The sequence below is a fragment of the Hydra vulgaris genome, chromosome 15 (assembly GCF_038396675.1).
Source record: "Hydra vulgaris chromosome 15, alternate assembly HydraT2T_AEP".
Classification (NCBI taxonomy): domain Eukaryota; kingdom Metazoa; phylum Cnidaria; class Hydrozoa; order Anthoathecata; family Hydridae; genus Hydra; species Hydra vulgaris.
Genome location: NC_088934.1, coordinates 45,463,041 through 45,535,129, shown reverse-complemented (window position 1 = coordinate 45,535,129; position 72,089 = coordinate 45,463,041). Strand labels below are relative to the sequence as shown.

At 28.6% G+C, this 72,089-nt stretch overlaps 2 protein-coding genes across 2 annotated transcripts; both read left to right on the top strand.

Annotated features, from left to right (window-relative positions):
• The first annotated feature begins 17,675 nt into the window (after nt 1–17,675).
• Nucleotides 17,676–18,044, top strand: LOC136091998 (piggyBac transposable element-derived protein 3-like). The gene has a single exon (XM_065819717.1). It carries the CDS (start codon nt 17,676–17,678, stop codon nt 18,042–18,044), a length of 369 nt encoding a protein of 122 aa, XP_065675789.1.
• A 19,991-nt stretch (nt 18,045–38,035) lies between these two features.
• LOC100211833 (aspartate aminotransferase, mitochondrial) lies at nt 38,036–61,248 on the top strand. Its single transcript, XM_065820124.1, has 12 exons — nt 38,036–38,328; nt 42,711–42,867; nt 43,631–43,759; nt 43,910–43,969; nt 45,694–45,767; nt 50,465–50,552; nt 53,370–53,438; nt 56,346–56,381; nt 58,901–59,051; nt 59,137–59,379; nt 59,591–59,664; nt 61,031–61,248. The coding sequence occupies exons 1-12, from the start codon at nt 38,267–38,269 to the stop codon at nt 61,151–61,153; spliced, it is 1,266 nt and encodes a 421-aa protein (XP_065676196.1). The 5' UTR covers nt 38,036–38,266; the 3' UTR covers nt 61,154–61,248.
• Nucleotides 61,249–72,089: the final 10,841 nt, after the last annotated feature.

Below are 72,089 nucleotides of genomic sequence, written 5' to 3'. Positions count from 1 at the left end.
AACATGATCAAATGAAATTTTCTTGACAACATTCCGCGCAACGTTTTCTAATTAAATTCACAATTAAATTTAACAATTTAAAGCTTTAAACCGCTAAAATAAACTATGTACAGTCCGCGCCAAACGAATAGGACATGCGATAACTTAGTAATAAAAGTAGGTATATGAACGTATTAAATTTAATACAATAGTTAATACATATTTAACACAATTTAACACAAGAAATAAAATACAATAAAATGAACAATATTGTCTTTGTTTTTGTTTAAAACATGTAAAAAACAAAAAATAAATAAAATGAAAAATAAATTATGTGCCAATCCAATAGCACACACACTATTTCAGCAGGTTTTAGAGATTACTATGACGTAGAAGCGTACCTAATAGTCAATCCTCTTATTTTTCTTCATAATAACCTGAATCCAACGCTTAGGCATGGAGGAAATGAGCGTTTCATGAAAAAGATTGGGGGATTTTGTTCCATTCCATCTGGATGGCCATTTTCAGTTGCGTGACGTTACTGTATTGTTTTCCGTTTGCATACACGTAACAAGACAACTAACCCCAAATATTTTAAATTGGATTCAAGTTGGGTGACAGCCCTGGATGATCAAACAACTGGATGTCATATTCCGTTATAAATTTCATCACGGTCTTTGTCGTATGTATTGATGCGTTATCTTGCATAAAGATAAACGTATGTTCATTGCTAGCATGCCCATATGGCATTAAGTAATCAGAGAATGTAATAAATTAGTCTTCAGCTGTTTGTTTCCTTTCTGAGAACTTCAATTCATATAATCCAGCATTAGAAAATGCATCCCAAATCATAATACCACCACCACCATTTGGAGAAGAAAGTCTCGGGCTCTTTTTGTTAGTCACGCCAATATTACTGATATCCGTCTGAACCATCAAGATTAAATTTCTTTTCATTGGACCCAATAATTGAGCCCCAATCAGGTGGTCAAGACAAAAGTTTGTTTGCATACGCCATACGTTTCTCCATGCGATGTTTCTGACATACGTTTTGCATATCTCAGATGTTTTGCTTCATGTAACATTCTTTGTATCGTATCAGCACCCTTCAAAATCTTCTCGATTACCTTACGACTTCGCTGTATATGTATCGATATCTCAGAAGTTGATAGATTAGTAGCCTTGAATGGCTTAATCATAGCGACTTCTTCAGCCTTTAACTTAGTGCCACGTCGCATAGTAGTCCTCTGTAACACATATGATTAGTTCACATACGATGCCCTGGTTTGCTGGTGATGTATAAACAAGTTTGTGCATGTATTTATTTGATTTTTTATAAACACTTTAATTTAAGGTGTGCAAAAGAATAAGTAATGTGTATTTAAAATTGAATTATTTACAATAATAATTTAATTTATTTAGTTAAAAGATGAATTTTGTTAACAGTTACTATGATATTTGTTGAATTAAAATGAAAATATTTTTTTTTTAGAAGAAATAAAAAAAAAATGGATAAAAAATAAAAGAAAAATGAGACGCAACGTACATTGTTCGGAAGATAAAAGAAATTTAATTAAAATTTTACTAAACCAGGGTAAAACTTTGAAAGAAATTTCAAATTTAATGGAATGTTTAATTAATATGGTATGGGATGCAATTAAAAAATATATATATACCCGAAACGCGTGGTGGCGTTTCCGGTATAATTTTTTTTTTTAATTTACTTGTTTGGGTCAGAGGCAAACATCTAGAAGAGATGACAAAAATATTTTTTTTTATTCCAAAAGAAATCCTTTTGCAACGTCAATTGAAATAAAAACTACCCTTAGCCTGCAAATTGATGCTTCAACAGTTAGAAAAAGGCTTACTCAACAATATGTTATAGCCAAAGTACCAAAGACGTGTCCATTTTTATCACTAAATAATATTAAAAACAGGAAAGATTTTGCTAGAAAATACGTGGGCATCTTTAAAATGGGGATATATTCTTTGGTTAAATGAGACCAAAATTTACTTATTTGGGTCATATGCATTTAAAAAATATGTCAGAAGACCAAAAATAAAAGAATATGATCCAAGATATATCGTCAAAACGGTTAAACATGGTGGTGGAAATATTAGAATATGGGGTTGCTTTTCATATTATGGAGTAGGTCCCTTTTTTTGGATCAATGAAAATATGAACAAAGAAATATATTTAAATATACTGCAGGATGTTATGCTACCCTTCGCAGAAAAAAACCTAACTTTGATTTAGGTCTATCAACAAGATAATGACCCAAAGAATGATGCAATTAGAAAAACATTAAATACATTTAGAAAAACATTCTAATAAGTACATGCCAAAAATTAGTTGATACCATGCCGAAAAGATGTGCAGCGATAATTGCGAATAAAGGGTATAAAACCAAATATTAATAAACCATAAGTAAATTAAATTTTTACTTATCATTGTTCATTATTTCAAAGAAAATATGTATTTAATTTTAATTTACCTATTTTTTTGCACAGTAGATATTTTTAAAATTAATCTAGTTATATAGGCTAGTAAACAAATTTTGTTTTTTAATTGTTTCCTTACATTAAAAATATTAGTTAATAATTGAATTAATTGTAGAATAATTAATTAAATAAATTAGAATACTATCAAGTGCATATTTTGTGCAAAAAGTCAAACTATTTAACAATTATCTATTATTTTACACACCACTGTATATAACGGTCGTTAATAAAAAATTAAAGAATGCGTAGAAGACCATGCGGTCTTGTCGTCGAGTAACGCTAAGAAGCGTTCGTGGTAAAATTTATAAGACATTTACACGATAAAAAATAAGTTTACGAAGTAAGAAACTTAAAGTATTCTGTTATAAATACAAGATGCGTTATTTCTATTATATATGTAAATTACAGTAGTTAATGATACCTATCAATTTTACAAATTCATGTTAAAATAGAGGGTAAAAAGGAAGATCACTAAAAATATCAGAAGTATATTATTAAGTCTTCAATTGTAAAAATGAGTTCTTTTAGCTTTTGTTTAAAAGAAAAGTAGTTACTTTGATGAATAAAATCCTCATTAAAATTTTTTAAAACTATTTTATTCCATAAGAATAGTCCACAATAATCAATACAAAATTTAAAAAGATTTGTTTGAAAAATGGGCTTCTTAATAAAATTATCATTGCGTAAAATGTATTTACTTTCATCTTTTAATGAAATGGTTTGCGCTTCATATCAAATTTATTAACTGTATTTAGCAGGTTCTCGCGTTGACGTAGACTTTTTTTATAAATATTATTTTAAACATCCTCCTCCCCCTCCACCAAAAATTCCTGGATCCGTCACTGAATAGAAAATAATAGAAAAGTAGAAATAATAGAACAAATAGATTAATAGAACAGCTGCTTTTATTGAAAATTCATAACAATAAAGAATTCAATGTATTAAATGTTCGTTGCATTTGGAATTCCACCATGCAAAATAATGCTTGAAAAATGCAGTTTTCTGTTACTTTTTAGTTACAGTTTTTATAAATATTTTTGTTCTTAACAGTACACGCTAGGTGTTTCTTTTATTTATAGAGTTCATGATTATATTTTTTAATTTTTAAATTTTTGTTTTAGGTACCCCAAGATGACCTAACAGTCGTGTCACAGAGCACCGCAAAAGAGCAGTTAATTAGGAAGTTCACGCCTCCTTTTATTACCAATGGCGCAAAATACGCCCAGAGCTCGCTTTGAATCCGGGATCTCTTGTTTCTAAAGCAAATAACGTCTAGACAAATAACAATGCGTCTGTAATGGAGAATACCTCACTAATAGGTCTTTATTTCTATAAGTTAGAAACTGGGCTTTGATTTTGCGCCCTGCAGTTCTTCAAAAAATTTAGTAAAATTCACGTGGAAAAAAATTGAAAAAAGAACATACTTAACACGTTGAGCATAACCAATGTCGGAACATTAATGGCCTAACGATTCCGACGTCGTCTAGACTATGTACCAACGTAGTGCAGTAGCTTGACAAAACGCTTTTAATTTAAATGTACTTTTTACAGCAGTGAAGGTTTTTTTAAGCTTGGAATTAGTACAGTTTGTGTAGCAAATTACTCTAATGATGACATCACCAAGAGGGAAATTCTCCCAACCAGAGAAAGTAAATTTTACAAGATTGTTGGTTTCATTTGGATTTAGTAAACATTTTACGCAGAATGAAACTATTTAACTTGATTTCAGAACTTTAAAACCGTAGCTCAAAAATTTTTTTAATTTAATAAGAATACAGATTATGTGGTTTAACTCCTCTACAGGAAAAAAAACCATTGGATCCATAGAAAGAAAAATCTTGCATGAAAATAAAAATTCTGAATATTCGCTCAAAGAATTTTAAAATTGCAAGAATCATTCACTTCTACAACTACAGGTACCAAAAAAAGTTTAGAACCACTTAACAATTTTGCGTAATCTCATTATTTTTTCAATGTATGAAACTAATATTGAACTTTGATGTTCTTCATCAAAATTGAAGTTCTTCCTTGGCCTGGAAATATTCCGGATCTTAATACAATTGAAAATTTGTGGAAATACATCAAAGATAATCTTGATAGAACCAAATGTACATCTACAGAATCCTTGAAGGATGAAATCTCGAAGCTAATAAAGATCAGTGTTCAAAGTTGGTTGAAAGTATGCCTAGAAGACTTCATCTGGTGATTAAAAACAAAGGATATCCATGTAAATATTGATATAAATATTTACATTGCTTTGTTAAAATGTATTTATTAAAAAGTTTAAATGTTTAAAATGTATTTATTTTCATTTGAATTCAATACATTTGTGTGTAATTGTTTATTGATCGCTTAATGTGTATGCAATTGAACGCGGTGTAAATTTCTTTAGGTTTTTTATTAAAGCATGTCATATAAATATATATATATATATATATATATATATATATATATATATATATATATATATATATATATATATATATATAATTTATCATCAAAGTAAGAATTTTAGTTTCATACATTGAAAAAATAATGAAATTACGCAGAATTGTTAAGTGGTTCTAAACTTTTTTCGGTACCTGTAGATGATAAAACTAAATTTATGGAAGTAGACAGTATACCATAACATCATTTTAAAATAGAAACAACCAATCTTTTGTGAAAAAAATTTAGGAGCAAAATTAGAAAAATAGAAATTGAAATTATTCATTATTATAAACTCTCTTGTCAGAAAAAAACTACACAGTGGAAAGTATAAAAAAACCAGTGTATGTGAATAATGAGGTTAACAAGCAAGCTTAGCCTTTTACCAACTAATGTTCCCTTATTGGAACACTGCAAAAAGATAATATTAAAATTAGTTTATATTTTGTGTTTTCATAATTACCTATTATCATCTTTAATTTGAATGTTGATAGCTTATTAACATCAAATTTGGTAACATTTGTATGAAAAAGAGTATATTTTTAAAAGTAATCAAAAATACTAAATCTTGTTTTGGGACAAATCAAGTTGAGTCTTCACAACTAAACTCCAAGTATTTGAATATTTTTTTTTTGAGCAAAAAATAATTGTTCCCAGTTGTAAACACAACATATGATTCACTCATATTGATATACATGCTATAAATAGGAAAATAATTAGATTAAAATAGAATGTTCCCATATGGTAACATTAGGATATTAGCTATGCAGTTAGTATGATGTAATGAGATTTGTTCAAAAAAATATAATATTGTTGCAAGGAAACATAGAATATATGGTTTTTAAGTAAAATGATTATAATGATGTATATATATATATATATATATATATATATATATATATATATATATATATATATATATATATATATATATATATATATATATATATATATATACAGTCGTCCCCCGGTTAACGAACCCCCCTGTTAGCGAACTTTCGGTTAACGAACCGAAAGTTTGCCCAAAATCCTCCCCCGGTTAACGAACCGGAACTCGGTTAACGAACCGGGACCGCCAAATGGGGTGCACACGCGCGTGAAGGTCGGGCGCGCCGTCCAGCATTTCCCCCTCAGTTTTGTGAGTGTCATGGAAGCCTGGGAGGTGAATGGTTGTGCTGGGTGTGCTTTTGTTGTTTCATTTTTTTCTTTTCTTGTTTCACTAATATTTTTCATGCATTTTTGTGCTTTTTTCTAGGTTTTTTTCCCACTTGCGATTTTTTCGATTTTGCGATTTTTCAAAATGTCGAACCCTGCGAAAAAAAGCAGAAAAGTTTTCACTCTTGAAGAGAAAAAGACAATCATTCAAAGAGTGCAAAAAGGTGAAAAGCAAAGTGACCTGGCTAAGGAGTTTGGTGTGAATAAATCAACCATTGGCACCATCATCAGCTCGAAGGAAAAAATCTTGGCATCTGCTCAAACTACTACAAAAGGATCCACAAAAATTGTCAGCAAAAATCAAAGGCACCCAGTCATGGATGATATGGAGCAGCTCCTGATCCTCTGGATTGAGGACATGCAGATGAGAGGGGATCCTGTGTCTGGTGAGCACATTTGCATGAAAGCAAGGAAGATCTTTATTTCATTATTTCGGCAAAATCCACCAATTAAAAATTTTTTAATGGCGGCCTATGGAAAAACGCGTTTCGATTAACGAACTTTTCGTATATATATATATATATATATACGAAAAGTTCGTATATATATATATATATATATATTCGTATATATATATATATATATATATATATATATATATATATATATATATATATTTTATATATATATATATATATATATATATATATATATATATATATATATATATATATATATATATATATATATATATATATATATATATATATATATATATATATATTAGGGATATGACTTTTTAATTTTTTTTCAAATAAAATGTTTCCTGTATCATAAATCGATGAACTTTTACCTAAAATCATGAAAAAAGGCCCAAATAGCTTTCTGCAACAAAAAAAGGTCACCCCCAAAATAAAAGTTTGATTTACCATTTTTATACATTCATTTTTGACCGATGTTTTAATCTTAAGCTTAATTCTCAGCTTAATTCTATTTATTTCATTATTTTGTTATGAATTTATAAATATAACGCCACACGTTACCATGGCAACGAAACGGCCGTGTGCCGGCAAATACTTGGAATTGTTATGTGATGACGTCATTGTGTTACCACGGTGATATAGACGACTGTAACAGACTGTAGAAGATTAAAGAACTTAGTAGAACATTCTGGAAGCTCTAAATAATTATATAAGCGAGCTGCTGTCAGAGCTCAGTGTTGATAATGTGAATAGTTCTATGAAGTACTCTGCGTGTAACTGAGCTAATAAGGAACTACTGTAGCGAACTAAAGACGCTGTAAGTGTACGAAGTATAAGTAGTTGTAGCATTATCGTTAGGATACGGACTGGATTATCGAACTGTTATCAACATTGACTGGATTATCGAACTATAATTGGATTACTATACAGTTAAAGTATTTTATTAATTAAACGACTTTATTAAACGGATATTTACGCTCAGCTATCCGTAAAGTCGTAACAATATTATATGATGTCTCACAAGAAAAGTCATACCACAGTAACAAAGAACAAGAAGACTTGGACTAAAAATTTGGTGAGATTTCAAGAGTCACACAGAAGAAGAGGAAGCGTGGCTGTAGAAGAACATTCACTCGATGAAAAATCCAGAATACCACTTCAATTGCAGATCGTAGGAAGATACCAGTTTCTCGGAGCATATGTTAAAGGAAGAAAAGAACGAATAGACCAAATTTCTAAGGAAATTACAAAATTGTGGGACAATAAACTGAATCTTCCACGTGTGTCTGATCAAGTGATAAGAGCAAAGCTTATGAAGGTGCTGAAGGTCTATGATGAATGTGTCAAGCGTGGAAAATATGATGTTCTCAATGCATTATTTGACATCACGAAAGTGAATGGCCAGTGGTTATCCTCGGAAGATAAACGTCTATACCACCTACAAAAAGAAAGTAAAGGACAGGTGGGGTACTCAACAGGACAAGTGGCGAGTAAAGAAACCATTCACCCTTCCAAGAGAAGGAAAGTCCAGTCTGGAACAGCAATACCTTCCACATCACAAGTCCTGTCTACCACAGACAGTGGTACTGAATCTGAAAACTGCAAAAGTAAGAGTGAAGATGATGAAGACGACGACGGTGATAAAGACGATGATGAGGACACTCAGAAAAAAACTAGAAAGCACTACAAAAGTAAATCTGCTGTAAGTATGGTTACATCAAGTGGAGTTTCCACAAAGAAAGCTGCTAAAATATGCAATGTATTATCACAACAAGGTATTGATATTCCAACTCCAAGTCAATCAGCAATTTACAAGTCCATATTCAAAGAGGCAGGTAAATTAAAAAAAGAAATGATACAACAACTTAAAATGGAACAGTGGTCCTTACACTTTGACGGCAAACGAATAGATGATAAGGAATATCAGGTAGTTGTACTTCAGAATGAAAGAACTGACGTGAAACTTGATGCACTGCGTTTAAAAGATGGCAAAGCTGAAACTGTTGCTGAAAAAATTGCCAAACTTATTGATGAATACAATTTGTGGAATTCAATTAAGATGATCATTACTGGTACAACAAACGTCAATACTGGGAAGAGAAATGGAGTTGTTGTGAAGTTGCAACGTATGTTTAAATTAAAGGGTGTCACAATACCACAATTTATCGGTTGTCAGCATCACGTACTAGACAGGATTCTCCGTCTGGTGATGGACGAAGAACTTGGGGGTGATACCAAATCTCCAAACATTGAATACCCATTTGTGTCTGAACTGTTGAATAAGTATGATGAACTGAAGGATAAGTTTGTGAATGGAACTGTAGAAATTCTTGATAAATCAGGGTGGAGAGACGATATGAAGTTTTTGTACCATTTAACAAGAGTGTTTAGGTTCTATGAAGAACAAAGAAACTTCCCTCTGATTCACTTTCGGAACATTCCTAATATGAGCAATGCCAGATGGAACTCAAGAGCCATTCTCGCCATTCTGGCGTTCATTCTTATGCCTGAAGCGAGAAAGAATTTGGAGAAGGTTTGCAGGTTCATTTCATATGAGTGGGCAGAACATTGGTTTAGTAGTCAAAAGTACAATGACAATGACTTCAAGAATTTATCTGATGTATTGAAGCCTTACAAAAAGGCATTGCAGTCATTCAAAAATCACTGGAAGAAAGAGCCATCCGTCATCGACATACCACGAAGTAATCAGATAGCTGAACGTGCAATCAAGGTGATGCAAGACCTGTATGCTTCCTGCAGAAAGAAAGACAAACTGCAACTTCGATTCATTCTAAGTAATAAGCGCTAGACTCTTTATGAGACGTGAGCATCATGTGACCCATGTACTAAACACAGTAGGCCTATAGACACAGACAGTTATGTATATTGTTGTACTAGACGCTTTGATACTGTTAATTTTGTAATACTTGTATAATTATATATCACATAATGTTTTTTGTTATATCACAGTACATGTTGCATAAATAAATAAAATAACAACAGGAGTATGACTCTTACAACATCTTCAGCCTTTAATATTCATTTACTGTACAAAAGTGTACCTATTGAAAATTCGATTTTTTGGTTTTTGGGTGACCTTTTTTCAAAATATGTCAAAATGAAACATCTATTCGTTCTTTTTACATAAAAGTTCATTGAATTACGATACAGGCCTAGTAGGTTGCAAAAAAGTCATATCCCTAATATATATATATATATATGAAGTTTTACTTCATATATATCTGTGTGTGTGTGTGTGTGTGTGTTTGTGTGCGTGTGTGAGTGTGTGTGTGTGTGTGTGTGTGTGTGTGTGTGTGTGTGTGTGTGTGTGTGTGTGTGTGTGTGTGTGTGTGTGTGTGTGTGTACGTGTGTGTATATTAAGGTTATGACTTTTTTTCAACCCCATGCTCATGTACTGTAGTTTGATGAACTTTTACCTAAAAAGCACGAAATGAACTATGATTTGCATATCTTTTGAAAAAAGATCACTCCGCCATTGAAAATTCGATTTTTAACTACGCAAACCGGTTTTTATTGTCGTCATCATTGAAATTTATTTAAATTTAGTTTAGTTTTTTAATAAGTATTTATTTTTTTGAAATAATAAGTCTTTGAGACAGTTTTTAAGATGCACATACATTGACTGAAAAATATATTCTTATTAAAATATACAAATTAATTTAAATAAATTCAAATCATCACAACAATAAAAACCGGTTTGCGTAGTTAAAAATCGTTTTTTCAATGGTGGGGTGAACTTTTATATATATGTATATGTATATATATATATATATATATATATATATATATATATATATATATATATATATATATATATATATATATATATATATATATATATATATATATATATATATATATATATATATGTATATGTATATAAATATATATATATATAAATATATATATATATATATAAATATATATATATATATATATATATATATATATATATATATATATGTATATATATATATATATATATATATATATATATATATATATATATATATATATATATATATATATATATATATATATATATATATATATATATATATATATATATATATATATATATATATATTAGAGTGTATTAAAAAACAGAATTTTTTTAAAATTGCCTTGTAATAGTTCTAAATATATGCTATATAATAAAATATCACTGAATCAACAAAAAATTTCGAAATTAAAATGTTTTTAGAGTTGCCTCTAGTCCCTTGAACATTTTAGGGCCCCTAATATTCTAGGAAAAAAAAATTCTTCAAAAGTAGATCAACCTGGTACTCAAAAGAAGTGAAGTTTTATAAAAAAATTCGAAAATAATATTTGTTTTATGTAAAAATTATTAGAGCTATTACAAGGCAATTTTAAAAATATTCTGTTTTTCAATACACCCTAATATATATATATATATATATATATATATATATATATATATATATATATATATATATATATATATATATATATATATATATATATATATATGAGACCGTCAGCTTTAAAACCGGCCCTTTGACATTTTTTTCGATTTTGAATAAAGCGCTCCAAATGTCTCGTAAGGGCTCGCACTATATTGAAAAATAAAAAAAATGGTGAAAAACCGGTTCAATCCTATAGTTTTTACTATCTAAAATTCAGCAAATGGTGCAAAACCGGCTCTTTTTGTTTGCGCACCTGCTTCAAAACCAGTTTATTATTTCAGCCGATAGGAAAGCACTTATCATACCACGTGATCACAACAGCTGATATTGAAATTTCTTTCGTTTTTAATGCTTTTATCCTCTGGAAATTGCAAATTCTTTGTGATTTGTTATGTAAGTAATAGAAAAAGAAGAAAATATTTATGAAACATTAACTAAACATTTACGGAATTTTTGCGATGGAAAACGATCGAAAAGTTAAAAAAACAAGCAGACTGCAGTCACGCAAACGCGTGGCAGACCCCGAAAACACAAAACGAGCAAGGGAGGAGAAAGCTACTGATGAAGTATTATTTGTAATTATGTTTATTAACTTTTAGCTTCTATTTTTCTGCAGGTATTCAAAGAAGAGTCCACCAAAAATTCCTTCATGCAAGCACAAATTGGGTGCTTTCCAATGTCACTGCCTGTCACAGAGTGATGTCACCACTTTCAATGAGCAGTTTTATCAAACAAGTAAGAAAATGGACCAGGACAACTTCATTTTGAAACATTGTTCATTCCTACAGCCAAAACGTGTTAAAGGTGAATCAAATAGGAAAAGAGAATTTACTGTAAAATATTTTGTTACAAAGGCTGTCTCTTCCTCTATAAGAATACCAGTTTGTAGGATTACATTTTCAGGAATATTAGGCATAAAAAAACATAGACTGCTTGGAGTAATCAGTAGATATCACAAATCTGGTACTTCAGCCAAAGAAAGTAGATGTGGAGACAGGAAAGCAGAGAAGTTTGTTGAGAAAAAAGAAAAGGTAAATAAATTCATAGAATCATTTCAAGTTATTATAAAGCACTACTGTAGATCACATTTAAAGTGTAGGCAGTACTTACTAGCTGAACTCTCAACTTTTGCAATGATGTATTAAAAAAAGTGTGATAGTCAATTAAAAGCTACTAAATGGTTTTTTACTAATATATTCAATACAAAGTATAATCTAGGTTTTGGGACCCCTAGAGTTGACACCTGCTTTGCATGTTCTGAACTTAAAACTAGAATCAAAAATACAAAAGATCTCCAAGCCAGAGAAAAAAATTTTTTAAAATTAAACATCCATTGCCAAAGAGCTGATACTTATTTTGACAAGCTGAGAGAAGAAAGTGATGACCTTGTTACCCTCTCATTTGATTGTGAGAAGAACCAAGCCTTACCTAAACAATCAGATCAAGCTGCATATTATAGGAGGTAGCTCAATTTTTATAATTTTACAATTGTAAAATAGAGCTCTCATTATACACTTAACAAAGAAAATATTGGTACTCACTATTGGATAGAGGGGGAGCAATCTAAGGGATCAAATGAAATTGCATCTGCTCTTTATTTTTCTCTGAATAATTTAAGCATATCTAGCAACATAAAAAGAGTCAGATTGTGCTGTGATGGATGCCCAGGGCAAAATAAGAATACAGTAATGATTGGTATGATCAGTTATTGGCTCCACAATAAAGTTCATCCTCATATTCAAATAGTGGAACTAGATTTCCAAGTGACAGGTCACTCCTTTATCCCACTAGATAGGGTGTTTGGCACCATTGAAAAGGTCATCAATAAAAGGAGATTATTGTTAGCCCCAAAGAGTGTGTGGAGGTCATTGAAAAACATTCTGCAGTTTTCCTCTTAGGAGAAGATTATGAAACTTTTGATTGGAAAAGTTATTTGAAAACAATTCTAAGAAATAACGTTTCTTGGCATTTCAAAATAGCTAGTTGTAAATTATTGAGGTGAGAGGTAAACCTTTTTATACAGTAGAAGTTAATGCTTTTAAGTTATTGACCAAGAAAGGTAAAAATTTTAATTCAATTAATTTACCAATCATTCATTCACAAATTAAAATCAACCCAAAGAAAACAAAGGATGTAGAAAAGTTATTGAATTCTCATTATGGTGTTGATTGGAGACAAGATCAAAATCTTGAGTTTTAAAATAAAATCATATCTAATGAGGAAATAGATAGCATTGACTCTGATCAGGACAGTGAATCAAAAGAAAATAATGAGCTGTGCTGTGGTGAAAAAGTTTCATCTGATGTTGATGATGTTAGGATTTAGTAATTTAAATTTTGTGAATTTGAAACTATTTTATTGTAAAGAATTTTTTATTATGACATTAACTTGCCTTTTTAATGTGTTTTTTAAGGTGCATAAAAAAAAAAGAAAGCTATATAATTTTTGCCTTGCTAGTTATTATATAAGTAAATTTAATCTTTTAGATGTTGTTCACAAATGTATTTGTGGCCTATACATGTTTAGCAGAAATTTTATGTACACCATAAATTTATTTAATAACACCTGGCCGCTGAATGTGCCATATATTATATTGAAACTTTATAATGAAACATATTACAAGAACCATAATAAATTTCTCATTAAAATTTTTTTCAGTGTTTTGTTTCTTCTACAATAAAACCCAGGTAGCTAAAACTTATATGACATGTGATGCAGGTATTTCTTCAATTTTTATGGCCACAACAATTAGTTACTTTATTGCATTTTAATAGAAATTTAATGCATGGCAAAAATTATTTCGAAATATATTTAACTTTTTGAAAACATCAGCGGGCTATCCTGCTAAAAAAGGGGGGAGAGAGTTTTCTAAAATTGTCTATAGATGGTGTAACGGGTGATGCGGAAGTTATCGGACAAAATAAAAACGTCAGTAACTTATTTTAAAAAACAAACTACTATTATATTTTTTTTAAATAAAGCATTTTTTAAATAAAGCATTTTTTAAATAAAGCATTTTTTAAATAAAGCATTTTTTAAATAAAGCATTTATCTTTTAATAAAAATATATTATTTTTTATATGAAAAAACACCACCATCTGATCTCAATTTTGCTCTGACGCCTTTCATATGCGACTGTAAAAAGTTTAAATCAATTTTTTTGTAGTTTTAGTTTAATGCGATCAATCAAAACTTGCTCTGTTGAAGCTTGCCAATTTCCCTCGTAAACCTTCTGTGCCAAATGTCCCCAAAAATTTTCAATTGGTCGTGCTAGAGGCACATCTGGGGGATTAGATTTTTTATCAACGTAATAGACATTTTGGTCCATCCAATTTAGAGAATCTTTAGAATAATGAGAACTTGCTAAATCTGGCCGAAATAAATAGTTAAAGTCTCCATGATACTTGTGAATAAATGGAAGAAGTCGTTTTTCTAAACATTCATTAATATAGATTTATGAATTGATCGCTACAGTCTTGGAAGTGCGAAACAATGGCTTGGACATACCACGGTCAGATATGGCTATCCACATTAATCATTTTTTTGGAAATTTCTCTTTTCCTATAAATCGAACACTTTCTGGGCATGTCTTTTTGTTGTTTGTGTAGTATCCAGAATTTCCAGGCATAAACTAAATGTCCCCTGCAAAACAAAAGTATTTTTTGTCATGGATGACAAGAAGCGATTTTGTGTTATAGAGTTGGTTAACTAGTTTCCTGCTTCTTTTCTTTGCCTTTATTTGTTGTTCTATAGTGTATTTTGGAGTCTTTTCACGTTTTCTATATCTAATATTCATTTTTTTTTAAGTGACGACCAATTGTCGATTGATTTACATTGAATTTAATACCTATTTTTCTCTGACTGACCCCTTTTCGATTGTTGACAAGTCTCGTTAATTCGGCTTTCTTTTCTCTAGTCCACGATGTCGGACAACCAGGGTGCCTTCTATCAGAAAACGATTGAACAGTTTCAAGTCTTTTTAGGTTATCATATATTGTACTTCAAGCAAATCCTTCCTTTTCAAAATGATTTACGATTTTATTTTTAATATTAGGTTTATTTCGCTTTCGAAAAGATTCTCTTTCAGCTGCATTTAACCTCATTTTAAATAATTGTGTTTCAAATAATAAAGTTTATATTTTATAGAACGTTTATGCCTACACATAAAACCACAAAAACTAATTATTATGCTCAAATAATGAAATTAGGATTTGTCCGATAACTTCCGCATCACCCGTTAAATATACTGAAAAGCGTGTGAAATTACGGTGGACTTTAAATAACCATGGGTTCCAACGAAATTAATCACAAAACAATTACAATTTTGTTAAAATGTGCAGTGGCTGGATCAAAACCGGCTCTTTTTTGAAAAAAATCCCCTTTAATTAAATATTTCTATTCCATGATAATCACAATTACTGATACTCACATAGAAAACCATTCATTAGTGACTAAACATGAGGTGTATATGTTTATTTTTATTTTTTTATTTGCACAAAAAAGAAGGTGCATCCTGTAAAACTTGCTTTAGTGCAAAGGGCCGGTTTTGAAGCTGAAGGTCTCATATATATAAAACATATATGTTTAAGCGTGTAAACGAAATAAATGTGAAAACTATAAGTTTCAGTAGAAAAACAACTAAAAAAAAGTACTCCTTAATTTTTATTTTGAACTAAGTAATAATTTTAATAAAATAATATAAGAAGATCAAACATTTAAAAAAAAAATTAATTATTCCTGTGGGAATCTAATAAAATTTCGAGCTTTTACTTTAATGGTACCCATGAGCTTGCGCACAGAATAAAAATCAAAACTATTGGATGCTTTTTTAAATGATATTTTAATATCTTTAATGTTTCTGCAAAGCTTTTTTTTTTTTTTCATTTTTCTTTTAATAATAGTCCAGTACTTTTCAATAACTCTCAATTTTTGGCAGTTTGGAGGATTTTCTGTTTTAGGCACAAATTTCACATTATTCTTTTTATACCATTCCATAGCTAGTTTACAATAATGAATTGAAGCTAAATCAGGCCAGAACACAGGCCTGTTTTGTGTGATTTAATGAGAGGTAAAAGGCGTTTTTGTAAACATTCTTTAGCATATATTTGACCAGAAAGTGTGGACTGAGAAATATAAGGTGCTGATTTTTTGCCACAACTGCAAATAGCTTGCCAAATCAAAGCTTTTTTAGCAAACTTGTCATGTTTTGTGTATTTAAATTTCTTATCTGCTTTTCCTCTATATTTTGCAATATAATAAACAGCACCAGGAATTTGCTAATGATCGTACTTGATATAAGTTTCATTGTCTTCAATAATACAGAAATTTTTAGAAATAAAATTGTCATACAACTTTCTGCTGCGGGTTCTTGCACTTTTTTTGTTGAGTTTCAGAACGGTTGGGCACTTTAGTGCTTTGAAGGAATGAAAACCATGTTTATTTCTAACTTTTGCAACAAAACTATGAGAAAATCCATATATATTTTTGCGCGTTCCCTTAGTGAAAGGCTCGGGTTATTCTTAAAACTGTTAACCATTTTTCTAACTAGTTTTATATCTTTAAAACCTTCCTTTCTTCCACCACCAGATTTGTGTTTGATCAGTTTTGTTTGAGAAAAACGTTGAATAATACGACTAACGGTGTATGGATGTATTTGCCACGATTTTGCTATCGAATTGTAGCTACTATTAGGATTTTGTATATATTTGTGCATAATTTTTTCTCTTACGTCTTCTTCTTTCGTAATTTTTAAAACTAATTTTAAGTTAAATCCAAAAACTAACGTAATTTTTTTAAAACCACAACACGTTGTAAACAAAATACTAAACAATTTAAAAGATTTTAATAAAACCACTGAAAAAAAAATGACGTGCTTATTCCTTCACATTTATTTCGTGTACACGCTTTATATATATATATATATATATATATATATATATATATATATATATATATATATATATATATATATATATATATATATATATATATATATATATATATATATATATATATATATATATATATATATATATATATATATTTATATATATATATATATATATATATATATATATATATATATATATATATATATATATATATATATATAAAGAAGTAAAAAATTAGAAGTTTCATTGGCCTCCAATTCTTCAGATGACGAAGGTTATTTTCATGATGAAAATGTTTTGGCTGACTCACGATGGAGAAAGAGAACTGGCTTTACAAGACCTCTTTTGTCAGAAAAGCTACCAATTAGTGTGGAAGACAAGTATCCTAAACTGACTACAAAGTCCTGCTACGAAATATGGAAACTCTTTTTTACTAATGATAAATGTAAACATAATTTAGAACAGACAAAATTGTATGCGCAAAAAGATAAGAATGACGCCACTTTTGATACTTCTGTCAGTGACAGAGGCATCAAAATTTTTCTGGATACCATTTTGTGACATCGGAAAGGAACTATGGGAGCAATCAATCAGGCCTAAATATTCCATTTGTTTCAAATACTACGAGTAGTGATAAATTTTTGAAAATAAAAAAATACTTTCATGTTGCTGATAATTATAATTTGAAAACAGGAAATAAAGTTGCTAAAGTGTCACTTTTGTATGAAATCTTAAATGAACAGCTAAGTAAATGGGGAATATTTCATGAAAAACTAAGCATAGATAAGTAAATGGTGCCCTACTTTGATAAACACAGTGTTAAAACGTACATAAAAGGAAAACCAATACATTTTGGGTACAAGCTTTGGGCTTTATGTGGAAACGATGGATATCCATATAAACTACAGATTTATACTCAAAAAGATTCTACTAGAAGATCTGAGATACCTATAGGTCAACAAGTTATTCAAGATATGCTAGAAGTAGTGAAGCAAAAATCTAGTCCAAAATTACACGAAATATATTTTGAAAATTTTTTCGCAAGTGAAAAGTTGGTGAAATTATTTTCAGAGGAGAGTTTTATTGCTACAGGAACTATCCGTGATAATAGAACTGATGGTACCCCAAAAGATAATATAATAAAAATTAATAAAAAATAATTGTATCTAAAAAATAACTTAAAAGGCAAAGTAGAGGTACTTATAACTATCGTTGCAATGGTGAAGTCAAATGGCACGACAATAGTATTAACAATGAACATTGCAAGCAACTATTTTACACAAGAACCAGTGCACAAGGTGAAAAGACAAGTTAGAACTAAAGGAAATACTGAAGTAAATCAGCCCAATCTAATAAATCTTTACAAAAAGAGAATGGGTGGAGTTGATTCGATGGATAGTCTTTTGGGATCCTACATCTGCCTATAATCTGAGCCAAAAAATGGTGGTGGCCATTTATGACTAATATGTTAAACTTATCTCTGGTTGCAGCTTGGAGATTTTTTCTCGCTCTACATCCTTATCATAGGATGTAGAGCGAGAAAAACAAAATTACTCACTTAGATTTCAGACGGGAAAATACAATAGTCCTAATGAAATTAACTCAAACATTGCGGGCAAAAGGTGGAAAACATGCAGATTTACCAGCTGATGTTTAATTTGATGGCCAGGGTCATGAGCCAACTGAGTGTACTCAAGAAAGAAGTGTCATATGTCATAATAATAGAATATCGATGTCTGGAAAATGTAATCTTAGGCTTCATTACAGTAGAGGAACTCAATGTTTCAAAAATTATCACAATGTTTCAAAAATTTTCATAATGTTTTAAAAATCAGATAATTTAATTTTTTTTTTACCGTTTGTTTATCAGTACAAACAGTGCTTATTGTTTCCAAATGTAATCGTTTTTAGTTTTGTTGCTTGTTTATCAGTATATACAGTAACTACAGCTTATATAAGCAATAATTTTTAGTTTTGTTGTTTGTTTAATAGTGCAATAAATACAGTAACTATATTGTTTATAAAAAAAAAGTATTGACTTAGTGATTCAATAAATTAAAAGGTTATTATTTTTGTATTTGAAATAGAATTAAATAAAATAATTTCAATTGCATTTAATGTAACATATTCATGAATCATTTTAAAAAAAAATTGTTCTATTTTTACCTTTGTTAAGTACGGTCTTTATTTAATAAGCAAGGTTAGATCATTACTTCCCAAAAATCAGAAAAATCATACAAATCTTATTTGTCAACAACCTTATGTTCTCATATGGGAACACTACTATATTTTAAATGCATTAATTTTTTTTTCAACACTAGGAATTAGTTATTTAGGTCATGAATAGTCAGTGTTCCAAATATATTAAAAAGATATGAACTTTTTCTGGGATCAGGCAGTATAAGCGTAGACATGTTCTTCCTAACAAGAAAGTTTTACGATATTATAAATTAGATTTACTTAACACTGTTGCATATTTGTGCTTAAGAAACTACTCAGCACAGATTTTGAAAACGCAATAGATGATTTTTTTTAACTTATTGTCTTAGATATCAAAGCAAATAGTACCAAACTGCACATCAAACCAAGCTGCACATATTTTTTAGTCAACCTTGTTGATACTGTTTTGGAGCACATATCTGATTGCAAAACCACAATTGATATTAATTGTTTTCACATTGAACCGTTCATGGATATGTGCTTTGCATTTTCTCCATTAAAATACTTTTCGCGGCCTAATTGGTAAGTTTGTGTTGTCTGTGTAATCTATATTTTATTTTTAGCCTTTTTTTATTTGGTTTTTCATCCGTTGCTCAATCTTTTTTTTTATCATCTTCAGTCAGAGGTTCCCTCTACAATTTTTACATTGTTTTTTTTTTAGATTTGTATATATGTTTATCAGAAGCTTAGATTTGTTGCATTAATGTTTTCATTGCAAATTCTAAACCATTTTTATTTGAAATGTTTGTTTTTGTTATAATATTCCACTGAAGTATTTGATATTGGTATAGAAGATGTATATAATAGAATACAGTCGATGGTGATTGCGATGTTAGCTATGATAATGGACCTTTAAATGTGTATATAATTTTCATTCTTGATTAGTCAGTATTGAATTTGTTGAAAGAAAATAACCCTGTCATTTATGTATATATATATATATATATATATATATATATATATATATATATATATATATATATATATATATATATATATATATATATATATATATATATATATATATATATATATATATATGTAGAAACATTTCTTCGTCATTTATAAACATTTTACAACGTTCTTGTTTTACAATTTTCATCAATAAAATTTAAATAAAAATTAATAACGACCGGAGCAAGTAGAAGATAGAAATCTTGTCATCAAGCCCCTATAGTTAGCGTAAAGTATTTTTTACAAATTTCTTATTGTGTAAATTTAAAAATACTCGTTATATAAAATAAGTTAATACAAAATTACAACAAGAATACGATAAATTGCAATAAAGTAGATAAACAGATACAGTAAGAAATATTACAAGATTATTACAAATATTACAAGATTTTTTTACTTAAAAATACAAAAATATGTTTGTTTCTGTTAATTCAAGTAAATACTGTTTAACTATATTTTTAAAACAATTTATTGAAGTTATACTTTTCATATTTTCATTAAGAACTATGTTTTACAGACGAGGTCCTCTACAAGAAATTGAGTAATCAGATGTTTTAAGAGTTGACTTAAGTAAATTAAAATTATGGATAGAGCACCTCGTTAAGTATTTATGGTTAATATTTAGAAATTGGTTATTAAAGGATTTTGGAAGCATGTCATGTTGATATTTAAACATGAATAAGAAGTTTTGAAACACGTTTAACTCATAGACATTAAGAGCTTTAATTTCCCGGAGTAACGGCTTGGAGTGGGCGTATTTATGCACATTACATATAATTCTACTTGCTTGTTTTTGTTTAATATATATATATTTCAATGCTGAAGGGCAAGTACTTACACGAGCAATATTACAATAGCTTATGTAGCTATGGATAAAAGAGTAATATAAATCTATTAACATTTTTTACTTAGTAGGTGTTTTGTTTTATGCATAATGCCTATAGTTTTAGAAACTTTGTTTTCAACTAGTGTAATATGGTTGTTCCAATTAAGATGTTTATCAAATATTATTCCTATGATTTTAAGTGATGGAATAATGTTTATGTTTATTATATTGTTATTACTACCCAGTGGGCACAGGACCTAAATAAGACGTCTTTTGAACGTTCAAAAGACGTCCAAAACGTTCAATAGACGTTTAAAAGACGTCTTTTTTACGTCCTGTGTCCACCGGGTATGTTTAATATATTGTTATTTCATATTAGCTGAGGAAGTTGCAGAGGCAAGTCATTGGATTTAGATTGGTGATGAAGTAAATTGTACTTAGTTTTACTGATATTCAAAGAGAGTTTGTTTGATTAAACCAATCATTAAGGTTTTCCAGCTCACGATTTAATGTAAAAAAAATTATTTTTATATTGGAATGGATATAAAAAAGATTCGTGTCATCAGCAAAAAGAATAAAATTAAGCATGTTTGAAGATAGGTAAATATCATTTACGTAAATCAGAAACAGTATGGGTCCAAGAATAGAGCCTTGAGGAACTCCAAAGCTTACTGTTTCTAACTTTGTACACGTTGAATCATAAGGTACTTCTTGTTTTCTATTTTTAAGGTAATATTGTAGCCATTTTAAGTTGCTATTTATTCCTCCATATGTTTCTAGTTTGTACAAGAGAATTTTATAATCAAGTGTCAAAAGCTTTTGACAAGTCGATAAACAAGCAGAGAGTATAACTTTTTTCAGCAAACCCGTCGAGACTTTGACTGGCTAAATCAGTTACTGCATGATGTGATGAATGCCCTTTTCGGAGACCAAACTGTTTGCTGAATAAGATATTATGTTTTTCAAGATAACTATACAGCGTGCTATACGTAATACATTCAAGCAACTTTGAAAAACAAGAAAAAATAGATATAGGTCTGTAGTTAGATCGTATATAATTGTCGCTATTTTTGTTTACAGGGACTACTCTTGCTATTTTTAATTGACAAGGAAAAATACCAGTTGTTATTGAAAGATTGAAGATATTCAAAAGAGGTGATTTAGTAACATCAAAAAAAGCTTTTAGAACATTAACATTATTATCGTCAAGCCCGGCACTTTTATTTATTTTAAGCGCATGAAAGGATGCCTGAAGTTCATTTAGAGACAGTTCCGACTCATCCATTAGATAGTGAGTTTTTTTTAAATAGGATTGGAATGTTTTATTTCCAGGAGTTATATCTGCAGCTAGTTTTTTCCCTATGTTTATAAAAAATTTGTTAAAGTTTTCACCTATTTCTTTCTTATCAATTATTTGTTTGTTCAAGTTTAGCTTTAATTTATTTGAAATAGTGGTGTTTTTTCGAAATTGTTTTTCCCTGTAACTTCTTTAATTACTTCCCATGTCTTTTTACTATTTCCTATTGAATGTTCTAAGAGGTTAGAATAATATTTTTTTTTGATTTGCTTTTTTATCTTTTCAAAACAATTTTTATACTTTTTGTATTTAATTGCTTAATTAGCATTATTGCACTCAATTCGAGAATTATTAACAGAAGTTGATTGGAATCTTTTAACTGAGTGCAATAATGCTTAATTAGCATTATTGCACTCAGTTAAAAGATTCCAATAAACTTCTGTTAATAATTCTAGAATTTTTTAATAGATTGATTGTTTATTTGTCTTACATATGTTGCAAAGAAATTTTTAGATTCAATAACTAAAGAGTAATTTATAAAAAAATTTGGAAAACGATTGTTGATATCAGTTTTTAATAATCCACTTTTGATTTGGCAAGTCATGGCAATATTAGTGATAATGTTATCAATAATTGAAGAAGTATTGCGTGTTACGCGCGTTGATTTGTTAATTACAGGTATTAAACTGTTCTGAAGTAGAGTACTTACAAATCGTTTAGCGTAGGAATCATTATTTATTTTTTGAATATCTATGTTAAAATCACCAATTAAGTAAATGTGTTTTTTAATAACTTTTGGCAATATATTTTTTTAAGTGTTTTTCAAATGCTTCAAAATTAGCATTAGGTGGTCTGGTCTTCAAAATTACCATTAGGTGGTCTGTAAAGAGAAGTTGTAAAAATATTTTTGGTTTTCTGATTAAGAATTTCAATTGTTAACGACTCACAATTAGCGTCATTGACACTGAAGTTTAGTAATTTTCTAAAAGTATAAGAATTAAGAATAAAAATACATACGCCCCCGCCAATACCGTTTTTCGTGGGATGTTGTATTAAATTATAATCTGGTAAAAAAAAATTAGAATTTAACTCATCGCAATTTTTCCACCAAGTTTATGTTGGACAGATTACACTAAAATTGTATTTTAAGTTTTTTAAAATTATTTTTAGGGATTCAAAAATTTTTACTCATACTCCTAATAATTTAAAAATGAAAAATTTTATAATGAAGAGTTTAAATAACTTGAGGCATCACTTATATTAAAATATTCTCTAGTAGATATATCAAAAACATTCAAAATATTATTTTCCGACATTAAAAAAAAATGTATATATATGCATGCCTTTAAATATTCATTTAAAATATTCATAACTTTTTAATTTTGGTTTGATTTATTACTACTAAATATAAGTAAAGAGTTTTTTGAAGTGATAATTTTGTCATACCTAAGATAAACATTTTCACCATTGGATCGCCTTTTCTTCACTTCCACCGATAACTTTTTTCTTATATCCACAGTTTCACGGAAAAGTCTTCGTTCACATACACGTTAGTTCCTTTAAGCTTTTGTGATTCTTTCAGAATTTTTATCTTATCTTTATACCTCTGCAAATTAATAACAATTGTTCTGGAGCGTCCATTTTTTTTTAACTCTACATCTATTCCAGTTAATCCTAATTCATTTGCAAAAAGCGATTGAGTTTTTTCTTCTGTTTCATTCCAGCTTTCTTTTTTAGTTTCCAAGAACCCATCAATTCTCAGATTTTTTCCTCTGGATCTATCTTCAGATATTCTTTGTTTTTCTTTAATATTTTCACTAAGTGATGTTTCTTTTCTTGATTTTTCGTTTTCTCGTTCGTTGACACTGGCAATTTTTTTATCAAACAGCTCCTTGTGGAAATTCAAGCTCAACTTAACATCTTCTACATCATTAACTAATAACTTTATTTGGTTAGAATTATCATTAACTTTTTGTTCAACTTTTTCTAGTCTTTTATTGAATACCTCGGTGTTTGCACTTAAAATGTCGATAACAATTTGTTCTTGCTGTTGCAATATAATTGCCATCTCATTTTTATATTCTAAAAACATTTCTTTAAGCATTTTTTGAATTTCAACAGTTATGATTGCCATATTTATCAAACTTTCCTGTTGTTATTTATTTTTCTTTTTTTTTTTGTAAATAAATATATGTTATTATATAAGTTTATTTAAAGAATAAACTTTTTTCAGCCGTAAAAAAAATGCACATCCGCTTATTTCTGTGCCCATTGCGCATTCGAAAGCACTGACTGCGTATTCTGACTTCTGGTAAAGCACTTGCCACTTTCATATAAAACTTTTAATAAACTTGAAAAATTAGCTTTATTAATGTTTTTGAACTCTGATAATTCATAAAATGATTTTAATTTTTTTAGTTTTATTTTAGGGATTTAATTAGTAAGTTTACACCTCCTTCCTTATCGATGACGCAAAATATGTTCCTGAGTTCGCTTTGAACCCAAGATTTCTTGCTTCGAGTAAGAGAAAGCGCTCTAACCACTGCGCCACGGCTCCTATTTTTAACACGTTTTTTCGTGTATGTTTTACATGATAATATATTTCAACATCTAGTGGTTGCAAAATATGACTTCAATGAACTAATTAACTGACCAATCAGACATGTTTTTCTGTACATATTTCAATAACTTTCAATAACACCTGAGTGCTGTCTAATCTAAAACAAGAATGAGTTTTCCACCAATCGCTTTAACTGCTGGGATAAATAGCCATTACAACCACTCTTTAAGTTGCAATTTCTTCATCCATCTCAAATTTGATCTTGTATACGCTGTGCCGGTTGGACTATCTTTGCACCATAATTAATATAAGTATTTTTTAATTTATAAATAACAAAAGGCGCTAAGTAGAAGCCTGCGTTGGCGCAGCTATTTACAGTTTTGTTAATTATTTTTATTATTTTCTGTAAGTTTGAGAGAGCGCTTTGTACCTTTTTGGCATAAAATAAAAATTTTCCTTGGTCACCACTAAAACCACACTCGTAACAGTTACAAATGCGTGATCTTTTAGTCGATCAATAATTGTCAATTATATTCAAAGTAAGATGACTTTCTGCTTAATGTAATTTTATCTGTTTTCTATAATACTACATTATGCCTCCATTTCTCTTTAAAGTTAAATCACCACTGTAATAAAAATTTGTCATTTTTGAATCTTATATTGGCATGAATCAAAAGCAGCCCCAATTGCTAAAACATTGAATTAAATGAATCAACAACCCTTCAGTTTCAAGTAAGAAAGCTGTTAACCTTTCGCTTTCACGTTAACATGCCCTTTTGCTTTTATTTATGTCAATCAATTTTGTTTTTGGTACATTGAACTTGAACACATACTTTCTTAATATATTTCTTTACCGAAAACAAAAAAAATAATATGCGATCTTGCCTTCCAAAAAGAAAATTGATATCACCAAATGTGATAGATAAAACTTGATTTATGGGATAGTGTAGATGTGGGCCATGCAAGGCTATAATATTTATACCACTTAAGTATTATAATTACCACGTTTATAATACTTAAATGATACAAACATTGTAGCCAAAAATGGGTCATATGCGGTTACCACTTAAGCGGTATAAATACCATAGTCACAAACAGCCAACATTTACGATAGTCCATAAATTAAATTTCGATATCATTTAATGGCACATGAAGCCTACATCAAATCTTCTTATCGGTTGTTCTCGATGATGTTTCAAAGCATTTTAAAAATTTTCTTATCTGTTGTTGTTGTTTAGCATTTTGTTGAAAGTGATAATTTTTATTTTATAGTTTGAGATAAGATTAGTATTTTTATTCCATTCTTGTAATCATTTTTTCTAATAATGACATTTTTAGAAAAAATCATTTTTTCTAATAATGAAAGCATTAAAACTGAGCTCTAAGCCCCAGTTTGAACGCTTTCAGATGATTTTATAATAATTTTTCAGATAATTTTATAATAATTTTTTTAGTCTTTTTTGATCGGTAAAAAAAATTTATTTTTGTATATCGTTAAAGGTTGGTATAACTCCACAGGGAATTCAATAACGGTTGATATAATTTCCTTTGGAAATTATTAATGATTGATTCAAAAGTAATTCTGTTTGGGTAATTTGGACGAAGAAATTATCCTGTGAGCGCTCGTAAAAGCCGTAGCGTTTAAAGTATGAAGAGATACGAGAGAAAGCAAGGAGTATTTTAAGAACAGGTAAATTACTTAATTAAGTGTAATATTTAGTATAAGTCTAACTAGTATAAGCCTAATAAGTTTATTTATAACTCTTTTTAATAATAAAACGATAAAAATATTGCAAATTAAAATAAATTAACATGACTTTAATCGATACTTCTAAAGTTATTATGTTTTCTTTTTGTCTTATGTTAGAAATTAGTATCTATGTACTATTAGTATGCTACCTTATTGTTTTTTGTATTTATGTATTTATTTTTTTCAGCCGTGGGTAAAAGTGAACCATAGAATTATTTTATACGGGTACAGGGTCATGGAGAGGATAAAAATGTTCTGGTGCAACATTTTTGCATATATATATATATATATATATATATATATATATATATATATATATATATATATATATATATATATATATATATATATATATATATATATATATATATATATATATATATGTATATATATATCTATATGTATATGTATATATGTATGTATGCATGCCATACGCTTGTCTACGGGTCTTGCCTGTTATGCACAGGCAAGACCTGAGAAATTTGATCTAACTTGTTATATTAAAATTGTTATTAAATAGAACAATTTCATTAAAGTAAGGTTGCCTTGCGTGCTTTGCGAGCTTATTTCTTTGCAAAATTATGTATTACAGTATCAAAGTCTATATGCGTTGCAATGCCAGACTCAATACTTAGCCTAGCCAGGTTGTTAAGGCAATCCTAACTCAAGGTAGATCAGAAATAATTTTTAATAAGTTTCAGCTTGCTGAAGCTACTTTGCTGATGCTACTGACACTGAGGATTGGAAATATACTTTCTAGTTTGCACTCTGCCAAAGCATTTAACATTTACATTGCACCCAAGTGCTTTTAACCGAAATTAGCTTTGTGAATTATTGTTTTATTTTTCATTTCCTGCACAAAGTCTTCTGACATGAAACAGCTAGTTTTGAGAAAAACTAGCTGTTTCATGTATTAATTCCTCCTATGACATTTTTTGGTAGTTTCAAAGAATGCTGAAGGTTTCAGAAATCTGTTTTGCGGCGCTAAAACGAACTGTAAGTCCTCCAATAACATTATCCAATACTACATAAAAAACTTGCTTTCGGAATCAAGATTTTAAGAAAAATTCCCCTGCCTTACTCATATTACTCACATTTTTATCGTGGAATTGTTTTTTGCTATCATTCCCAAACAATTTTCTATTGATATCAAGACTTCATTCAACATTGCTTTCCAACTGTCACAAAAAGCTACTGATTATGAAAGTAAGCTTTCTATATTTGAACTTCTATATTTAAAGTCGCGTTACTTGTGTGAATGACTTTGTTGCAAATATCAATAGGAATTAATATTCTGAGCCACACAACTGACATTATAATGCAGGTAAAGGAATTGATGTAAAAAATTGCTCCTCGAATGTCTTTCTGGTTTTTGGAATAAGATTTAGCTAGAGCAAGTCTTCCAAAGCTAGCTTTACTCCTTGAAGGCGAATTACTAATGTTTTGATACTCTCTATTTGATCTGACCACCTGGTGCCAAATATGCCGAAAAAGGAAACAATCAATTTGCGTAGATAATATTTTCCATCTCTTCCGACTACAACTGAATAAAGTGTATATTGTTTGCATAGTTCCGAAGTAGGTTATGGTTTCTGAAATACATTCAGCAGCATTATTACCACATAAGTTAAGTGTGTGGCAGCCATAAGGAGAAAACGTAGTAGTAGAACATTAAATAGCAGGTTTATTATAGCTTGTGTTTCCTTGTATTTTCCTGACATATTTAGCGCATTCCCAAAATTTTGAGCCAAACAATCAGCAAGTGAAATAGCATTACCGTCTAAAGTTTTCGTAATTATTTGAGCAATTTCAGAACCATTTTTGTCACTATAATCACAAATTTCAAAAATAATTCCACAACTTTATATCGCAATTTATGGCAAACTAAGTAAAGTAAAATAAATGTTGTTTGCTCAACATGTGATGAATCTGTTAAAGAATCTAAAATTATTGCGTAGTACTTTGCAGAATGTCTTTCTTCCAATGCTGCTTAACAAGATCAGAACATTCTGCAATAAACTCATTTTAGGAATCATTTGAGAGGTAATGTACTTGCAATGTTTCTCCCTTTTTTGTGACTCAGCTACTTTAAGAATGTGTTCAGAACAAGGTCCCAGTTAGAAAGTAAATTTGAGTCACTAATGTTGCAAAGATCCCAGAAAAGCAAGGCTTCGTTCTTCTAAAAAAAGGTAACATCAATAATTCTTCTCAAAATTTGGTACCATTTTTCAGATTCCACTTTAATTGATGATTCAATAAAATTATCAATACCGTCTTGCATTGAAAAACGTTGTTCTAATTCACGCCATGCTAGATAGCATTCTCTATGCCTATTACTTTTTCATGATCTGGAATCTTGTTACCTAACTTCGGCCAATTAGAACTCGCTGCCCAGCCTTCAGCTATAGTTAATGCAGATTTAGAAGTAATACTTAGCTTGGAACAGACACTGTTCCAAAATAACCGGCGAGGAAAACAATATAAAGAAACCTTATGCTTTCTCCATACAAGCCAGTCTTGGGTGTGCTGTTCTTGTACGCAGAATATTAAAAACATCAAGTTGATAAATCTAAAAAAATTATAAAAAATTATTTTTCTATAATAAATTAAAAAAAAATCTTAATTTTTAATTATTATTTTATTATTTTTAATTTGTATCAACCACCACAGGTTTAAAAACATGGAAATCAACAAAGTAAGAAACTGTTAAAAAAAAAATCAATTCAAAAAGATTGAAAATGAAATAATTTAATATTGCGTATTAAATCGATAAATCATTATCAACATTATTTTTATATTTATTAAACAATAAAATTGAAAAATTGCAAACTTTTTTATGATTTTACAAAATTAGGTTCGGTGTCACTCGTTTAGTTAAAAACAAGTCATTGGAGTGACAATTTAACATAATAAAAAATTAAAGCAATTAACAAACAAACAACAAAAGGTTATAATATCGATTGTAACCGAAAATCAATAAAAAGAAGAACAACTAAAAAAAAACAAAAACTAAACAAAAGGTTATAATATCGATTGTAACCGAAAATCAATAAAAAGAAGAACTATTAAAAAAGAAAGAATAATAACTAAAAAAATATTTAAAATAAATAATATTTAAAATAAATAATATTTAAAATCTATGATTTTAAAGAAATATATAAAGAAAAAAAGTAAAAATTTATATTTACTTCATTCATATTACCTTCCTATATTTTATAAAGTTCTTTTTTAAATTTAATACAATTTAACTTTGCTTTAGCGAGTTAAATTGTATTAAATTTAATACATTTCTTTGCAAAGAAATGCAATACAGCTCTGAAAACCACATTGCAAGACAACAATCTAAATATCGATAAAGATATTACGTCTATAATAACTGATGGGGCAGTTGTGATGCAAAAAGTTGGACGGCTTTTACCATGTAATTAACAGTTGTGCTTCGCACATGCGATACATTTAGCTGTAATTGATGTTCTGTGTAATAATTCGAATACAACTGAATTGGTGGCTCACACATATACAGAAAATGTTAGTGTAGAAGATCAAGTCAGTGACTTCGATGAATCGGATGAGGAATACATGTTTATATTTATTATATATATATATATATATATATATATATATATATATATATATATATATATATATATATATATATATATATATATATATATATATATATATATATATATATATATCTATATACGTATACGTACATATATATATATATATAAATCATGTTAGTGATTTACATTTATAAATGTAAAAATTAGTAAATATACACCAAAAATTAGTATTTGTTTGTGTTATCATTCAAATACATAAATTAGGATTGTAGCATTAATATCTGCTTAGTTTATAAATTTGAAATTAAAGAAAGTCTCTAAAGTTAGGTAACTATGCGAAATGCACTGTTGCTATGGAATATAAGTATCCATTACAACTAAATAAACAATCTAATGGTACCATTAAATTCGTAGTATGAAATATACTCAACCTGGCAATTATGAGAAAAATAGGATTAATATTTTAAAAGTTACTACTTTTGTCCAGCTAATAATGATTTTGGCCTACTGTGGTGCAGTGTTGAAACTTTTGCAAAATATTTTTTATTATTTCAACTTCATTTTCTCCTAACTTTGCTTACGATTTATATTCTGTTATCGTGGTAAAATCAGATACTCGAGTAACATTTTTGTCAATTATTAAAGTAAACAATTGATGCTCTGTTAAGTAATATTCTTCAAGTGTCGCTATATTTAATTGGTTTTCATACTATAAGTTTTCTCTTTTGAAGATTTTACCGTGCTTATAATTGTTTATAATTAATTTAACTTTTTCATTTCAAATTCATGTTAGCATAAAAGTATTTACTCTATTTATATAAGTTTAAACAATCATGAAAATAAAAATAAGAAATTTGATGGTAAAAATAAACTGTTTTGTAATATTAGCCTGGTATCTGATTGTTTCCTAATTGTGAGATTTTCGCGTCACGGTAAGGAAGGAGGCGTGAACTTCCTGGCTAAATGCACTTCCGCGGTGCTCTGTGACAAGACCGCTAGGACTTCTTGGGCACCTAAAAAAAAAAAAAAAAAGATCGGAATTTCTCCGATGCGTTCAATTACCACAATTTATTTGCTGATGAAGAAATGACTTTATTAAGTGCTTTTATTTTAAAAGTTTTTATTCTTTAAATGTATGTATTTAAAACCGCAACAAAATCATCGAACTTTTAAAGTTTGACATTTTTTGAACAAAAAAAAATTTCATTTTGATAAAATTTTTATGGGGCCCTAGATCTATCGCTTAATATCTAAGACAATTAAAAATACTCGTAACATCCTAAAATAACTATATTTTTTTAGACAATAACTAATTAAACCGAACATGAAATATAAAAATAAAAAAAAATTAGGTGGACATAAAAGTTGAACATAAAATTTCATTTTGTAAAAAATTTTCAAAATTTTATGATAGTATCTTTTATGAAATCGTACAATAACTAATAAATGCTGGGACATATACTATAACTTATAGTGTTTACATTCCACTATAATTTATATTGTCCGAGCATTTAATAGTTATTGTAGGATTTTTTAAAAAATTTTTAGTGAATCTTGACAATTTAGCTTAATGAACTATTACCTAATATAATTATCCTAAAATATTTTTACAGCTGGATCTTTATAGTGTCCTTTTTGGTGTCCTACAGTTATTAAATAATTTTTTAATTCATGAAGCGTAAAATAATATTTTAAAAACATATTGCGAACATGTAATTGTTTTAAAAAAGTTAACAGTTTTCTTTTATAGTGTCTTTTATCGTGTGTTTTTCAGTGTACTTTCTTTGTGTCTTTGATATATTTTATAATCATATCAATATTTTTAACGGATAAGTCTTATCTAACTGGCGTAAAAACATGTAAAATGACTTTAAAGTACCTTTTTGGTGTCCTAGAGTTATAGTACAATCATGGTGATCAATATGGGCATAGGCGTGTCCATCCTTATTCGCAGATCGTGCACAACAGTGTTATATTCAGGGAGAGTATGTTCCTGCACCCCAATCACCCCCTAAACAAGATTAGATATCGGTTTAGAGATATGACCCCCAAATTTCCTAATAAGCTTTATCATTATTATCTAATAATGATTAAATCAGTTTTACTTTATTTTATTAGGAATAAAAAATAATATTCCATTAATAATAAAAAAATAAAAAATAATAATAAAAAAGGCTTTCTATATCTAAGAAAATCTTTTTTTCCCATCCATTTTTATAATTAAAGTTCTGTTCGGTAATTTTTTCACTTACAGCACTATTAAGTAGCGTATTATTGTATAGAGATCGCTAAAGCAATTTATAATGTAAGTTAGATCAAATTTCGCAGGTCATGTCTGTGCATGACAAGCAAGATCCGTAGACACGCCTATGAACATGGGAGTATTTTTAATGAATAAAGCTTGAAATGTTGCCCTTAAAACATGAATTTTGACCATGTATATCTATCTGAAAAAAAGTTGTTATTGACTTTTTTAGGGTGTTTTACAGTATGTTATTTTGGTGTCTGAGAGTTATGGTATGCCCTCAGGAGTTTTTTTAATGATTGAGCTTCAAAAATTAAGCTAAAAACATATATCATGACCATGTTTTATTTTCCCATACCGCATAAAGAGAATTTTCTTAAGTATAGCTAAATGTCCAAAAAAAGTGTAAAATAAACCACTGTGCACTGGGCAATAGCAAAAGTTATTTAATAGAAAGAATTACTTCAATTCCAAAAATAAACTTAATAGCGCCACCCGTAACTATTTGTTTTTCATAATTTAGTAATTAATTGTATAAAATAAAATTTTGTATGTAAAAATAAACCTGATTAATCTTTTCTCTTTTTTCAGTATTTCTGAAATTATTAAACTAAATTGCAATGCATAAAAATAAAAATACATCACTTGCAAAAGAGTTAATCAATTTAGAAAAAAAACTTGTTGATATGAGAAGTAATGGAGCTTTTGAAGGGCTAATTTTTTAAAATCTTTTGTTTAAAAAAATTATAAACAGATATAAAAACAAAATTCAAAGAATGTTGCGTTGCAAAAAAAAAAAAAAAAAACGCATGAAGGGATTATTGATCCAACAACACACTTTGCAATGCAAAATTAATTTTAATTTATCCTCCTCCGGCTAATTGCCGTATAGAGGCCACATATCCGGGCCAGCGAAAACAAGTTCAGCTCACTATAGAGCATCATCACCCGCTTCGCTAACCAAGAGTAAGTGAGTTTAGGAAGAACGAAGAAAGTTAAAGTGAAAGTTTGAAAAAGTTGATTTAAAAAGATAGCATAGAGAAAACGGACAGATAATTGCACTGGATGTTAGAATGTGCAACTTTAATGTTTTGAAGACACTCATTATAACCAAAATGCAAAATCTACTGAAAAGTTCCATTTTATGTACTTTTTCAATTAACATAAGGTTGAACTCAACATTTTGCGATAAACTACAAATTGTTGAGTTCAACCTTTAGAAGAAATCAGAAATAGAAAAGTAATAAATAATAACAATAATAAATAATAGAAAATATAAACACTTTATAATAAAACGCTATTAAACCTTCAGCACTGACATAATTTAAACAGTTTCTTTAGATCGGATAGGTAGGGGAGACTAGTTAGCTCGGTTTTTACTCTATGAGCTCTGAAGCTTTTTCAGAACATTTTTGTGAAAATAATAAAGTGTAGTCTCAAAGAGCATGAATTTGGGTAACTTATAAAATTTGGATTCATTTACAAAAAAAATTCTTGGGGCCTTCCCGGGCCCTCAAAAAAAAAAAAAATTGCGCCAACTTACCCCACCACGGGGTAAATTGGCGCAAACTATAAAAATGATCATCAATGTACTATTAAGTGCAAAACTAATAGAAATATTTTTACTATTAACTTTGGCAACAAATTTAAGCCATAAATTTAATATTACTTTTAGCTGGTACCAAATATTAGTACGTATAACAGCCAAAGCAGTAGCCCACTTTTTATCTGTGAAAAAAAAACCTAAAAAATTTTTTTTTTAATATTTTTGTAAGAATAAATTTTTTCAATATTGTTAAAAATTTTTTAAAAAAAAATTAATTTTCTAAAAATATATGTTTTTTTCCATAGCAAATGCTATGAGCCAACTTACCCCGTGAAATTTTTGCAAACTTACCCCGGAAGTTTTTTTTTTCAATAAACAGTCTATAGACCCTGAAAAAAGGCAGCTTTGAAAAAAAGTCTGACTGGATATAGTAAACCATTTGTGCCCGGAACTTTTACAAAAATTTTTTTTTATACCACTTTGTAAAGTAAAAAAGAAGTGATGTTCCAAACGTTTTCGTTTTTGTCCAAAAAACATATAAATCTTAATATCTCCCATGCACATGCGCGAATCCTAACGATACTATAGTGAATGATAAAATGATCAATTAGGAAGGTTCTGTGTAATTTTTGTCAATTTCTGATGAAAGGCTCTGAAGATAAACACAGTTCGTCAACCAATCCCTGCGGTTACCTTTATATTGTTGATAAACAGGTCGATTCGAAAAGCAATATCTTAAAATTACGAAACTTTAGGATTATGTAACGGCTATGGTAAAAATTATATAAACCCCTTGTTCAAGGGTTAGGAAAAACGCAACATGCTGTTGCCCTTTTCCTAATCCTTGTTGCCATTAATTCTACAATTAAAATAAACAATTTTAAATAAACACTATTAATTTAAAAAAAAGTACTAATTGTTAAAATCCACTCGGAAAAAACACTTAGATGCTCTTTAATGTTTAAATATAACCTAAAAAATCTATTTTTTCTAATATTAATACTAAGCTATGACTTTATTCAATATTAAATAGCTGCTTAACCGAATGAGTTGTCGTTTTAATATTTAAAGATTTTAGTGAGGTAAAACCAATGATATATATTACATAGATATCTAACTCGAGCCGCGGTTGTGAGGCAAATTTGAGAAAAAATGACTTTATTCAATATTAAATAGCTGCTTAACCGAATGAGTTGTCGTTTTAATATTTAAAGATTTTAGTGAGGTAAAACCAATGATATATATTACATAGATATCTAACTCGAGCCGCGGTTGTGAGGCAAATTTGTTTATCGGAAGCCATATTGAATACTGGCAAAAAACGCAAAAAAGATATCATAATATTTTTAAAAAACATCTAATTTTACTTTTTTTACTAAAGAAATGGTTATATCTTGCTCTACTATTGAAGAAAAAGGAGAACCTTTTTATCTCGAATTAAATAATGTAATTAAATTTGAGAATATTGAACCTGATGATATTAGCTTTGAGTTAGTTTTATCTAAACTTAAATCACTAAAAGACAATAAATCACCTGGAGCTGATAAACTTTGTTCAATAGTCCTCAAGAATTGTGCTACATCGTTTACTTTACCACTAACTCTTATATTTAGAGAATCACTTAAAACCAGTCAACTGCCAATCCAGTTCAAGTCAGGAGATGTAACACCTATATATAAAAAAGGTGACAAAACAGTGGCCAGCAATTATCGCCCTATTTCATTAACTTCTATTCCTTGCAAAATATTAGAATCTATTATAAGAGAAAGAATTGAAAAACATCTCGACGAAAACAATTTACTAACAATCTAACAGCATGGTTTTGTAAAAGGAAAGTCTTGTACCATAAATTTGTTAGAGACTCTTGACTTTATTTCTTCGTGCAACAGCGATGGTATACCTGTTGATGTAGTAATGCTAGACTTTGCTAAAGCTTTCGAAAGTGTTCCTCACAAGAGACTCTTTGCTAAATTAAATGCATATGGTATTAATGGCTTAGTTCTAAAATGGATGGAATCTTTTCTAAATAATAGAAGACAAAGAATAGTTCTAGGTGAAGTTGTTTCTGAGTGGGTTGAAATTTTTAGTGGCGTGCCACAAGGCTCTGTCATTGGACCCTTAATGTTTATTATATACATTAATGATCTGCCAAGTAAATTAATGAATAAATGCAAATTGTTTGCTGATGACACTAAGATTTTGTCCAAGGTAATTTCTGATTAAGACCTTGAGTCTACAGAGGGATTTAAATACATCATTTAAATGGACAGAAGACTGGCTTTTAAAGTTTAATGTTGATAAATGTGTAGTAATGCACTATGGAGTAAACAACAAAAAGAATCCTCTATATATTAATGGCACAAAACTACCAGAATCAAACAGCGTAAAAGATCTAGGTGTAATATTTTCTAAAAATCTCAAGTGGAAAGATCAAGTTATATCTGTAACAAATAATGCCAATAGAATATTAGGTCGAATTAAAAAATCGTTTGCAAGATTGGACTGTCATTTACTTAAATCACTATACATAACCTTTATTCGTCCATTTCTAGAGTTCTCAGTACCAGTATGGTCCCCGTACCAAAAAGGTGATTGTAAAGTAATTGAACAAGTTCAGCGTCGAGCCACCAAACTGATTAAATCAATTAGGTTTTTCACTTATGAAGACCGATTAAAAGTTTTGAAATTGACAACTCTAACTAAACGAAGAGAAAGAGGTGATATGATTCAACTATTTAAAATAATGAACAACATTAATAAAACAGAACATAACATACAAACTGTTCAAAATCATATTAGAGGTCATTGTTTCAAGTATAATAGGGAAACAACAAAAAATCTGCAAAGGCATAATTTCTTTTACAATAGATCGGCAAACTTATGGAACTCATTGCCTTTGGAGCTAGTCAAATCATCGTCTGTAAACTCCTTTAAAGCAGGATTCGACTGTTGGACGAACAACAATCGATTGAAGCGGCTGTCACAGTGTGCTTAAAAGCATTCTCACAGGCCAATCCAGTTACAGCAATAAATACTAACTAACTAACTAAATTATGTTAGTGTATTTTACAAATAGAGTGCTCAATGTTCTTAAAGAACAGAGCAATAATAAATTAGTAAAAAACACTTATCTAACTTTTTCTTCTACTTGAAGTTTCACCATTGCTTGATCATCAGGAAGAAAACTCTTCCTGATGATCCAGTAATGGTGAAACTTCAAGTAGAAGAAAAAGTTGGGTAAGTGTTTTTTACTAATTTATATATATATATATATATATATATATATATATATATATATATATATATATATATATATATATATATATATATATATATATATATATATACATATAATGTTTACTTATAACGATTTTTTTTTCATAAATATCAATTATATTAGAAAAACACAATTTGCATTATCTCAAAACCAGGTTTTTTGTGTGTGTATATATATATATATATATATATATATATATATATATATATATATATATATATATATATATATATATATATATATATATATATATATATATATATATAAATATATATAAATATATATATAAATATATATATATATATATATATATATATATATATATATATGTATATATATATATATATATATATATATATATATATATATATATATATATATATATATATATATATATATATATATATATATATATATATATATATATATTGTATATGATATAATATATATAGTGGGAATACTATTATTAATAGTTTATTTATTATATACTGGTAATAGAGTATTTACTAAATACCTCCTTTATCCAAGCCATGTCCAGTTTTTTCAAAGCATATCATAAATAATAGCTTCTTTCCAAGATAATAAATTTATTTTTATAACTATAACCTTAAAGTAATATCAACTACTTTAAGTTTACTAATATAAAAATAACATCCAGATTAAGTGATTATAATCAACTTTTTCGACAAAAGCGCAACATTAACTATACTAACAAGATTATGTTGTGCCATTTTTAATAAATAAATCTAAACAGGTCAGACCATTCAAACAGGTCATTATTTAATGTTTATAATTTCTTGTAAAACTAATGCAGAGGTTCATCGCTAATTTACGATGTTTTGCCAGTATTCAATATGGCTTCCGCCATAAAAAAAAGCCTCATATATCCTAACGGTATTTTTACGGAGTTAGACATCTATGTATTTATATATCATTTGGTAAAACAATGCTTACTTCCGCGCTTATAGTTAATTGATGGTAATTACGAAAATAGTTAATCGCTGGCATCATTTTCATTCGGACGGCCTACGTCAAATACGCCAGTTATTATCTCGACACTTGAGTGCATTTTGAGATTTACCTTGCATTGAAGATTTTTATATATCCTTGCATTGAAGATTTTTATATATAAAATTTTGCAATGGTACTGCTAGCGAAACGCCTTGTTTTAAATCCAACAAAATTCGCCATAACCAGACTTAGGTAAAAACTTAAACCAATAATAATACTGTATTTTGCATTTCTATGTAGAATCTTTTACAAAATGTAAATGTTGTAAAACAAAAGTAAAAAACTCTTTTTTCAAGTTAAATTATTTGTATTTTTGTTAATACTGTGCTTAACTCCATTTTTGGCACTGCAGCCTTATTTGTCAACATTTGTGTTTCAGAGTCAAAAGGTTAAGAGAAGGTTATAATATCATTTTAAAAATTGGCCCTTTTGACTGTACTGGATAACTCAACAATTGCTCTAACATCAAATCCTGATTAGAACATTTTTTGGCAATGTATTTCAGACACCCGCCTTTAAAAAATCTGTATAATTGTTAAGATTATTATAAATAATTATTAAAATACATATCCTAACCCTGAACTATAGAAATTATTTTATTGAAAACCATAACCTAACCCTGACCATAAAGTGTAGCGTTAGAGTATGGTTTTCAATAATACTTGAATCTCACACAAAGCAAGTATTATTGAAAACCATACCCTAATTCTGACCCAAATTATGAAAATTATTTCATTGAAAACCATAAACTAACCCTAACCCTAAGGGTTAGGTTCAGTGTTTGATTAAGGTACGCTTTTCAATAATATTCGTTTTGCATGAGACTCATTTTTTACGGGCTTATAAGTGCGAAGCAGAGCCAAAAAACCAATGGCTTTGTATTTTCTCTTATTTAACATATTCGTATTTTAAGTTCTTATATCATCAAATAGTTTCAATAATCCTTTAATTTTTAATTTCAGTTATCATTCTTTAATTAATTCATATTGAGTTAAAAAAAATCAACGAAAAAAATTTTGTATATGCAAATATAACTTGTATATATGCAAATATAGCTTGGGCAAGTACATCCAAGTTGAAATTTCTATATCATTAAATAAACACTCTTTTATAATAATTCACTGTGAAGATAAATTTACAAATGCTAAACATTTAAAGAAATGAATGGCTAAATATTTATCAAATCAGCATATACCAAAATATAATGTTAATGCTAATATCCAAACTTGATTCTATATCATTTTTATAAGTAACTTTTTTTATAAATAATGTAAATAAATAAATATTGTACAAGAGGAACAGGAAACTCTATTTAAAATCATTCAAAAAAAGAAAAAAGTTCTAATTTTTCATTATATATATATATATATATATATATATATATATATATATATATATATATATATATATATATATATGTATGTATATATATTATATATATATATATATATCTATGTATATATATGTATTTATATATATGTATATATATATATATATATATATATATATATATATATATATATATATATATATATATATATATATTATTCCATTTATTTAACCATAAAGTTGAAAAAATTACAGAGTTATTTATAATTTTACAAAATTTGGTTTGGTGTCACTCATATAGTTAAAAACTAATCAATGTAGTGACACCTTAGTAAAATGAACAAATAAAGTAAAAAACAAACAAACAACAAAAAGTAATAATATAGTTAGTGACCAAATAATAATAATAAAAAGAAGAGCAATAACTGTTAAAAAAGCTAGACTATTAACACAAAAAAAGGAAAAAGTGAGTGAGGTGACATAAAGGATAATGAATAAATGATATAACATGATGTTTAACAATCAGAAAAATGATAGAAAATAAAAAATAAAACAAATGGATATTTAAATATTGAGACTAAAAATATGAAAGCACTTGACTAATAGCAATAAATGTAAAACACAACAATAATAAAAATAATTAACAACAACAGCACAAAAACAAATGCACAGCAATACAAGCAATACATATGAACAGGTAAAAATATATGATGCACAAAATTACATGACGGATAAACAAAACAGACAACACAAAATACACAGACAGAAATACACGACAATATAAAAAATACATGGCATTATAAACAATACACAAAAATACTAGACAATATAGCAATGCAAACAACATAAATTAATAAAACTTAAAAGTTGTTCTTTTTGTTTCCTTTTAATTACATATTTAAGTTTTTTATTTTTGAATAAATTATGAACATTTTTTCTTTTAACTTTGCTTTTAGTTGTTCTGATTATTTCATTTTTTTCCTTCAATTTATATTCTTTAATATTTTCATTGTTTTCATTTTATTATTTTCTTTTTAAATCTTCTTTCTAAACAATTTTTATTTGTTTTTCTTTTTCTCTTTTATCTATTTTTCAGCTTTTCACCATTAAAAAAATACTTCCTCCATTTGCAATGTCATTACCAATAACCAATCAAATGAGACAATCAGCTAAGTGTTATTCATATGTATTATACTTTAATTCTAAGGCACTAGATGACAAGACAGTATTAGACTTCTACAAGTTTCCAATAACTACATACAAATAGTCTTTTGTACTTTTTATCTTAACATTTAAGGCTGACGATTTTTTTCATGTTGTTTTTTTTTAAATGTTTTTGTGGTAGAATCTATTTTTTTCAAATATTTTTTTAATCCCTATTTTTTTTTTTTTTTTAAATAAGAACAAATGCATTTAATGGAATAAATGAGAATTAACTAATTAAAGATTTTTGTTTTATGAATAAAATAACACAGCAGTACATGAATTAAAAATATTGAGTTATATTTATTGTATTAAGTTTCAATTATTGTATTAAGCATTAATCGTTTTTTTTTTTTTATTATTTTAAGATTTAAAAAAGTTAAAAAAAAAAAAAAATGAAATTTCTACTTGATATAGAATTCAAAATTAAACCTAATTTGAAAAAAACAAAATTTAAGAAGGTAAAAAAAAGCAACAAGTGAGCCACTTCTAGCACATCTCTCTTTTTTTAATGGCATCAGAGATTTAGAAATATTGGTATGCCTTTATTTCTTTGATGGATATACCAATCATTATCCCATTTTAAAACTGCTTTAATATCCTTTTAAAATGAAATGCTATATTTTGGATTTTATATGTTTACTAATATTATATTGCCTGATAATGTATAATGCGTTAAATATGTAATTTAATTAGTAAAACACAGAAGTTATACATCAGGAAGAGATCATTAACAACATCACTCAAACATACACAAAGATCATTAACAACATCACTCAAACATACACAAAAATCAGATGCATCATTATTATCAGGCGTACATCAAGATGAGATGTATCAGAGGAACATAAAGAAGAGGTCATAATTGCTATCATTATCAAATGGACATTAAAAAGAGTTAAAGTATTAAAAATATTTAATGTTACATATTATTTTCACACATTTGAAAAGTTCCAGTTTTTATACTTTTTTTTGAACTTGGTATGATTGACAAAAATTTTTATTTAATTTTTTGTAAATTTTTATTAAATGTAAAAAAATATTATTTTTGGCAATTTTCAAGGATCAGGTTTTTCTAACAAAAACAATTTTTTTGTTTATCATAGGGGCATAGAAAACAAACCTTTGGTAGTTAAATCATTGTTCAATATTTATGTGATCTTGAAGTAAACAAGGATAGTATTTCTTGGATCTATTATTTTTTGAGACTTTTTTGTAAGATTTTTTTTCTAATATGGAATAAAGTCATGATGAAAAACATTGGCTAATCTTGAGTAATTATTAAAAAGTGCTCAAGTTCCGAACTGACCAAAGAAATGCTGAATGATTATCTAAGCTCTTGATGATCTTCTGAATGTCTTGACTTTTTTTTTTTTTTTTTTTTTGTTATTCACCTCCTCAAGGCCGAGAAGGCCACTACAGATGAGGAGGCTACTTAATAGTGGCTATAACCCTCTCTCAACTCTATAACTCCGAAACACGAACCTTGAGGAACAAGGTCCTTGCTGAATTAGCCTAGTAGTTTCTGGTACCTCCTTTAGCATCAATATTCTGTTTTATAGGGCTGATGGTCTAAGATTTTAAAACTGATAGGAAATTAAAGGAATAGTCAACAAAGCTGGTCAACCAAAAATATTTTTTTCCTAACATCTTTGCCTATAAAACTTTTTACAAAGTAAAACCAGGATGCAGGCCATAAACTTAGCATGTTACACGCTGCAACTTGTTTTAGATGTTTGGGATCCCTTTAAATTAAATGTTAGTTAAAAAAGTTTGATACAAATTAATGTTTAAAAATAATGCATGAAAGTTAGATATTTTCATTAGTGTATTCAGAGTTTATTTTTTTTAGAAAGTTTGTATTAAAAAAGGTAATTGATGTCAAAAATTATTGTCATATCCCATATTTAAATAAATATATTAAAAGCAGTTTGATATAATTAAAAGGTTTTAATAATATAAAATTCTAGATATTTCAAAGTATTTTACATTTTTTTAATCATAAGTGTCCTGGAATAAATGTTGTTCTTTTTTTATTTTAGCTCGTTCTGGTCTCATGTCGAAGAAGGTCCTCCTGATGTAATTCTTGGAATAACTGAGGCATTTAAAAGAGATTCAAATCCCAACAGAATAAATTTAGGTGTTGGTGCATACAGAGATGAACAAGGAAAGCCCTATGTCCTACCATGTGTTCGCAAGGTACATAATAACTACATAATAACTCGTAATTTTAAAGAAAATGGCTTTACTAAGTAGGAAATAAATTTTGTATAGATATTTTCTTACTGCCATTTTGACAAAAGACTAATAAATTTTTTGAAAAAACTTATCTTTGTTTATCTTTCTTTACTGTAGTATACATAGTATATATAGTAATATAATTGTGGTGGTAGTGTAGTGGTAGAGCGCTCGTTTCATAAGTGAGAAGTTCTGAGTTCAATCCCCACCACGTCCCTAGAAGTACTGTGCTCAAATTGTTTCTCTGCGCAGCAGCCATGTTTGTCAATGTTTGTGTTTTGGAGTTATAGAGTTGAGAGAGGGTTGTAACTACCATTAAAAGTGACCTCCTCGACTGTAGTGACCTTCTTGGTTTTGGGAGGTAAATTAACATTAAAAAAAAATAAAATACTGTAAATATTATATATGGTTTTACTTATGTAAATTATGTAAATAAAGAATTTTAAGATAAGTTTTACCTAAGTTTTTAAATATACAATTCATATTTATAAATTAAATTTTTATTTCATTTTTTAAAATTTGTTCTTTTAATATACTCAAAGTTACTTACTTTATATCTTTATAAATAGTGTTAATATGCAAGAATGCGGAGTCCACAAAAGGCACTTATATATGAAATATAAATGAAAATAAATTTACATTTGCTCTGCCTTTTACAGCCAATTGCTTTTTTGTTGGCAAAATTCAGTTACTTAACAGAAACTGTTGTTTTTTTTAAAAATAGGCTGAAGCTCAAATTTTTGAAGAATTGCGCGATAAAGAATATGCAGGTATCACTGGTGTTCCTGATTTTTTAAAAGGAACAGCAAAACTGGCATTATCTGATAAGGGTGGCGTGATAAGCAATGGATTGGTATATGGTTTTAATTTTTTCAATGTTATTTAAAATTATTATGTTTTTTTTTGTTTTGTTTTTTCTTATTAGTTTGTTATTTAAAAAAAATTTTTATAACTGGCCAGCATTTCATAACTTTGTAGCATTGTTGTAAAGTTTATTTTCTAGAACACAACTGTTCAAGCTCTTTCTGGTACAGGATCTTTGAGAATTGGAGCTGCATTTTTGGTATGTTCATGAATTATGTACTTAGATTAATAAAGATCAGCACATGCTTAGTATCATGGAAATAAAAACATCTTATATACAATTTAATTTCAATGCCAGGTGTTAGTTACTTTAATTTTAAGGATAAATATAGAAATAGAAAATTTAATTCAATATTTTTTGATTTTTAAAAACCAGAAAAAAATAATAATAAATAATTTTGTTGTCACCATTGACATCACAAGATATATTGCCAAGAGTATTTTTAGCAGGTTTTTTCACACCTGGAATATATCCTTTTTTACAAAATGCATTCTGTAACAAGACTTTCTATGTAAAAAGCATCAAAGTATGCCAAATGAACAAATTATCCTCTCACAGAAGCAGTTATCTACCTGATGATAAAGTTATACATCAAGTTCCTAGTACATCTGGTGGCATAATTATTAATAAACCAAGTGATTCGATTAATTCCTACAATTTAACCATGCTCTAATACCTGAATCTGTAAGGTCGTTTCCAAAAGCTCTTCAGAAAAAGAAAAAATTAAAAAAGTTCATCTTTTATGCGAGACAAAACTTGAAAAGTCTAAAAAAATATTTAAAAAAAGAAACAAGCTAATCAGTGATCAATTAAAACAGAAAAAAAGCTGAAACTGAAATAAACCAAAATTTTGGGTACTTGAATTTTGTGCCAAAACCAATATTTCTGCAAGTATTATACCAAAATCGATACCGAATATCGACTAGTCAAATTTTATTTAAAAAAGCAATTTTACATTTGTTGTTTTTTTATACTCGTATTATGTTAGAATTAATTTTACGTGTATCCCAAATTGAGATTTAATACATAAGTTGGCGATATAAGTTAATTGCAAAATTTAACAACTATCAGATTTTCTCTGCAAAACAAGATTTTTTTGAGGTCTTTTGTGAAAATTCTCGTAATATTTTGTGAAAATTCTAAAAAATAACTGTTTTTCTAGATAAGATAAAAATTGGTTTTCTGTATGTTTTTCAATCAAAATTTTGGTTTTTACCGAATTTATAAAAAGTACTGAAACCAAAATTTTGGTATCTGTTCAAATTGAAATTTTGGCCAAAACCAATACCGAAACAAAATTTTGGTCAATTGCTAAAGCTAATAAATACTTTATTGTCAAGTTGAGTTAACTGTTTTTTTCTTTTTGTATTTGCTTACAACTATTTTTATATTTTGAACAAAGTCTTAATTGAATCTTTAGACTAACAACATTAGATTGCATGCAAAAAAAGTTATTCATTTGTTACAAATGAAAAATTAAACTTAATGAAATTTAAAAAATATTGTGTTGCTTTATTTAAAAATAGTGTTTTTTTTTCTCAATGATGATTCAAATCTATCTCAGATGTGATTAAACCTCTGGTTGTGGAAGCTTTGAACATTTTTGTGTTAATGTGTTAAAGAAGTAATTGTACTAAGTTTATTTTAAAACTTATACTAACACTACAATAAAATAAAATAAAAAGTGGTTAAAATGCCCTTTTTCTCTGATGTATTACCTTTATTTATCTTTATTTCTTTATGTTTTTCCATTACTCATTTCCTTTACTGGTCTTTTTTCAAGATTATCTTCTTCAAGTTTTTTTTATTTTGGTTTTTATAGTTTTAGTTATTATTATTTTTTAAATTTATATTTTGTCTATATTATATAAAAACTAAAAAAAAAAATTAAGTAAATTTAATAGGAGCGATTAATTATTTAGCAAAGATTTTATCCTGGCTCAAAAGTGGTATATATATCTACTCCATCATGGGGAAATCATTATCCAATCTTTAAGTAAGATTTTAATGTTGATACTTTTTTATTTCTCAAATATTTTTATGTAATTCTTTCTGTCATTTTTTTTATTACACTTTTTAAATTTATAGAATTAAATTATTATCTATTTCATTTATGTGATGCATTTTAAAAAGTAAAAAGTTTTATGAGAATCTTTTTATAAAATTTTATTTTTAAATAGAAATTTATCGCTTGTTGGTTGACACCACATTATTTATATTAATAACAACATGTTGTTATTTTTGTTGTTGACTCATTTTCAAAATAGTGATATTTTTTTTTTCTTCTGGTAAAACCTTATTTAAGAATACATGAGTTAAACTGATAATTTTTGGCAATCTGAATGATTAAAAGTATAACTGCATGAGTGTGAATAAGAAGTTATAAAACTTTTAAAACAATAGTGGCTTTAAGTGATCTTTAAAAGAAGCTCCAAGTAACTGCTTCCTTATAAAGATATAAATTGTTATAAAGATAAAATAATAGTTATAAAGATGTAAATAAGATATAATAGTTTATACATAGTACTGATAGTGCTGCTTGGACTATTAAATAGTGTACTAAATACTAGTTGATAGTTATCTTCCTTTAATTCGTAAAGACTCCAATAGTCACATGCTTGGCCTGGGCATTTATATTCATAAGAATTCACCCATTTGTCAGGAAACTAGTTTTGAATCCACAGACTATTATTTTATGTACTTTGGTTTAGCACCACTTCATTCTATTGTCTTTCTCTTTGTTCTATATTGCTTTCCTTATCTCAAGAATGCACTCTTTTCGATGTTATTTCTGATCAAGTTGACCATGCTCTCTATTTATCCTTCAGTCTATGGTTGTTGTTAGTGACTTTAATGCTCATTACACTGAATGACTTGGCTCTAGTATCAGTGACTCTGCAAACATTAAGTCCTATAACTTTTGGCTTTCTCAATCTCTAACACAAATAGTCAACTTTCCAACTCTTTCAGCTTTCCAAGCTTTTCAGACAATCCGAATCATTTACCTTCTCTACTCGACTTGTTTCTTGTTTCTGATCCTAGTCAGTGCTCAGTTTCTCCACATTCACCATTAGGTGCTTGTGATCACGGTTTGATCTCTCTAAAACTATTATCTCATTCTTCTTCATCATCAGAATCCTCCTATCATCTTACCTCTTACAGCTACAGTAAAGCTGACTGGGACTCTTTCCATGATTTTCTTCTTGATGGCCCTTGGGTAGAAATCTTTTCGTCTTCCTGCTGACAAATGTACTTCTTACATAACTTCTTGGATTCAGGCTGGCATGGAATCTTTTATTTCATCTCAAAGATTCTAAGTCAAGCCTCACTTTTCTCCATGGTTTTCCTCACATCAGGCTGCTGCAATTTCCAATCAAAGCCATTACTTGCATATCTATCTACAAAACAATTCTCCAGAAAACAAACGTCTGTTTACTATCACTAGAAACCATTGTAAAAAGGTTTAGTCTAATGCCAAAGCCCACTATTCTCAGGTCACGGAATCTCGCATTTCATCCGAAAAATTAGGCTATCGTGACTTCTGGAGAATTTATTAACAGCATCTATAACAAGAGCAAATCTGTTATTCCACCTCTCTTGTATGGTTCAGATTTTGTCACCTCACCTAAAGACAAGGCTAAATTGTTTGCTAAGTACTCTTCATCAATATCATCTCTTGATTCCACTAGATGCGTTCTACCTGATATAGTCAACAAACAGGTTAATCCGTTGGTTGACATTTGGATCACTCCAGCTTCTGTATCTAGAGTGATTTCCTGCTTAGACTCTTCTACAGCTTGTGACCTGGACAACATACCTGTTATAGTCTCGCAGAAGTGTTCTCCAGGGGCCGTATTCTCATCTCTCTGTTAAGCTTAACAGAGCTTTTGTCTGAAATTTCATTACTATATTTCTAAGTAAATTTCTAAAAAAATGACCAAAATTTATATAAATTCGTTAAAATAAAACTTATACCAAAATAAAAAATTTATATTTAAAAAATTATAATTTTAAATAAATTTTTTATTAATGTAATTTAAAAGAAATTTTTGACTAACGCTCCGTTAAGCTTAACAGAGAGATGAGATTACGGCCCCAGAGCTGTTATCTATACTTTCAAAACTATTTAACAAGTACTTATCAGAGTCTTGTTATCCATTCTGCTGGAATACAGCATCTGTTATCCCTATTTTCAAAAGCTCTGAAGAGCAATCTGACTCATCTAACTACCATGCCATTAGTCTTCTTCCTATCATAAAAGCAAGGTTTTTGACTCTTAAATTAACAAACACTTAATCTCTCATTTTGAATTTAATAACTTGCTTTCTGATCATTAATATGGATTTTGATCTTCTTGTTCTACAACATGCTGATTTGTTACTGGTAATAACTGATATGTTTTATCATGCATTAGATTGATGTGGAGACATAATGGCTATGGCTCTTGATATTTCTAAAGCTTTTGATAAAGTTTTTCACTGGCTGGTCAACTTTAACTCAGATAAAACTCAATTTTTTACAGCTAATCGTTATTGCAATAGTCTAGATCTTCCTATATTTATGAACGGTAATGTACTTGGTTAGTGATCTACCCTTCATCTTCTAGGATTTACTCTTACTTCCGATCTTTCTTTAAAACCATATATCAAATCTATTGCAAAATTAGCATCTGCTAAGGTTGCATCTCTGTATCAAACTTGTCACTTTCTCACTCCCAATTCTATTCTTTATCTCTATAAATCTCAAATCTGTCTTAGTATGGAGTACTGTTGCCATACCTGGGGCGGTTCTTCCAATGATGCACTTTCTCTTTTAGATAAGGTGCAAAAACACATTGTAAACATAGTTGAACCTGCTCTTGCAGCCAACCTCCAACCATTATTACATCGTCATAATGTTGCTTCTCTTTCTTTTTTTCTATAAATACTATAATGGGTACTGTTCTGAAGAGCTAGCGTCTCTTGTGTCATCTACTAAAATTCATTTTCGAAAAGAATATGTATGTTTAATAAAACTATAATTTGAAATACAAATAATAAATTATAATTTAATTATAATGACTAATTTTGTCATCATTAGTATGTAGAGATAAGTTTTACATATTAGTAATGAGTGACCACTGTGATTTTATAGCTCGGATTATAGGACTGTAGAATTCTAAGCTGTGATCCATTAAATCAACTCACCCATTCTCTTGTTGTAAAGTTTAGGTCTGGTTATAATTTTTAACTTGACTTGATTTAACTCTAAAAACTTTTACAATAGCTTTTCTTAAAAAAATAGGGTCTATTAAACCAAGTTTCGTTTTTCTTTCTTGGATCATGGAAAAGTTTTTCTTTATCTGAAGCATTTGTGGCAAATGAAATTTCCATTTCTGCTGCTGGTTTAAATAATTCTGCTGCTGGTTCATCACAAAGTTCCATCAAATTAACACAAACTCTCATACTGGCACACGCACACACATACATGCTTAAAGATGGGCGTAAATGTTATTTTGTTATGAAGACTCAATTTGAGTGTGTAATTAGGAAAACATGTAAATAAAAGTTAACTTAAATATTATCTTTATGCAGTGTTTCCATGTGTGGGAACATTAGGAAGTAAAAAGATTTTTTAAATCTTTTACTACGCAATTAATCTTTTTTAAAAATTTTTATCAAGAACTAGAAAAGTGATTAGAGTTTTGGAGCAATGTTAGCCAGAAAATTTAGGTCCTAAATGTGGATGCAATAATGACTGTTCAACTTTTTTTAGTGATGATACAAAAGTTTTTCTTAAACTTTATTGAGGATTTTTGGAAAAGTTTATATATCATCAAAATTCTTCTTTTCGTTTAATAATTGGTGACCATATTAACTAAACCCCCCCCTATATTGGGAGATTTCAAATTTAGATTTTTTCTGCTTTTAAAACATTAAAGTATTTTTTCACTAATAAAGAATTATTCAGATGAATTGTAGTCTAATTTATAAAGTACAATTTTAAATGTCATTCCACATTTGAAGAAGTTTGCATTATCTCTGGAAGTTGTCTATATTGAGGGTAAATTTTGAAATAATTGATATGATATAATATTATATTTTGTCAATTTTAAAATTAAACTATTTTGAAGAATTTATGAGTTGTATGGTTTAAGCTGGTCATCTTTTACAGGTCATCTTTTAGGCTGCTGGAAATTATTATCACCTTTTGTATCCCAATACTGTTTAAAATCAGTATGAACAATATTCAGAGGCTTTTTCAGACCAAAACCTCAATCTTTTAATTTAATAAGAAATTGACATTAGTAGAAAAATTCATGTGCATGCTTGCCTTGAGCATTCACTTTAGGGGAGCATTTTTTTAATCTTATACTTTGTTTAAAAGTATCCCTAAAAGTATTCTTCCTCCCTAAAAGTAAACTTCTTTCTACTTTTATATAATTTATTATATCCTTTTTTGTAATTTGTAACTTGAACAGATTTAAAACATTTCAGGGAATTATTTATAGAACTGATGTTTTATGTTTTTCATTAACTTTACAACTGCTGCAAAATATTTTTACAACTGCTGCAAAATATTATGTGACTCTAACATATCATTTTAAATATTTGCTCATTTTAATAAATGTATAATATCTTTTTAAAGTTAAGGTTATTTTGCTTTTTTTTTTAATAAGTTAGATAATTGTTCTTTCTTTTTTTTATAAACTAGAGACTCCGGAATGGATTTTAAAAGTTATAGATATTATGACAAAAAGACATGTGGATTTGATGCTGCAGGTTGTTTTGAAGACTTATCAGTATGTATAAATGAATTATGTTTTATATTTTAAAATTTTTTATCTGCTCGAATTTCAGCTAGAAGTTATGCCTAAATATAATTAAATTGAGTTTTTTTTCATGTATAGTTTTTGTGTGAAATAATTTAATAGTTCAAACAATCATTTTCTGTAATATTTACTCTACTTTAAACTGATTTCCAAAATCAGAAATTAAGAAAATACATAAAAAATTTTATATTGAGTATTGTTCCAGATCAGGCAGAAATTTACATGAATGCTTTAAATCCTATATTCCTGCTTCTGATGCTTAAGTTATTTCTATTTATTATTAAGGGTGTTTTATTTTATATGGAAAATTTTTTATTTTTTTTATTTTAAATCGCATAACTTTTTATTTGGTGAGTTTGATAAAAAAACTGTATTGGTGAATTTTTTGCAAACTGATCATAGGAAGTAGTCACAAACTCTATTTCAGTACCTGTGACCAAAATTTGTCTAAAAACCTAATCTTGAATTTCTATGTTTATTTCATACAAAATCCTGCTATAAATTGTTTAACATTACATCTAAAAACAAATAATATAAAGTATTGTAATGTTACAACATAGATAGTTCACAGAGAAGGGAAAGTGCAGACGAATTTAGATTAGCCTCCTCCCCATTATATACCAAAATTTTTTCTAAATTCATATTTTGATTACATTATTGAAAAGTATTTGCAATAATTTGTTGCAAACTTTTCTAATTAAGCTATAACTCAGAAATTAACTTTTAATAATTTTAATAATATTGATGGCATGATTGGTCATAGGGGGTGGGGTGGGTTTTGTATCAATAATTTTTTTTTTTTAATTTTATTATTTTATTGACTTTAAGCACTTTATATTTATTAAGTTTAAATTTATTATATTAAAAAAGTATAAAAATATAACTTAAGAAGATGGCTGCTTCAGATTTATCATATGCTTGTAAAGCAACACACTCAACTACAACTGTTTGGTTTGTTTGACATATTCTCTCAACAATAGATGGGCCAAGTTAGTTTCCAACAACTGGTGTTGCTCTATGCTGAGTTTTTTTATGAAATAATTATCAAAAAGCCAACAATTTCTATATCCTGCAACCTAGTTGCAGGTGAAGTTATGATTTTCTGGTTCAAGTATAATATTCTTAGTATAGCAAAACCTCGTGTAGTAGCTTAATAAAAGAGTATGCCAGCTTAAACATGCCAGCAGCATGTTAAAGTGTTTAGTCACAAAAGTAGAAAGTCTGCTGCTCAACATAATTATGAAGAAAAATTCACCACCAAGATGAAAACACTTTTTGACATTGCATCAAGATAGGTAAAAATAAAGAGTTCTTAGTAGACCAGCGAATCCCCCAAAAGATGTCTGTGACATCGGAAGACTTAATATATAAGTAAGCAGTTGTTAAATATAGAAAACGAAGGCGCCAGGAATGACATAAAGAAAGTAAAGTTTTATCTACAGAACCAATAACAGATTACAATTCAGATTGCTCTTTGGATGAAAATTTTGACTGTGGCATGTCAGTTCAAACACAAAAAGCCTTCATTTGTCCAAAACCATAAAAAATGTTCTACTTTAGGCTCTAGTCAACTATCAACTACGGTATCCAAACATTGTATTCTTGACAATCAACTTTTTAATGCAGCATTAGACTGAACAAAAACAACACCAAGACAAGCGATGGTGATTGTCTCACCAGCCCTAGCTGCAGTTGGTGTTGATGTAAATAAATTAACATTTTCTTGTACCTCTTTATTGGAAGCTCGAACTCCTAGCTTTATTGGAAGCTCAAACTACATCCTGTGAATCTCTTGCAATAACAGTAAGAAAAGATTTTCAACCTTTGGTTCCACTAGTTGCTCATTTTGATGGTAAAATACTGCCATATTTTGATGGAACCAGGCATAAATATTTGCCAATTGTTGTATATGGCCTAGATATTGAAAAATTATTAGGTATCCCTAAGATACCTGGTGTTACTGGTGCTTTGATTGGACAGAAGTTAGTTGAGTTCATTTATGAGTAGCTTGGTGTTGGCAAATCATTTCTTATAATTATAATTCTCTTCACCCTAATAAGAATAACTGATGCATGTAACATTGACAATAGTTCATTTTAATACATTTCAGAAATAGGTCATTATAGGTAAAAACAAGGCTTACAAAGCAGGACCAAGAACCAATTTCTAACATCAGTTTGCAAAAAAATTTAATTGTATACTTTTCTTATTAAACCTTACCAAATAAGAGGGTGTGCAATATCTAATTTGAAAAAAAAATTTTAGGCCACCCTATTAAACTGTGCCCCAGTGGTTAAAATCAGAACTCTAACCCTGGGCCACGGCTGCAACAATTCTGATTTTTCTTACAAATAAACAATAGTAAGGTGATATATGAAAGATAGTTCTATCATATATCACCTTACTAGTACTTACTTGTCAGCGAAATCAGAATGTCATTTTGATCAATTTTTAATTACGCATAAAATTACAGTAATAACAATTTAAAAAAAAAACACTAATTAAAAAAACAAACTTGTTTTTACCTTCTTTTTTTACTAGTTTTCAATGACATTTTGGTAATCAAAAAAGATTTGCTATGTTAATATAGCTTTTGATATGCAGATTTTTATCTCTAAATTTCTTTTTAAAGTGTATACACATGTAGTAATATATAATGACTCTTCTACAAAAAAATTTATGATGGCTTTTGTTAGTAACCTAAATTTAAAGATTTTATTTGTATGTTTGCCTCCATATTTGCCTCCAGATGTTTGTGGTGTTTTGTAGTTTCTTTTTTTTTTTTAGAATATACCTAACAAATCCATAGTATTGCTTCATGCATGTGCTCATAATCCGACTGGCGTTGATCCAACTGTAAGTTTTTTAAAGTTGAATTTTTTTATTCCTAATCTACTTAACAAAACATCTATTATAATATATATATATATATATATATATATATATATATATATATATATATATATATATATATATATATATATATATATATATATATATATATATATATATATATATATATATATATATCAAGTCTACTGGAAAGTTCTTTCAGTTTTCACAACAGAATAAAATACAAATTTTTGATATCATTTGTAAATTTTATTGAATAATGTAATCGCCATTATTTTCAATGATTTCTTGCCAGCAAGATGGTAGTTTGTATAATATACTATTCAATAAAACTTATAGGTAATATAAAAAAATTTATTTTATTTCGTTTTGAAAACGAACATAACTTTCCTGTAAACCTTATATATATATATTATATTATATATATATTATATTATATATATGTTATATTATATATATATTATATTATATATATATTATATTATATATATATTATATATATATTATATAATATAATATTATATATATATATATATATATATATATATATATATATATATATATATATATATATATATATATATATATATATATATATATATATATATATATATATATATAAAATAAAAACAGTTTCAATTTGAATCTGAAAACGGACATAACTTTCCTGTAAACCTTATATATATATTATATTATATATATATAATATATTATATATATATTATATTATATATATGTTATATTATATATATATATTATATTATATATATATTATATTATATTATATAATTTATATTATATATATATATATATATATATATATATATATATATATATATATATATATATATATATATATATATATATGTATATATATATATGAAATAAAAACAGTTTCAATTTGAATTAATACACTTCTGCCAACATTAAACATTTGCTCTTGATTTTTATGAAAAGTATATGGCTCTTTATTTTTATGTCCTCTCAGGAAATTAATTGTTTTGTAGGTCGGAGCCAGGTTTTGGAGATTACAGTGAATGAGCCAGGGCATTATAATTAATTTGGTTGATATTGACTGGATTAGTTTAGTAATATGTGGTTGAGTATTTTGTGAAGCCGGACTGGACCTATTCTTTTGTTAAGTGCAAGCTGAAAAATAACAGTTTTTCATGAAATTCTTGACAGTAATTGTATCTCTAGTAGTTGTATGACCATTTCGAATAAATTTATGATGAATAATAGCAGTAGTGTTAGACCACTAAATAGTGATCATAATCTTTTTTTGGGTATAAACCTGGTTTTGACATATGTTTGGGTTTCTTATTTTTGTTACTCAATACAAATTTGATTCAATTTTGCTAAAAGTAGTAAAATAAAAGAATAAAATGAATAAAATTTCAAGTCAACTAAACAATCGCTTTTAAATTTGCTTTTTAATGCCAAAAACAATTGATTTGTTGAGATGATAATTCTTTATAAATTGTTTAAGAATTTGATGAGAACTTATTAAGATTACATTTATTTGATTCAATCCTGTCCATGATTTGTCCCGGTTTCCATGGTTTCCATAAAACCATTTTGTTATTTAAACTATTATTCCATTTTTCTTTATTAAAAGTTTTCTATTAATGTTAAAATTTTTTCAAACTTGATGTGTTTTACAAATCAGGAACAAGTATTTTTATTTTGGTACTACTGCTAAAGATTATCATTCATTGTATATGAGCTCCTCCTACTCATATACAAAAATTAATTGGGGGTTTTGCATCAGAGTTTTTCTTCTCTTAAGTAAGATGTCTTTATCACAGCTAAGAAGCTTCACCTAATTCAATATAAGATCAGTTTAACTTTATGACAAATTTTTTATTTTTTAGCGCTTTTGCTACTGTTGTTTTATCAAAATATTTCCTACTCATGACCACCAATAATTTCATTAAAAAAAATGGATTATGTAGAAAGATTTTTTTTACAAAAAAAAAAGTTAATATAATATTTATTAGTCTCTTTATATTAAATTATATACTTAGACATGGATTTTTTAAAGTATTATTAACACTATTTTAATTTTCATTACCAAGAAGTTTTTAAAACAGTCTTAAATTGGTGAGTTTTCATCAAGGTTTGAATTAGCTATAGGTCTTTTAGAAGAAAAAAATAAGTCGTATGTTTAGAATTAGTATTGTAGTTTTCTTCAAGATAAACAAATGAACCAACCACAATATGAACCAATAAACCAACCATGAACCACATTTATCAGCTAAACTTGCTTTAGATTTTCTTTTATTTGTAGGAGTGACTAAGCTTTTTTGAAAAAAGCTTTGTCACCTTTCATAATCAAAGTGGAAGATGCAGTTTCCTTGCAAACAGTAGACTCTAGATCTTCATTAGAAGAACTCCTTTCAAACTCTTTCTAATTCACTGTAATTTACTTTAACCATCCTAGTATTATTTTAGGATATTCATTTGCACTATACATTTCTTTTGAGAATGTATTTTCAAAATGTTTGATATCTTGAATAAGTTATAAAATCTAGATTTTCTTTTAATAATTGTGCATAGAATTGATTTTTTTTTTGGTGAAGAAACCAAGTGAATTGCGTCAAAAAACTAAATTTTTACACAAAATACAATACAGATACATCGACATTTAAAAACTGCCTCCAACAGTTTCTAGTCAAAATTATAAAACAGTTACAGATAAAATAGCATAAAAAAGAAGCAATGTTTAAGCTATATTTAATTGACATATGCAATAAAGATTTTTAAGCAAAATATTTTGTAGTTATGAATAGTAGTATTATTTTAAGTGCATGCATATGTATGTATTGCGTGTATACACATAAATATGTATATAAACCTTTATGCATATATGAATATACTATTTTAATTTGGACATAAATTTTATTTCAGCCAGAACAATGGAAAGAGTTATCCCATATAATAAAGGTAATTTTTAAAAACTTTTGTAATAATTTTTTCGCATTTGGATCAGTAATTCATATTGTACATAAATACATGCATTTGTATTTAAATGTTTCTTTATAAACATTTTTGCAGGGCTATAACAGCGATGTTATAACAGCGATGTTTTCTGGACAGCAAACTGTAGAAGAGTCTATGGTGCTAAAAACTTTAGTCACAGAATTAGAAGTGATAAAAATGTCAAACAAAAGTTTAACCTGTTTGAAGAGTGTATTTAATAATATCAAGAGATGATTTTTTTTTCTTTATATGTGAGTTGAATCTCATTATTTACAATAATGAATATCAACAATAAGAATTCAACTCTTATTATTTACAATAATGAGAGTTGAAGTTTACATATTTGTATGTTTTTTTCAAGGCTTTTCTTTTTACTGGTACTAGTTTCATATACCTAAAAATTGTCTTTACCCTCATTTAACTATTAATTGATAGTTCTCTCTGGTATTCCTATATACATGTAAAACAAAAAATTTTCTTTGCATACTTGTGATGCAGTTCCATGTTGCTGTCTAATTTTCTATACAAAATTTTTAGGTTGTTGCTTTGTTTCTGATTTGTTTTTTTGGTTCAGATGTTCTAAGGACTTTTGACTTTTCTTCTCATCATTAGGACAACCGTTTCTCAGAAAGATGTATAAATGAAACGTTTTCCTGGTTCATTTTTACATTTTTGGAGAATATAAACACAAATTTTTTTTACCCCCTCCTCTTTTTTTTTTATTTTTGCATCATTAAACACTGTAAGTCTACAGGTAATAAAGGATCAAATATGTATTTGCATTTGTATTTGGTAAAAGCAGGCTAATTTGGCATATTTGTATTCTTATTGTATTTGATTTAAATATTTGTGTTTGTATTTGATTGAATTGTATTTGCAATTCCATAAACATAGAGGTTAACTAGTGTTTTTTTTTTGGAAGAACCAAGAGGTTTGTTGTTTTATTCATTTTAAAACTAGAATAAATTGAAAATTTCTTTTTAAAGGGATATTTGTTAGAAGACTTCTTCTTATTTTATTTATTAAACCATTTTATCAGTCTTGTCTTGAAAAAATCTTTATGTTTTTTCTTTAACCTAAAGTACATATATTTGTATTTGAATTTGTATTTGGAAATTAACTTAAAATGTATATGATCCCAACCCTGACTGATATGCTTCTCACCTTTCCAAATTTCAATTGTTTTTTTCAAAGGTTTTTGCTCTTATACTTATTTTTGCTTTTTACTTTTTCTGTTGTGAGCTGTTAACTAAAATATGAAAAATCCAGTTCTGAGGACTGGAACCCAACAGAAACTGATAATCATTATATCTTGCTTTATCAATTTTGTTTTTTTGTTGTTTCAATAATGATTTAATGCTTTAAGTCTAAATCTGTAATTACTGTATTAAGTTCATTAAGATTCTAGTTATGTTTCTGTTTAATTTATGATGACTGTATCAGACATTAGGTTGAAGATGAGCTCAATTCAACAGTATTTTCTTTTTGCTTTGGTTGCTTATGTACCGATATCCCAGTTGGAAGAAAGTTGTCATCTTGTGTTTTGTCATCATCATTGAAACCTAGAAAAGAAATTAAATATTTGTATTATTTAACAAGATTAACAGTGAGCCTATTAAACATTCTTCTATGTAAGAAATCATTGTGTCTTAATGTCTTAATATAAACTTTAAATAAAAACACCATTTTTTAAAAATAAAATATAAATATTCATTTATATTTATATAAATATAAATGAATAAATTCAGACAATTATTTAACAAATCAAATTGTTTACAAGTTATTTTAGTTTTTTTTTTTTTTTTTAATTCATATCTGCCCAATTTCAATTTTCAATCATGAAGCAAGATGACTTGGATGACATGACAGAGCAGACAGTTTTAGTTATTTAACTCGTGACTAGACCTAACTATTACAATTGCTGAAGTCAGTTTCTTTAAAGAAAATTCAGACAATAGTTTACTCATTCAAATCATGCAAAAAATCACTTAGAAAAAGTGTGCTAAGACTTTAACAACCAATGTTTTAAATATTAATAGAAAATATCTGTGATTATTATTGATAAATAATATTTTTAAGAACATTTACTTTTATCCAACTATCTACTGACTTCAGAATCACTTTTTAAATGTGGCTTGCTATGTGTGGTCGTTTTGAATAGTATAACATTAGCTGCTGCCTAAGTTTAAATACAGATTTAGGAAGAATTATAAAAATAACTCATTTTCTAATTATTTCACAATTTAGGCCTTTGTGTCATAATAAAGAGGATTGTATAAACTAAATATTTTAACTGCTATCTCTTAGTACTGTACAAATATTCTTCATACTTAGTATTAAAAGAAACATCATTGTTGACATCATACTTGAATAGTTATCTGCTGGGCTTAAGTATTTACTAATGACTTAAGTTTTGAAGTTGAGTTGTTTGAAAATTTCAGAGAGAGAAAAATAAAAATAATAGAAAGTTATTTAATTTCTAGAAAAAAAATCATTATCCCTTCTTCGATATGGCATATCAAGGTTTCGCAAGTGGTAATGTTGATCGAGATGCTTTTGCTGTTCGACTATTTCTTGAAGATGGTCATACACCTTGTGTTGCTCAGTCTTATGCCAAAAACATGGGTTTATATGGTAATTTAAATAAATCCTAAAATATTTTGTATGAAGTTTTTGCTTATTATAGCAAAATATTTTTCTATAATCAAAATTTTTTTAGGTGAGAGAGTTGGTGCGTTTAGTGTTGTATGTGAGTCACCTAAGGAAGCAAAAGCTGTTGAATCTCAGTTGAAAATCCTCATTCGTCCTATGTATTCTAATCCACCAATACATGGCGCTCGAATTGTTGGTAAAATATTAAACTCACCAGAGTTGTATAATGAATGGTTGATAGAAGTTAAAGGAATGGCTGATCGTATTATCTCTGTTAGAAAAATGTTGAGAGAAAATCTAACTAAAGAAGGTGAATTTTAATTTTCAATAATTTTTTTTTATCGTTTTAATTCTAAAAATACTTAAAATTTCATGAGTTTCTTTACTTTAAATTATTGTTATTAATGTCTCAAATAGGTACTATAATGTCTAAAATTATAATCATTAATAGAAACATCAAAAAATTTTATAGAGAGAGAAAGAGAAAAAATATTATAAAGTTATATTTGTGTTATTAACAGGCTCATCGCATGATTGGCAACATATAACTAATCAGATTGGAATGTTTTGTTTTACTGGCTTAAAACCTGAACAGGTAATTTTATTCCATTCTTTTTCAAAGATTGTTCAACAGTTTTTTTTACAGGCCGTACAAATTTGAAATCAATTTTTCCTCATTTTGGCTTCGATAAAAACCTTTTATTTTGATGTGCTGGTGATAAATTAGTGCTCAGATTTTGTCAAACTTTAATTCATCTAAAAAAAGCATACGAGAGGAATTGCAACAAACGTAAAATTGTTTTAAAATTAAAAAAAAACCCAATTAAAAAAGGGTAAATCCATGTTTTGAAAAATATATATATACTATTTTGCCTATATTTTTTGTTCAGCTAATATATTAGCTGTATTGTCAATATTTTAAGATATTTGACGTTTCTCACTTTGTTTTAACAGCTTTTTGACTTTGAGACACCCTAAAGAGGATACAAAATTGATCCACTGAGTTATAAAATGAACAATTAACTCATAAGGTAGCAAAAATTCTTGAATAGTTTTACTATAAATGCCTAGAGAAGAAAGAAAAAGTAAAAACCTAAGAACGCAAAGTTTTCCATCTTGCTTTATGCAAGTATTGAAAATGAAGTATGGTTATACCAGAAAGAAACTAAAGGGACGAAAAAGATTTATTTTAAAAAAAGGGTAGAAACGAGTTATTTTGATAAAGTTGATAAAAACACTTAAGATAATTAAGCAGCTAAGCTAATTAAAAAATTGCGTTCAAAAAATGTTTTTAAAAAGTGTCGTTGATTTCGTTGATTCAGACTCCGACAAATGAAATACAAAAAATTGCTTTAGAAATAAAGTTTGCAACAACAGTATAGTTAAGAAATAAAATTTGCAACAACAGCATAGTTAAGAAATAAAGTTTACAAAAACAGCATAGTTAAGAAATAAGGTTTGCAAAAACAGCATAGTTAAGAAAGGCACAGTCAGCAAAATCTTTAATTAATGATTTTCTAATTTCAAAGTTTATTTTATTATTGCGACAATAAATATCATAATTACAATATTAAAAAAAATTTAAGCTGAAGCTCACACTTTGATGGGGTCAATTTAAAGGAATAAGCTGTATTCTAAGACGGGTCGCGTACAGCTTATGCATTTTGATGACTTGGCATTACAATGAGATAACTTCTTTTTTTTTCTACCTGGATTATACACAAAATTATTATAAGTTCAATTGCTTATTCTATGAATAATGATTTGATTGTATTGTTTAAATAAAATAATAAGAAATTGAAGTGATATCTAAGCAGCATGATTTAGTGTCTAGATGCTAAAATATTTTGCATTGTAATATTTGTCAATAGAAATTTTTTTTTAATTAAGACTTAATTTAAAACGATTTATTGCTTAAATGTTTTTTAAGTATTCTGAAATATTGATTTTTATTTGTAAAGGTTGAGCAATTGACTAAAAACTACTCTATCTACTTAACTAAAGACGGTCGTATATCTATGGCTGGTGTCACGTCACATAATGTTGGTTATCTGGCTAAAGCGATACACGAAGTCACGAAATAATCGAAACTATTTCAGAAGTAAAATGATGAGATGTGATTATTTATTTGTTAGTTATGTATGCTATGTAGAACTAAAATTGATAAATTCTTTTTGAATTCTTGCTAATATAGTATTGCGAATCAAGTATGAACTGGTTCAAATGCGTTGAAGAAATTTGCAAACACTGACGCAAGCGCAAAATGACAACTTAAGAATAAGCCAAGTGTATAATGCGATTGATAGGTAGAAAGGCTTGTAGCAAAATATACACACTATTGGATTTTAGTGGGAAAGACTGAACTTTTGTTCTTTAATAAACGAGGAGCAATCAAAACGTGATTTGTTGCAACAGCAAAAATATGACTAACATTTTTTCTTTCTATGGTATGCATATTTTGTAGAAGAATAAAATTGTTTTGTAGACGACAAAACTTGTTTTGTCTAAGTATTTTGAATGAGAAAAAGTGATAGTGAAAACAGAACGAGTTTCTCTCCACCAGGATAACTTCACAAAATGTTTTGTCCGAACAACCAACCCAGCGGGCACAGTCGTCCGTGGAACATCGATACGGCGTTACATGGGCGTCAGAGGTCGGCAGGACGTTCTGGGATAGACGAGCGAACTTCATTTTGATAATTGGCAAAACGTATTTTGAATTAATGAAATACTTGGGAATTATCTTTTTCAGGATATTTTTAACTTTTAGTTTTTCCAGATTTCCAAACAGTTCTCCATAAACACAAGTTTGAATATTTTTGCAAAGTATTGTTTTTTAAAATTTTTCAATCATTACCCATTCACAATATAAGAAAAGTTGAAAAAAAAAAAAATAATCCATCAGCTTTAAGCTGAATTAAGACGAATATGAGTAAAATAAATTCCGGTTCTCTTTTGCAAAATGATTTCCGAATTTTGGAAATACGACCTGGATGATCATTTCCTAATCAAGTTGTCATTGCAAGTTTACGAGGTTTGTGTGTGTTTAAACAAAGTGAAACAAAGAAGATCCAGATTAAAACCTAACAAGAAGGTTGTACGGTAGCATTTATATAGACTTAATTAATTAGGGTTCTTAGAAGTTTCACCTCTGTTTCTTTGTAAAACATTGCAACGAAACAATTCATAGGTGAAAAATTAAAGAGAATCGAGGAAATTAAAAAAAGCCATTTAAGCCAGAAAAAGATTTGTTGAGAAACTTTGAGGGGCTGAAAGCTATTGTGGGTGAAGTCGAAGCAAATATATTTCATGACGGGACTGAGTATTAAAAAATTGCATAAAAATACACACTAAGAATGTCACGGATCAAAGTTAAATTTTTAATGTTAAACTTTTAATGTTAGACGATTTTTTCTTTGAAAATTTAATATTGACAAACTATTTAAATTGACAACTACCGATGTGTGCAGTTACTAAATGGTCCTAGATCACAAAATAAAGGCATATCCCGCAAGGTCTAATGAGACATTCAAAGTCATTGTAGAAAAAGGGGTTCATAAGAAAGCATCTATTACCTAATAAGACTTTAAATGCTACTCCTTTGATTTGCAACATATCAAACATGATTATGATACCTACAAGTACAGAAGGCATACTACTAAAGATATATTAGATTTTATAGCTTTGTATAATAAATTTAAAAAGGTTGAACCTTACTGGTAGCCTGAGCAACAATCCGGAAAAGGAAAAACAGAAATCTCATTAGCTTCTTTACATTTTCTTCTGAATAAAGACTTGCAATAACACAACACAAAGTAAATAATAGTACGTACTACAATATTGTAGTACGTACATAATAGTACGTACTACAATATTGTAGTACGTACTATTATGTACTTTGTTGTTAACTCGTTGGCGTTCTTTTTTGTCTGCAGACAGAGTGTTTTACTTGGGCAGTAAAATTGTTGCAAAATAAGTTTGCTATGATTAATGAAAAGATTACACACACAGCAAAATCCAAGATTCTAGGTTAAAAATTTTTGTTCTTATTTTAAGAACTTGATTCTTGTTTTAAGAATCTGATTCTTATTTTAAGAACACAATTCTTAATTAATGAACTTCATTCATTATTTAAGGATATTTTGATAAAAAACATTCCTAATTTTTTAATACCGTAATATTTTATTATTGTATATGATATGTATATATATATAGTATCGGTATCTTTTTGTCCGATACTCTATATAATATGTATATATATAGAGTATCGGACAAAAGGAGTGCAACCAAATAATGCTAATTTAGTTTCTTTATATAAAAGTGCTGCATTTTTTCAATTTAGAGAAATAACTATGTAACTGTTTAGAGATAAACTTCTTCAAGTTTTATTCATCACAAAGTTCATTATTTGTACACAAAAATTAATAAATTAATCAAAAGTATTAAAAAAAGTTGATTTCCTTCTGGACAAAACAAGTGCAACTCGACAAAATGTTGACCAAGCTGTATTTCGCTATCAATATTTCGTGGCGAATCCTTTGTTGTCGATCACAGCCTTGCATCTTCGAGGCATAGATTCGATCAGGTGATCAACGAAACTTTGTGGAATCGCTGCCCAGGCCTTTTGGATTTGTTGAAGCAGTTGATTCTTATTACGAACATCTTTATGATTAATTCTGCGGTTGACAATCTCCCACAGGTTCTCGATAGGGTTGAGATTCGGAGATTGAGGCGGCCAATCCATCACCGATAGGTGGTTCTCTTGAAACCACTGCTTGACTACTTTTGCAGTGTGTTTCGGATCGTTGTCTTGCTGAAAAACCAATTTTATTAGCATATTCCATTCAGCATGAGGTAACATAACATCTTTCAGGATATTTTTATACATGAAACAGTCCATTATTTCATCGTTTCGATGTATTGGACCTAAACCGTTAGCAGAAAATCATCCCCAGACCATTACATTGCCTCCACCATGCTTCACGGTCTTATGGCAGTAACGTAAATTGAGGCGTTTTCCGGCCGGTCGACGTACACGGCAAATGCCATCGCTCCCAATGATGTTGAACTTCGATTCATCACTGAACAGGACAGTTCGCCATTTCTGCACATTCCGGTCAATATGAGATGTAGCAAACAGGAGTCTTTTCTTCTGGTTCTTTAGTGAAATCGGCGGTTTCTTTGCAGGGCGTCGAGAAAACAATCCGGCTTCAACAGTACGTCGTCTGATTATTCGGTCCGATACAGGCAGCTCTAATTGCTTTTGTATCTCGACTGATGATATCCAGGGATCCTTCTTGACGGAAATGACGATCATAGAATCCTCTCTAGAAGTGGTGGAACGCGGTCTTGGTTGGTTGTGGACTGTATTCATGTAATGAAACACTTGTTGTATTTCACTTCTTGTATTGATGTTCTTTGATAAAACACTTTGATAAAACTCACTTTGATAAACTGTCTTGATAATACTGACTGATTGACTTCCATATACTGACTAAATTACATGTCTCACTCTTCCTGATGATCCAGCAATGGTGAAACTTCAAACTGAAGAAAAAAGTTAGGTAAGTGTTTTTTACTAATTTATTATCGCTCTGTTCTTTAAGTACATTGAGCACTCTATTTGTAAAATACACTAACATAATTTACATATATATGCCTTTATTTTGTGATCTAGAATCATTTAGTAACTGCACACATCGGTAGTTGTCAATTTAAAACTAATATTAAATTTTCAAAGAAAACATCGTTTATATATATATATATATATATATATATATATATATATATATATATATATATATATATATATATATATATATATATATATATATATATATATATATATATATATATATATATATAAACAAACGATGTTTTCTTTGAAAATTTAATATTAGTTTTAAATTGACAACTACCGATGTGTGCAGTTACTAAATGATTCTAGATCACAAAATAAAGGCATATCCCGCAGGGTCTCATGAGACATAGATCATCAGAAAGAGTTCTCCCTCTTCCTGATGATCCAGCAATGGTGAAACTTCAAACTGAAGAAAAAAGTTAGGTAAGTGTTTTTTACTAATTTATTATCGCTCTGTTCTTTAAGTACATTAAGCACTCTATTTGTAAAATACACTAATATAATTTACATATATATGTATATATATATGTAAATTATGTTAGTGTATTTTACAAATAGAGTGCTCAATGTACTTAAAGAACAGAGCGATAATAAATTAGTAAAAAACACTTACCTAACTTTTTTCTTCAGTTTGAAGTTTCACCATTGCTGGATCATCAGGAAGAGTGAGAACTCTTTCTGATGATCTATGTCTCATGAGACCCTGCGGGATATGCCTTTATTTTGTGATCTAGAATCATTTAGTAACTGCACACATCGGTTGTTGTCAATTTAAAACTAATATTAAATTTTCAAAGAAAACATCGTTTATATATATATATATATATATATATATATATATATATATATATATATATATATATATATATATATATATATATATATATATATATATATATATATATATATATATATATATATGTATATATATATATATACAGTGGCGGCAAAAAGTCATGCACCCAACTGAAAAATAACACTTTTTTACTATTTACACATATAAGTTTTATTTAAAAAACACTAATAACTGTCCCAAATGTTAGCAACATTAAATATAAATGTCTTAAAAAAAAAATTAATGATATGTTTAATATTTTGTATGACCGCCTTTGGCTTTGAGGACATGCATGATACGCCGTTGCATCGACTCGACCAATGAATGTAAGGTTTCTGGGGTAATGGTTTCCCACGCTTCATTCAAACACCTCCACAAATCTTCCAAACCAGTGGGTTTGGATACCTGCAGCTTCGGGAAGATGATCTCCCACAGATGTTTAACGGGATTGAGGTCAGGGCTCTGAGGAGGCCACTCCAAGATTCGTACACGTTTGGAGGTTAAAAAATCACATACCCGCTTAGCTTTGTGACAGGGTGCGTTGTCCTGCTGAAAGACAAACTCACCTTGTCTGCCAAATAAAGCACCAGCTGAAGGGAGCATGTGATCTCTTAGGACTCCAATGTACTGGTCCTGGTTCATTGCACCTACACAGCGGTACATTTGACCTATCCCGGACCATGACATGCAACCCCAAACCATGATAGACCCTCCTCCGTGCTTCACAGTAGCATTAATGCAACTGCTGTGGTATCTTTCACCCACTCTTCTCCTCACTAAAACTCTCTTCCCACCACTAAACACTTGAAAACTGCTCTTATCACTCCAGAGAACCTGTTTCCATTGATCAATGGTCCAGCCACGATGTATCAGTGAAAATGCTCTCCGCCTCCGGCGGTGATCACAAGTTAACAGTGGCTTCTTCGCAGCCACACAAGTGTTTAATCCAGCTTTCTGCAGCCTGGCTCTAACAGTCTTAACAGCCAGCTTGATTCTATATAATCTATACAGCCTGGCAGCTATATCAGGGGGCAGTTAACCGCCTATCCCCTAAGCTCATTCGGACAAGAAGACGATCATCTCTAGTCAACGTCTTCTTCGGACAGCCACTGCGAGATCTATCAGCCACCAATCCTATCTCCCTGTATTTCCTCATCAGTATAGTTACTGTTGACTTGCTTATTCTCATTTTCTGAGCCACTGCATCAAAAGTCGACCCATTCCTGACCTGCACAACCGCCTCCAGCTGCTCCTCCGCAGTCAGCTTCTTCGCTCCAGTCATGATAATAATTTTATAAAAATAAATCTAAAATAAAAAAATCGTTTTATAATACCAAGTAATATGAAATACATCATAAAACAATATTTAGAATAAAAAATAATACCAAATAAATGCTAAGCAAGTAAAATCTGTGACCCCCAATGCCAAGTCTTAATTGCACAATTAGGCCCATCATATTAACCTCCATTTTCTAAAACAAAACAATAAATAATGCAACCGATGTAAAAATTACAATTAATATCCACTAAAAACCAAAAAATAAATACAAAATAACATGGACTGGTAAGTTACAAGCCTAAAATACAAATAAATAAAGCATTATCAAAAATATCAATTGTACACAAAATTTAAAGAGACATCAGCTGATCGCATAAATTAACCTCCAAATTACCGCAAAGTTACTAAAAATTAAGTCACAAAAAAATTTAAAGTTCCTACACAAAGTAAACAACCTTGACATTAAAGAACTTGAAATCTGGTTGTTTTTATTTTTAAAACTTATTCTAAAATCAAAATTTTGTTGTAAAAGTTGCTGGGTGCATGACTTTCTGCCGCCACTGCATATCAAAGATCCTTCCTTTTAACAGATATACCTAAATAAAATCATTAAATTTTGAATGGGACCCCTAATTTCAGAGAAATTAAAGCCAATAATTTCCCTTCCTGTTCCCCTCCCCCACCATCAGATAGACCCGATATCTGATAGACTGATGCCATAATTTTATGTAATCAAATAGTCTAATCCATTTGATCGCCATTAAGACTAAAATACCAACCAGAAGGAGTTATATTGTACAAGAACTCTATAGAGTTCACATTTAATAAGTGCGATTTTCAAATCTGCGAATCTGCATAAATCTAATCTAGTATAAATGTGAAACTTTTGTAAGGGCGAATTAGTAGCAAAATAATTTAAGTGTGAAGTGCAACTATAAGCGTAAACATGCATAAGTGCGATTTGGTTTAAGCTCCAAAGCTGTGCACTTTTTTATAATAAATGAATAAAACAAAAATGAATATACTGCCTAGCAACGATCCAAGGAATTTTTGTAGGCCAGTGCCATGGCTAAAGGGTATGCCCCCCCCAACCTATTAGGCCCCAAAAATCTCAAAAACCTTCAATTAGGCACGGTCGATTACGAGCGTTATGGTGACCATTAGGGTGATGACTTTTTTTTAACCTCATGCTCCTGTACTGCAGTCTTAACGGGTGATGCGGAAGTTATCGGACAAATCCTAATTTCATTATTTGAGCATAATAATTAGTTTTTGTGGTTTTATGCGTAGGCATAAACGTTCTATAAAATATAAACTTTATTATTTGAAACACAATTATTTAAAATGAGGTTAAATGCAGCTGAACGAGAATCTTTTCGAAAGCGACTAACAATGTTTTTTGTAAATAAACCTAATATAAAAAAAATCAGAGAAAAATAGGTATTAAATTCGATGTAAATCAATTGACAATTGGTCGTCAGTTAAAAAAAATGAATATTAAATATAGAAAACGTGAAAAGACTCCAAATTAGACTATAGAGCAACAAATAAAGGCAAAGAAAAGAAGCAGGAAACTAGTTAACCAACACAAAATCGCTTCTAGTCATCGATGACGAAAAATACTTTTGTCTTGCAGGGGACAACATGCCTGGAAATTCTGGATACTACACAAACAACAAAAAGACATGCCCAGAAAGTGTTCGTTTTATAGGAAAAGAGAAATTTCCAAAAAAATGATTAAGGTGGATAGCCATATCTGACCGTGGTATGTCCAAGCCATTGTTTCGCATTTCCGAGGCTGTAGCAATCAATTCATCAATCTATATTAATGAATGTTTAGAAAAACGACTTCTTTCATTTATTCACAAGTATCATGGAAACTTAAACTTTTTAATTTGGCCATATTTAGCAAGTTCTCATTATTCTAAAGATTCTCTAAATTGGATGGACTAAAATGTCTATTACTTTGATAAAAAATCCAATCCCCCAAATGTGCCTCAAGCACGACCAATTGAAAATTTTTGGGCACATTTGGCACAGAAGTTTTACGAGGGAGATTGGCAAGCTTCAACAGAGCAAGTTTTGATTGATCGCATTAAACTAAAACTACAAAAAATTGATTTAAACATTTTACAGTCGCATATGAAAGGCGTCAGAGCAAAATTGAGATCAATTGCAGATGGTGGTGTTTTTTCATATAAAAAATAATATATTTTTATTAAAAGATAAATGCTTTATTTAAAAAAAATATGATAGTAGTTTGTTTTTTTATTTATAAATAAGTTATTGACGTTTTTATTTTGTCCGATAACTTCCGCATCACCCGTTATTAACTTTTACCTAAAAAGCACGAAATAAACTATTATCTGCATATCTTTTGAAAAAAGTTCACCCCGCCATTGAAAAATCGATTGACGTAATTACTACTATGTAATTACAGAGTGCCTTTTTAATTACATACGTCTAAAATATGTATTAATGCGTTTTAATTTGTGTTTTAGACGTTATAAACACGTCTTGTGCCCACTAGGAATACATAGTAGTACTTATGTCAGAATCGATTTTTTAATGGCTGGGTGAACTTTTTTAAAAAGATCTGCAAATAATAGTTCATTTTGTGTTTTTTAGGTAAAAGTTTATCAAACCATAGTACAGGAGCATGGGGTTCAAAAAAAAGTCAAAACCCTAGTGTGCATATGCCAGAAGTTTTAAGAAAGTTCAGAGATTTTAAAATGACTGCGATTCTTAGCTACATAATCTTTTTTTATATGTCAACTGTTTTTTTAGTTTATTTTTGTAAAAATTTATGTTGTAAACATATTATTGATCTAACTCAAAAAATAAATGTCATTTTTTTTATTAGTAAATAAATAAAATTGAGGCTATAAGAGAGTGAACAATCCAGAATGCGGACTGTATATATATATTTTTTTTAATTTAATAACACGGCATGTTATACATAAGCATGTTTTACATAAGCATAATACAAGATGTTTTACATAAGCATGTTACATGCTTATGTAAAACATCTATATTTCTGGTAAATATATCGCTTTTAGACGTTGTTGTTGTAATATTGAGTGACTTTTTTGTTTTTTCGAAATAAACTTTGAAAATTTCTAACTGCACAAATTAAAAGTTTTTTTTTTTCATTATAATTATTATTTTCTTTATACTTGAATATTTTTTGGTTGTTACTTAAATTTAATTTTACCGTAAAAATGTATTTTAAAATTCGGGGTATAAAAATGTAATAAAAATCAAAAGAGCTTTCTATTTATCGGGTTACTTTTTGATGGCTATTGTTATTTTTTTGATTTAAGAAAACTTTTTAAGCCCTTTTTTTGCAGAAGGAATCGATATTTGGTAAATAATTTATTAAACTCATTATGAATGGATTCGGCTCCTCGCTTGTAGTATACTTTGTTATTTGTACCTTGTTTGTATTGATATATATACTTATAATTTAAGTTTAATACCCTATAAACTACTTATCAACCAATAATTTTTTAAGAATATCTAATCTAAAAACAAGACATTTAAAACAGTATACCTTCAAGAATTTCGTTCCAATTCTAATATCCTTTACTTTCTATCGAAAATTATCAAATTCGTGCTCTTGTGCATATTTTAAATTGCCTATTTGTCTCTATATATATATATATATATATATATATATATATATATATATACATATATATATATATATATATATATATATATATATATATATATATATATATATATATATATATATATATATAGTCAGACGCAAGTTACCCTATCTCTCTGTATTTTCTTTACTTCTATAAAAAGTTCTCATTATTATCTTCCTTCTTTTATTAACCTTAAATTATATATCCTAAATCATTGTTCAATTAGTGCGGCCATCAGTCACAAACCAATGCATAAAATCATGGAATAATTTACCATATTTTATTCATGGAATAATTATTTTTAATATATATTCAATCTAAATCACTAAACTCTACTTTTAAATCTCGTCTTTAGGCGTTTTTTAAAAAGATACTGTTTGTAAAATGTTGTGCTCATTGTGAGTCATTATTATTATTAATATTATTATTATTATTATTATTATTGCTTTTGGTATACCTATATGTAATATAAATATTATTATAACATTATTTTCCTATTATTCATATCATAATTACTTATTGTTATTGTTTATAATATTATTACTATTTTAATATTATTATTGCTAATTTTTCTTTAGATTAGTACTAATACATTTACATATATATACGCTAACACTCACGCACACGTTCATTTGGAAGCTCCACAATGCACATCGGATCAGCGCTCGCTGACTATGTGCTCGGATCTAAAATCTCACTCCATAGCACATCATTCCACACCAGCACGGGGCAGTAGCTCTTTTGACTAAGAGCGATGGCTTGTGGCCTACGGTGACTAATGTGTGCATTCGATCAATTGAAATCCATTCTGTAGGTCTTACGTCTGGCTCTGATGTGCTAGCCCATAAGCGCAAGAAGTGAGTGTGTTTAGCTTTCTATTCACCCGATTTAAAAGTGAACGAAAACATAACGAGACCAGACGAGACGACCTAACGGTACATACTAATGCACTACACCATCACACCTGTAGACATCAACAGTCTCTAAAATCAGTATATCAAATATTTGTTCTTTGTTGCATATGCTCAACACTCAGAATGACTAGAGCGTTAGTTGTTCCTCCCCATACCCCCTTATCGTCTATTCTTTGTTTTTCTACTTCACAAAAGTCTTGCCACACATTATATATTTTCTTATGATTTTTATTTTTTATTCAATGACACCACCTACAATCTGTTTTTATTTTCACATCTCCCAGGTCTACGTAACTGGACGGCTCCGTTGGTCACTTTTTGCGACCATTGTGTCGCATAAACAAACAAATTTATTCTTTGTGGCTGGTGAGCCCCGACTTCTTCCAATGTACACTACAACGACAAAACGGACATTAGGCTATCCCGCTGGATGTGGTTACGGGGCTCAATAACCTAATGGCTACGCTAACACTCATGCACACGTTCATTCGGAAGCTCCACAATGCACATCGGATCAGCGCTCGCTGACTATGTGCTCGGATCTAAAATCTCACTCCATAGCACATCATTCCACACCAGCACGGGGCAGTAGCTCTTTTGACTAAGAGCGATGGCTTGTGGCCTACGGTGACTAATGTGTGCATTCAATCAATTGAAATCCATTCTGTAGGTCTTACGTCTGGCTCTGATGTGCT

Bases quoted from the DNA above. Each gene is read 5' to 3' on its own strand.
- LOC136091998 (XM_065819717.1), top strand. From the start codon at position 17,676: ATGGTGCCCTACTTTGATAAACACAGTGTTAAAACGTACATAAAAGGA.
- LOC100211833 (XM_065820124.1), top strand. From the start codon at position 38,267: ATGGTACTGCTAGCGAAACGCCTTGTTTTAAATCCAACAAAATTCGCC. The intron at 38,329-42,710 runs GTAAAAACTTAA...TTTTTATTTTAG, and splicing joins TTCGCCATAACCAGACTTAG to CTCGTTCTGGTCTCATGTCG. The intron at 59,052-59,136 runs GTAATTTAAATA...AAATTTTTTTAG, and splicing joins CAAAAACATGGGTTTATATG to GTGAGAGAGTTGGTGCGTTT.